Here is a 71,912-nt window from a genome sequence, read left to right on the forward strand (position 1 = left end):
ATATCTAATGCTTCTGAACTGAAATTGCACGCCTTAAGAATAAGTGCTCTCTATCAAATGCTGTATGCATTTCACCTGCTCATAAAATGTACACCTGTGACTTACTGCAGTGGGTTTCTTCCGGAACTGTACATTCCATGCTTTGTCATGGGAGAATTTTAGTGCTTAAAAATAAAACCAGGCAGTCTGTTGGCTTACCCTAAACACAATCCTCAAGGACATTCTAAGCTTCCTGCATATTCTTTACACGGCAACATGGGGTAAGCAAGTAATGGGACATTTTTAAGGGCTATTGAGATATGGCTGGGGTACGTTTTTAGTGATCACATGTAACATAAGGGATGTATGAATGGCCAATCCCCTGCTTTAAAATAATGTGGCTGGTTTGTTCTGTTCATTTGTTTTGCTACTCGAAGGTCCTAATTGGTCCTCTTCTACTATTTTCTCCTGATTGCAGCCAGTCCCTGGCTTCATTCATGGCTACTTACAGCAATGCAGGGGAAAGACATGTTTGTGGCAGACAGAAAGAACAGCAGCAGCTCAAGGCACAGCAGAGAAACAGCGTGGAGGTACGTCCAAACTCTTGTCAAGTATATAGCTGGTGCAATTGCCTGGTGTACATTGAGAAAGCACTGGAGCAGGGCTGTGACAATGGCTGTATGGGATCCATATTTTTGTGGGAAGCTGAAAATGGGCTGGTTCAAGAGCAACTAAAACTCACTTCCCCTTTACTTTTCATTGTATTACTTGGCTCATTTTGACATTTAATAACCATTGATAAGCATAACAAAGTATAACGTTAAGAATGATCTTACAAATAAGGGGTTCTCTGGCCCGAATACAACTCCACATTGGTATATCGTACTGTATTTCCTAAGTGCTGTTAAATTGCTGATTATGCTCATTCCACTCCCTGTGAAAGGCAGACAACCATTCTCATCACAGTTTTATAGATGGGGAAACTGAGGCAAGGGCAGATTAACAGTGAATTGACTGTGACCATGCAGCAGTGGTAGAACCTGATTCATGCAGCTTTCACTCCTTGGTCCATCTTGTTTGCTGCATCCTGTAAATGATGAGAAACCTCTGTGGCATTGTCTAAACTCTAGTCAACCTGAAACCAGTTCATGCATACGTTCTGAAAGACTGGAGAAAAAATAAGATTTTTTTTTTAATGTCCTTTACTGAAGGTCTCTTACTTTATAGCCAACTACACTGTCAATATGACTCAATAGGCAATCTAGATGCAGGTGGAAGAACGTGACAGAGCAGTATGAAGTCAATTCTGAGTCAGAGCGTGCTGTCCCAAAGCTGTACATCTGTAATTTATATTTATATAATTGTCTTTACTAACAGCTTTAGAGACACAAAGCCTAGCCAAAGGCTATAAAGGGGGCATAAGTCAGAATGTGAAGCAGTAAGGCGGGGGAGAAATGGGCTGATCAGCCCTGTCTGTACAGCTCAGCTGCTCTGACAGGGTGTACCACCAAACCCATGTTTTCTGTTCTTGTAGGTGAGCTAGCGGGGAGCCATCTTCTGCTCTCAGTAATAAGCCTCTCTGCATCTGCAAATCACAGGCTATTTTTCTTACACTTCATCAGATGTGTACGTGTAACACCTAACCCATCTTTTGGCTATACCCCACAGTCACAGGAAATAGTGCTGGCTGACAGAGACCTCAAGGACACCTAGTCTGTTTTTCTACCCCAAGGTGGGATTAGCAATACTTATGTCACACCTTACACATTTTTCCAGCTTGCTTTTAAAATCTTCCAATACTGGAAAGCCTACACCATTCCCAGGTGACTCTAGTGCTCCACATTAATATCAAAAAGATGTTACTGTCAGAAAATTTTGCTAGTATCTGACTTAAATATCCCTTTCTTTCATTTAAGCCTGTCTATGTAAATATATATATATAAAAAAGCATTTACATATGTGCCATATATTTGTATGGTGTACACGTGTGTGTACATGCACATATATATGTGTATATATGTGTGCATATGTATGCCTTTGTTCATAAATTTGAAATCAGATGCTAACCTATTTCAATAGCTCCATGTACTTTCTTTTGCTTTCACTTGCAGCTTACTTGTTTTGCCCAGTTGTTTATGAAGACACATAAACAGAAAAAAAACCATTCATACTATTCTAGGAGTTACACTCTGCCAAAATCCCAGTGTCTCCAGACATATTTACTAAACTCCCAGTTAATGTTCTGTTTTATACTAAAACTTATTTGTCTCTTAAAGCAGTGCTTTACTCTTAAAGTAAAAATGTCATACATTTTACACTTACCTGTGATAGATAAATTATAAATTCCTATTTTTCTAAAATAATTTATCCACAAATTATACCTTTTTTTTCTTTTGCTCCCTTGAATCCTGAACAATGTAATTGTTTTTCTAGTATCATCAGGGTTATTCTCATATGAACTTTGTATTGTGTACACAGGATAGCACATCCACAGCTACCCTTCTTCATTGGCTCACACACTTGGTTCCCAAAGAATATATTGTTTAAGTCTGTCCTCTGCTTCTTTGGACAAATTCAAGATCTTGACAAAATTCATTGTTTCGTATTTTTTTTAGGAAGCTGCATCATCCAGTCATTTGATACAACTGCGTTCAATTAACATCAACCAGACTGGGACACCAGGCAGATTTATTGTGCTGTCTTGTCTGCTTGTTTTGTTTCTTAAAATGTAGTATGAAAGCTGTAAATTGACTCGTCTGCTTATATTAGCTGTAACATTTCAGTACATCAGGACCAGTTAGACTGCATTTCAAAATAAGATCTTAATCCAGCTTTCTGCAAGGACCTTTTTTCAGGCCATTATTGTTTATGGCAAAGGAAAGACCCTTCCCTAAGGCTGACAGAAGTGTCAGCAGTCACTGTTTTAAAGAAACAGGTGAGAGGCCGTGATTAATAACCTGGGCAACCACAAATATCAGATGGCCTAGCCAAAAATAGAGCCAGAGAGAGATGGTTCAAAGGCTTCAGCTTAAGAAGCAAATCTAGATCTAACATAATATGGGAGAACCCTAATAAAAGCAGAGCTGTGGTTTTGTGCAGCCTGTGCCAACATGCGAGGGAACAGAACCATGCTTCCCCTCTACTGAGTTTTCATACAAGCAGAGAAAAAAAAGCACAGGCTCCCTGTTACATTCCAGTTTGTTTTTTCAATCTGTTCATGTTAATGGTACAATCGGGGATCTCCGATTTTTGTGTCATCGCTGCCAGCAGCAGGCTAATGGAGCATCTCAGAGACAGACCACAGAACTGCAGTTCCAGCCACACAGGGCACTTCCCTCTTTTTATTACACTCTATAAAAGATAAGTCACACACGCTTTCTCTTAGCAGTCCTCATGAATCAGCAAAGAGCTGCTGAAGAGTGACCATCAGGGCACTCGGGAAAGAATCGGGTGCCGGCTGTCAAAGTATTTCCTGGTGATTTACATTCTTTTTATATATCTCTGTATCCAATAAGAGGAACAGGCCAGCAAAAGGAGCATTTACGTATTTGCATTTTACAGGACAGGCTGCAAAAAGGAGATGTTGTCGTGCGCGAGCAGGAGGGAGGATTTCTTTCCTCGTTGCTGATGCAAAAAGATATTTCAGTTCCTGTGACTTTTCCCAAGATCTGCATTAGCAAGTCCAATTAGAGTATGTATGTCCTGTCACGGGTGGCAGAACGTCAGGGCACTGGGGAGCGCAATGCCAAAGTGCGTGCACAGCCATAGCTCTTCTTCATCTTTACCTCTCTCTTCCATTCCGTTTGGTGAACACTAGGGGCTTATGCATGCTGAAGGAAAAATTTCAACACAATTGATTTTCGTCAGTAGCCTGTTTCAGGAGGTAAGAAATCAGCCATCTTGAATTCTGGCAATGAAATGTGTGGATGCAGACTGCAAAATGTGTGGCCGTGCCTTGGCAGGCTATTGCTTCATGGTTTGCACATTGGGTTAAGAAGGCAGCCGTTGTTCAGACAGCCCCATCCTTCATGCCCCAAAGGACTTGTTCTGAGAGAGATCACACATGCTAAAAATTCTGCTTTGATCCTCTATTTTGTTTCTGCTTTCTCTGGTTGCAGAGTTAAAAAAGTCACCTTAGTTGTAGGGTTCTCAAACTCTGATCGTGCCGTTCATGGCCATGATGCCCCACTCTTTGGTGCCAGCCAAGAGAAGGTGGGACTGAAGAGACGAAAAGAGAAACGTGAACAATTTCATTGATTAAATACAAACTATTAACTGCACTGAGACTGGCTTAGAATTTCCCATGGTTGCTTCTAGAAAGCCCTTTTCAGTATAAGCAAATTGCCATCCTTGTGGGAGAAGTGCTGCATGTATCAGTGAAAAGAGAGATACTTTTGGGTAATCTTCCTACTGTGATGGAACCCAGGCTGGAAATAAGGAAGAGGCCTCCTTCTGCTCCGCTGTTCTGTTAACTGCAAATGGACAAAGCTACAAGTTGTGAGGTTCCCTCACCGATTAGCAATGGGAGATTAACTTTATCGTTAACCTTGTCTGTGCCCGCACCAGTTTAATTGGCATTGGCCCAGGTCCCAGACCTATGGCCAAGAAATACAGAGCAGAGCTCAGCTGGGTGATGCAATGAGAGCTACTGCTCTCCCAGCCGTCCTGGGCTGGCTACATGTTGTTTCGATCCCTTGGCACAAAACGTAAAGTCTTTGCACACCACCAGCTAGACTTTCAGCAGGTGTAGTTGAGCAGAGAACTTCAGTGAAAAAGGTTTTGCATCCCTTAAGAATCTAGCCATAATTATTAAACTCTCCTTGAAAATTTTCTTTTTAGTTCCCTTTAAAAAAAAAAAAAAAAAGGTCTTTGTTACCCATCTCCTCACTGTGGGTAACCTCATTCTTTCCAAGCTCCAGCTGGAACCTGCATCACACATTGCTCAGTGCTCTGTTGCAAAAATCATTCCCCATTCGCAGCACTAAATCCCCTGCACACACTCCTAAAATATCTTCTCTAGTTCCTCATGCCTAACTAAACAACGCAAAATCCTAATTCTCTGCATACCTCCCACAGCCATCCCAGCTGCTCCTGCCACCTTTCCTTTCCCCTAGGCCCTCTTCACTCATCTGAAGTTACTCATCAGGAATCCCCTCCTCCACCACTTCTCTCAGCTTTTTCGTTCACTGGACCCCTTTCGGGGAGGTAGGAGGCAGAGGTTATTTTAAATAAAACCTTGTCCACTTCTTCCTCTCGCATTAGTTTTAAAATTTGCCATTGTAACAAGATTTGAGCAGATGCAGAGAGAAATGCTCATTTCTGGATGTTCACAGCATCCTGCTTGTGCTCACAAAAAGGTAAAGCCCTGTGGCCTGGGCTGCGGGGTGCTTGACACATCCAGGCCTTGCAGATCCCGGGAACAACAGCATGGCCTCATGCTAAGCCACCACCAGACCTGTTTGGCCTCGAGAGCTCCTGAGCGTGGGTCGAAGCAGTCTCTTTGCACAGGTCTGAGAGTCAACAAATGTCTCACAGCGGACAGGCCTGCTCTTGAGAGCAGGCTTGAACCCTGCGCAGATGCCGTCTGTATGAGTCACGTCTTCCCCATCTCCCTTTTACACTCTGTCCCCAAAAGTAGCTGCCCTGAGGCGTTTGCTTTGAAAGGACATAATCATATTGTCCTCCCCCTCATTATCGCTCTTCCCAGCATCTGCACCTCATTGTATGATTCTCTTCCCATCGTTCTCTTCTTAATTTAGTTTGGGAACTCTCTGGAGCAATGAGACATCATTATCTATTTTGTAAAGCGCCATTCAGAGCCGGAGCAGAGTAGCACGTATATGTGATAGAAATCCTACCCTTCCATTTCCTCCAAAAGACAGGCAGAGCTGGTTAATGCTTTGCAGGTTAATGCATGCTGCCCACCACGTGTTACCAACAAGAGCTCCAGCCACCGGAGCTTTCCCCTACAATGGAGGGGAGACCTCAACCGTGCTTTGCTCCTCACAGAGTGCTTATGGAAGGCCTCCAGCTGCTCCACTCCTGGCAACCATATTACCACAGAACACATTTTGATGGCAGTTTTTGGAGCGTCAGAGCAGTGATGGTCAGTAGCCAGGTGATTTCACTATCTGCAGAGTGAGGAGTACACAGAAGGTTTCCCCTCTGGTTTGGTAACATCCACAGGACAGCGTAACATTCTCGCTTAGTGGGGTTACATTACAAGCTGTGTTTCTAGCAGCACACGTCAAGCTGCCTGACATCCCACCCCTCCATGTCCCTCCCCTGTGGGCAACACCACAGTCAAAGATAGGGCAATTCCCTGGGCCAAGGGGAGGCAGAATTTTGTGGGGTGAAAACCCACGACTACCTTTGGAAAGACATGATTTCCACCGCAGGTAACAGTGCAGCCTGACGCTGGTTACAAGAGACAATAAAACAGACACTGGTCTGGGAAGACAGAGGAACATCCAGCAGAACTGCTGATACATCGGTTTCTCTCTCTGCCCCCACAAGATGGATATATTCTTCCTGGGGTCACCTATAGCTTACCCAAAGTTATTGTGCTGAGAACTGGGCTGAATGTCACCCCCTCAAACTAGTTTTCCTGAGGTACCCTGGAGAACCGCGAATCAGCCACCGGATGGTTACTGAAATAAGAATTCCCCTCATTTTTAATAATGATAAAATATTTTTAATGGAGACAAACAAAAAAAAAATCAGCACAGATGATGCTGTCAGCAGCAATGACAAAAGCTCTTTGCTTGTTGCTAATGACATGAAGCACTGGGCACATCCCCATGTTTCCCCCTAATATACGACAATGTGACTAAGCCCATGCAGTGATCCGCGTACAGCTGGAAACAGGCAGCAAGGGGAGAGCACTGGACTCCTGGGAGATGACAGACCGGGGCTCTGCCACCTGACCTGATAGCAAACTTCATGCAAACTTGGGCCCAATCCTCTCCCATCTCTGTGCTCCTGCTTCTTTTTCCGTTTTTGAGGTTTTCTTCATATTATATTCAAATTAATTATTTTTTTTTCTTACACTCATGTAGGACCAATACAAGCAGTAGGGACCCACCAGCATGAACCAGAGTGGAACCAAGCAGGGGCACGATCATATAACAAACCCCAGCATCCCTGCAAACCCCAGCATCCCTGGATTGGGCACTCTGGATGCAGCCACACCAGCCCCGCAGGCAGGGTGCTGCCTGGAGCAATTCCCAGGCTTGGGCACGAACCCCAGAACCAGGGGACGTGGGGACCTTACTGGCCATAACTTGGCACTGCTCAACCAAGCCCATTCACTCGCTCGCCACCCGAGAAGCGGTGAAACACAGGAAGAGTTTAGCATTCAAGCTGTGTGACCTAGCCGCAAGTGAGGAGATGGGAATGATGTCAAGGAGGTTTTTGTGCATGAAGCGTCTGTGACAAAACATTAGCTTAGGTCAGACACCACTGAAATGCAAAAGGACGGATGACTGTCAAGTCTATCAATAACCAAAACAGGGAGCTGCTGCCGTTACACACAGCAACAGGTCCGACAGCTGTCAAACAGAAACTTCCTTGCCGCCCGATTTGTAAAACCACCGGCCTGGGCCGTAACTGGACTGGGAACACCAACACCGTTGGTTTGAGAATTTCCATCCAGGGCTGGCTGACGGCGACGAGAATCAGTGTGCCCCAGTGTGCCACCCAGCCAGAGCTGCCCCAGCCAACACCGGCGTTTCTCCTCGTTTCCGTTATTTAATTGCAATTTGTGATTAAAGTACGGGGCCGTCCCCTCCACCCCCGATCGCACCGCGGGGGGACGGGCTGTACCTACACGCAAGGTGGGCAGCGGCTTGTGGTTCGGGGAGCGCCGCTCCCCGGCACGGCACCGGCACGGCACCGGCAGCAGCGGCGGGGCCGGACGGGTCTCCCCGCACCGGGCGCTGCCGGGACAGCCCGGGGCGGCCCCAGGGACGACGCCGGGGGGCCCGGGGAGAGTGAGGCGGGCAGGGGCAACCTCGCCGCCGGCGCCCGGCTTCCCTAATGGGCATGTGCGGCGCCTCCCGCACATGCCCATTCTGGCGGCGCGGAGCCAGCGGACCGTGCCGCGCCGCGCCCCCGCGGGAGGCAGCGCGGCGGGATCGCTCCGTCGGGCACCCCGGGACGCGGACCGCCCCGGTCCCACGCGGGGAGGCGGCCACACGCTTCTGGCGGCGGGTCCCCGAGCCAAAGCCCTCCCCCCGCCACGACACGCACCGCGCTCCCCCTCCGCGGGGGGTGCCCGCCCGTCGGGGGGTGGGGGAGTGGGGGGGGGGGGGCGGGCAGCCTGCGCTACCCGGTCGCCCCGGGGGCGGCGGCCCGGTGCGGGGCGGGGGATGTAACGGCGCGGCGGTGCCGGCGGCGGCGGGCGGAGCCGGCCGGCAGACGGGCGGGGCGGGGCGCGCCGCGGCGTCCCAAGCGCGGCCCGCGGGGCGGCCCCGGCGGGAGGCGCCGCGCTGCGCCCCGCCGCCCCGTCTTCGGCGCCGCCCGGCGTGGCCCCCGCGCCCCTGGGCGGAGGGCGGCGGCGGGGGCGCCGCGGAGGGCTTATCCGCGCCCGCCCCGCCTGCCGCGGCCGGGGGATTAGTCAGCAGTCTGCGGGCAGCCCCGCTCCCGCGCAAACTCCGCGGCGGGGGCGGGGAGCGGCGAGCGGCGCCTGCCCCTTCGCCTTCCCGCGGCGAGGGGCGGCGGGGCCGCGGCGGCGGCGGGGCTCCCGCCCCCCCCCCCCCCCGCCTCCCCACCCGCGGCGGGTCCGCTCCGCGGCCGCGGCGAGGGGCGGTGGGTTGGTGGCAAGTCAGGCAAGGAGGCGCTGGGAAACTCCTCTCGGGCACGGCGGCGTTGCGGGAGGACCAGCGCCCGAGGCGCCCCACGCCGGCGGGCAGGCGCGCACACACGCACAGCGCACACGCACCGACACAGACACGCGCGGCGGCGGCCCCCGGCCCCCCGCAGCCGCGGCCGGCGGGGAGGCGGCGCCCGGCGGGGCTGCCCCATGGTCTTGCGGGGGCCGTGGGGGAGCTGCGGGGGCCCCGGCGCGGCGCTCGCCCTCCTGCGCGCCCTCCGCACTAGGATGTTGCGGCAGGTCTTGCACAGGGGGCTGGGGACGTCCTTCTCCCGGCTCGGCCACTTCGTCGCCAGCCACCCGGTGTTCTTCGCCTCGGCGCCCGTGCTCATCTCCATCCTGCTGGGCGCCAGCTTCAGCCGCTACCAGGTGGAGGAGAGCGTGGAGCACCTCCTGGCCCCCACGCACAGCCTGGCCAAGATCGAGAGGAACCTGGTGGACAGCCTCTTCCCGGTGAACCGCTCCAAGCACCGGCTCTACTCCGACCTGCAGACGCCGGGGAGGTACGGCAGGGTGATCATCACCTCCTTCCGCAAGGCCAACATGCTGGACCAGCACCACACCGATCTCATCCTCAAGGTAACCGCGGCGGGTCCCCCGGCCCCGGCCACCGCCTGGCCCGGCGCCCCGCATCCCGCTCCCCGCCACCCTCCAGACCGGTCCCCGCACCTGACACACACACACCCCCTCGCCGCCGCCGCTGACCCACCCGCGCATCCCGGCCTCTGCCCACCCGCCACCGCCGCTGCCACCGCAGCTACCCGGTCACCTCCCTGCAACAGTTGGGATGCCTGCCCGGCACCGCGCTCCCCGCCAGCGCCGCGGGATCCGCTCTCTTCCACCCTCCCTCCTTTTTTTATTCTCTCCCCCGCGCCTTTCTCCTTTTTTCCCTGTTTCGGTTTTATTTGCTTCGGGTGAGCGAGAAGGGCAGGCTGCTTGCTTTCAGTAATTTTTCGGTGCCTCTCTACTCTACCGTGCTCCCGAGTGAAGGCGACTCGGGCTTTGATGAACTCAAACTTCAAAAACAGTTAGGTACCTGTCTGCCAGGCTGCCGGGAATGCTGCTGGGGGCTGCTGCTGTGTCTGGACTGCATTTCTGCCTGGAGAGGGGTAGCGCAAAACCCCCCTTCTCACTGCTGGTGAAGGCAAACGACGTAACTCCGCTGATTATTTTTAGCGGGTAGTATTATTTTTTTTTTTCCCCTCCGCTCCCATCCCACCATCACAGAAAATGCTGGTTTCAGAGATGAAGAAAAATCCAGCTCAGCTGTAGATTTGCAGGCATGGTGCAGCCTGTGCTGCCGGTTCAAGTTAGAGCGGGCAGCATCTTTCGCTGCCACTTGAGCAGCGCGGAGTGTGCGAGTCACAATCTAACAGGACATCTCACCATACTGTATGTCATAACATGTCGGAAACCTGCATTTATTGAAGCTGGTACTCTAGTTTACACCCCGGTAGTTTTGAACAGTCTTGGAAGGAAAAACAGGGAGGACAGATGCGAGAACTGCGTGTTAAGAGGGTCAAGTTCAGCCAAGAGAAAGGAAAGGAACATTTACAAATAACCAGAGGTGTGGCTAGCTCAATCCTGCACGTTTTCGCTGTTGCCTTGTGGAAACCCCGGAGACTCAGCATTGCTTTTTTATTTCCCCCCCCCCCCAAATGTCAAACTGTCAGCCCGTACAAAAGCCAATGTCAATTTTTTTTAATCGCTTCAGGGAGTGTCTCTTCTAAAATGAGAAAATAGATGCAAATACCTATCGTAAGAGACTTTGGGGAGACCTCACTGTTTACTAAACAAGGACATAACTGTTACAGTGGATTTATTTATGCTTTATTTCCACTGTAGGCACATACAGAACTATAGTACAGAGCCACTCAGTATTTTATGTTTTCGTTTTTTTGCTGTTGACATATTACCCAACGGTAATCAGCAAACAGATTTAATGAGCATCGACTCACTAAGTAACAGTAACAAGAATGTTACTGGCGAACCAGAAAACTCCAGAGAGACGATTTTCATTCCTTCATTTTCTTGTCCCATGAATTGCGTTCGCATCCAGTATGTGCACATTTACTCAGTCATAGGATAATAATGATAATGGATTTTTTCTCTCTGTACTGCTTTCTTTAGAGGTCTGTAGTTTTATCAATAGCACAGTGACACACAAATAAATGGTATTCAGAACATTTACGCAGGCAAACTTCTGCATAAGATTTATCACATCAGTGGAAGAGCTGTAACTTAGAAAGTTCTGTCAGTGCTTAACACTGCCTCGTTTTTAATAGCCAGAATTTGCTAACAAAATGATTATTTTTCATTTAGTGAGATAATGAACACCATTGCCATTTGACTGTTTACTCTTGCTGTTAATCTGACATTGTCAGGCATATTTGGTGCATTATTTCCAGCTCTTTACTTATCTAATTAATTCCAGTATGTCTTGTGCAGAATAGATGATGTCCTTTGTCCTAATTATTTTTCTCTTTGTGGGCAGAGCCAGGCTCAGGCAGCCGCCTATCCACCCCTGTGGATGGCCCCATGGGTCAAAGCAGAGCCAAACGGGAGGGAGGGCGCCCAGTTCCCAATATTGTTCTATCCGTGCTGATGCAGGGCGACATCATTTTGTGTCAACAGGGCTCGCCAAGGGAAGGATAAAGGGAAAGGTGGCCATCAAGGTTTTCCTATATATAGGCAGTTGCGTGAAGGGGAGAAGGAAGCAAAGGCAGCCACAGCCCCAGTCCAGGGCCAACCAACTCAAAGGGCCATGCTTGTAAATAAGTGTCCTGAGTGAAACCACAGAGTAATCCCACCTGCATTCCTGAAGATGCTGCCGTGTAGGCGCAGTCAGGGCAGAGAACCTATACGGCAGCGTTTGCTTGTATCTTCCGGAGAAGGATGTCCTCCCCGAGGGCGATGTTTTGCTTCAGAAGAGGCGTCAGGTTGGACACTGGCTCCTCCCGCGTGGTTGTTGCTGCATCTCCACCCACTAGCAGGAGGTCGGCAGACCCAGCAGGATGGTTGCCCCAGGCAGGCACCGGCTTTTCTTGCAGCACCTCTTCTCAGTTTCCTCACCTGCCCTATCCCACCTCATCAGCCAAGGAGGGAAGGGAACGAGCCTTGAGCCGCTATGGCTGCCCTAGTCAATGTGGCAAGGGAAGGAGATTTCCTCTGGTTTTGGCAGAGGAAGAAGTCAGCTTGCATTATTGTCCCTTCAATAAAAAGGGATACAAAGTTTTGGGGTCTGAGCAGCTGAGATTGAAACATAGCTGGTACTGTCAAAAGTTAATCACTCTAACATCCCAATTGATTAACTAGTTAACGGAATAACTATTTTGGTGGCATTCTGACGTACTCTGGTTAGCTTAGTGCAATTCCTTGTGGGCACATTATCAGCCTGAGAAATCCCACTGCTACCACGACTGCACCGTACCCTGTTGGCTGGCTGGGGGGGAGATTCAGGGAAGGGCCCAGCCTCACGGCTGCCTCGGGCCCCAGGTCTCAAGCGACGCTGCCAGAGCAGGAGCTGCCGTGGGTCTCCCCGCTGACAGCCTGCATCTGCCAGCAGGACACTGGCTGCTCACGTGGCAGTGGCAGGTCTTGCTGAACGTACAAGCTGCTCCATGCAAGGTCTCTCCTGCTTGTTAGCAGGGAGGCATGTGGCTGCCTTATATAATAGTTTTGACTTGAAGATGATGCCCCCTTTTTTTTTAATTTCTGCATAAATCTCCATCCATGGTTCTTGTAACTCCCCATGGATGCTTAAACCATCCTAGGCCTGCCATCCCAATGTTACCTTTCCAGCTAGCATAGCCATTTGCAGAAGAAAGGGAGAAGTGAAAACATATCCTGAATCTCTGGCCTTAAATAGGTGATCCACCAAAACTCCTCGGTATATGTAAGAGATGCATCATGAGACAGATACTGTGGGAGGGCAATAACGAAATTTTACTTGCTGCTGTACCTGCTCTATAGCAGAGCACGGGGTACTGGCATCCCGCGCTGTCGGCGTGCAGGACCTTTCTTCCTCAAGATCTCACTCTTTCAAGAAAGGGAGAGGTAGGAAGTAAAAACACGTGTGCTTTTACCCCTGTATTTCCAAGAAGTGCTTGGAGAAACAACAATAATTGGGCTATTTGGCATGGGCCATCCTGCAGAAGTTCAGATGATTATGTCAAGTCTGTACAAATCCTCTAAGCCTAGAATCCCACCTGAAAATAGTGTAAGAGCAGCCCCCTACCAATTCCTGGTGGTATTTCCACTTGCAGCTAGCAACTTGGTAGGTTGAAGGCATACGAACCTAGGCAGATTTTTTGAACCGCAGAAAATATATTCCGATTTAGCCAGAATTTGAGACAGGTATCCTTTTGAGCCTGTTCATTCCTCTGTACTTACAGTGAGTTAACTGTGTTATACTACAAAAGGCTTCTCTTTTTTTTTTAATGAAAGGTTTCCCTTTTTTTGCAGAAGGATATCCTCTCTTCCACTTATGTTATTGTGTTTATAACAATAACACAGTACTAATATTTTTTTGGCAAAAACTCTAGTTAATGATACAAGACGCAAAGATGGAATGAAATGTAACGTGCCTTACTGAAGGGGATTGCATTTGCAGTTTCCCTCTATGAAAATCTGTAGATGAGGGTTTATTTTTAAAAAAAAAAAACTCTCCTAACTACATCTTTTCAGACAGGGCTTATACGTTGCCCCTCTCATGTTACTGACCATCAGTAGATCTAGATAACTGATTAAATATCTATTTGAACATGCAAGCAAATAGTAAAATTAGGTATTTCTGTTTAAGGACACCTTTATTTAAGAACTGCGTAACTTCTGATTACTGCAGAAAAAAACGTTTTAACTTCAAAATTTTGTAGACCTCATACTTGTTGGGGTTTTATTTCCTCTGTCTGCTCCTTTTATTATATCCTTGTTAATGTGTGTGCCTGCACACTCTTGTCTACGGTCTTCCCAGATTTCCTCGCTTATTTTCGACGGATGAGGAAACTCGTGGAGGAAATAACCATATTTATATTCCCATGTCTGTGGTATTTCCAATTGCTTTGCTGTACAAACATGGCACGCTTAAGCCATTATTTTCAAAGCCGGTGGAAGTGAGTTCTGGTTGTTCAGCAGATCCGAAAGCTGGGTCTGTAGCGATCCTGCCTAACGCAACGTACCCTTTATTTTAAAACTTTGGCTACTTCTGAATGCCTGGACGCAGGCAGTCAACTGTGGAGGTAGCAATGGATATAGTAGGTCTCCACCTTCGCTAGGTAGCTCCGGCACTAAAAACACTTCTAGGGAAACAGTCAACAGAACAAATAGTGGATTCTGCTAAACAAAAAAAATTTAAAGAATGAAGTCATGTCTTTAGAGCAAGGCTGTAAGATGAGGGGAAGAGTCCTAATACAAGAAAAACAAGGGTGTGAAGGCAGCAGAAGTGCAAGCCTGTTGTCATAGCAGCACAATGCTGCAGGGCTAAAATGTATCTTATGCGAAAACAGATGAGAATTAAGATACGCAGGTAAGATCTGGGCACAGCCAGGGAAGAGGGAAGATAAATAGCATGCTGCAAGGACAGCGTGGAAGCGCCTGCAGAAACCCCACACACGCACAAGGTCCCGATGTCAGCAGCAGCAGCTCCTCGGCATGGTTCCTGCGTGCGAGAGGGTTTGATCTCTCCTGCAGGTACCGGCCGGCAGCTGGAGAAGTCCTGAAGTTGCCCATGCCTGGGAGGGCAACCACATCCTGCTCCAACAGCGTCGGAGGGGACGGCACCCCTCTGCTCTCCCTCCCACATGGGGTGATGCTCCCCTGGGACCACGAGCTGCTGCCAGCCGGGCAGCCCGTGCTGGGGACACCCAGCGCCCCGCATCGTGTCCCCTTTCCTGCTCTTGGAAGGTCAGACCTCACCTCCCGTTTAGCGGAGCGCACGGGGGGCAGGTTTTCTCGATAGATGGCTGGACGTGTGTGATGGGGGACATCACCCTGATGGAGGACGTCGCCCCTGCAGGTGACCCTCCAGGAAAGAGCAGCAAGCAGGCACGGCAGGCATAGGAGGCTCCGTGCATTGCAGCTACCAATGCCAGGCCACCGGCACCCCAGGCAGTGCCACAGGGCTCGAGGAGAGTTGCCAGGGCTCCCCAGCAACCACGTTTGGGATTCCCAAAAGCCGTGACCGGCCCTGCCTTTAAGTTGGGGTTTACAGCAGGAGAACCACCCCCCCTCTCTCCTGTTGGAAGGGAGAAGGAGGAGCCGAGTCGTTAATTAACACGGTGGGCTGTGAACTTGCAGCTATTGAGGTTTCCGTGCAGCGAGGAAGAGACTGTTCCTCACACTTCTGCTGGAGGAGCCCCTGGCAAGAGCCTGCACCGTGTCTCCAGCCCCCTGAGAAGCCATGTAAAGATGGAGGGATGTTTATGGAGAGGTCTGTGACACATGGAGAAGGCCACCGGTGGTGGAGCTGCTGCAAGATCAGCTGCATGAGCGAAGTTTTCACCTTTTTTTTTTCCCCCATCATAAAAAATCCATCTTGGAGCCGCATGCTAGGCTGCACGGAGGGGTTTTTGCTGCCCAGGCGTCCTGTCCACCAAGAGTGGTTGGCCTGAAAAGCAGAGTGGGCTTCTCACGGTGGGACAAATTCAAGCAGAATTACCAGGGCGATTGTCAGAATTAAGACGGTAGTAATTAGAAAAGCTTCCCCACTTCAGATTAGAAAAGAAAAATCATATCTACCAATTTTCTGTAGCTACCAAGAAGGCAGATGGAAATGTAAATGCACACACATCTGCCACTTTGAGCACTAATAGTTGTCCCTCCATTGAGAACTTGTAGTTTGAACAATTTTTAGATTTTATTCACATGAAAATTGTTTGGAGAAAATATAGTTCACCAATTTGGACAGCTGAAAAAATTAGTTGCAAAAATACATACACTGCATAATTAGTATCTTAGCGTCTCTTCAAGAAACCTGCTCGTAGGACTGCTAGAACAAGAGCCCAGCTACCCGTAGTGGTCCTCGCTGCACCCTCTCCAGCTGCAACTTGTAATGTTTTTCCAGAGCCATTAGGATCTGTTGGCTTCCTCCGTCGGCTGAGCGCACGCTCCCTATCCCTCGGCCAGACCGGCTTGGTCAGGAGGCTGCTGCCCACCAGCAGCCATTGGAACCTCTGCCCTGGAACCCACAGTCTCAGACTGACAGCCCCGTTCAGGGTTCCCTTTGCCTTCCCTCTCTGCACCTTCTTCTGATGGAAATAGACTCTCAGTAGTTTAATTCGGCCTGTCTGCAGAGCCCACGGTGTTTCCTTTCGTGAATTAAGCTGGGAGCTGTGCAAGTCTTTTCCCTCTCATATTCCTTTTTACCTTTTGACTGAGGCTGTCTCTTGAAGTGAATAAAAAAGCACTCTGCAAAGACAGGAAATGCCAGAGATTACTGAGATCATAGAAAAAGTGGAGAAATTTATAGCAATCCATTAAAGGCTTTTTCTCCTCTTCATTTTCCTTGGCACAAGTTACCTGTAAAAATGACCAAAAGAGTAAACCAGCTTCACATGAAAATGAAGCCTATATGTAAAACCATTGTCTTTATCCTGCTTTCTAGTTTTTCAGTCTGTGTTGAGCCCAAAACAGTGATGAGATTTTAAACAGTAATAGATAATTAGTTCATTCTTCACTTTATTTTTGAGCCTTCTCAGGCTTTCCTCCATCAGCATGAGATCAGACATTTCTTTTTTTTTTTTAATGAAAGCTGAGATATTTTTAAAAAAAAAATCACAATGCTTCAGGCTCCAGGGCTCAGAGAAAAACCAGACTTGGTGAAAATGACAGTAAAAAAATTGTAAGAGTTGGCAACACTGACTAGAGTGAAGCTCGTTTTTAATTTGAACCATCAGGTGTAGACTGGAAGACTAAATAGAGTCAAATAATAGCAACATCACCAAAAAAAAAAAAAGTAATATAGCATTGCAAAGATCTTAGTCCTGTGAAAAACATGTCTCCCGATGTGCCAGATCATTCGCAGTACAGGAGAACATCCGTGTGTCTGGCTAGTTTTGTATAGTTGGCCATTCATCGGCTATATGTCAAGTAACAAAGCGTAGTCAAGTCCTTAAGATGAGTGATGTCCCCTATAAAACACTGCACGTCACTGCTCGGCAGCAAAACCAAACGCATTTTTGCGGTATATATGATAAGCAGAAGGCAGTTGTACATGTCCTTAATATTAAAAATGGTGCCTGTGACTCTGATGCAGCTCCCCTGGGAGTCGGGATGTCTTTCCATGAGCTGGGAATAGCAGCTTGGCGAGACTGAAGTGTCCCATGGCATGTTGTTGCTCTCATGGCGGAGTTTCCCTGGGAGCAAAGCAGTGCCACCAGCCAGGCAAGACCCTTGTGGGACACAGTGGCTATCGCTGGGTCCTTGTGCCTGGTCCCCTTTGCCCATAGCTTTGATCCGGGCAGCAGATTATATAATGTGGTCTTAAAGGATTTCTGGGATTGGACCATTTTGCAAATGAATCAGCAGTTTCTAACCCCTCCCTGCTGGGATGGGATCTGTTTGCTTCGCAGGGAGGCTGCAGACTTTTTTGTTACCTGATTAAATTGACAAAATTCTGGTAATACCTCCTCACTTTTCAATTACAGAAAGGTCTTCTCAAGAAAGCAAGGGGTTTTCCAGAGGTTTTCCTCACCCCTTCTTGTGGCTCCCTGCATCTTTTGCTTGGATGCAAGAATAAGATCAAGCTTTCCTTTCTGTCCTGAGTATACATCTCTAAGTACAACCCCTTTGCCTTCAGGTTCAGCTTTGCTGCCAGTGCTGATAGTTGTGCCAAGCTCTGTACGGGGAAGAGCCGTCTGGCAGAGCCCGGTGTGGGGCTTGGCCATCCCAGGGCAGCCGAACCGAGCCTACCGGGGGGCTCTGGTTTCCAGCGCCTGACATCCTGGGCTGATGGCAGAGGTAGGAGGACCGGCAGCCAAAAAACGCTTGAAGAAACCTTTGCAGCCGCGGCTCTCTGAGCAAATGGTTCAGGTCAGGATAAGTGTCGGGATTTTATGTTTTGCCTCCTGACATCCCCTCCTGGGCCCACGGGCAAAACCAGCCGGCGGGGCAGTGAGATTTTGCCACCTCTCATCTGTCAGCTGTGCCACGGGCTGAAACGTGGCTTGGTGTGGAGAGGTGAGACCAGTACAGCCCTCACCTGGAGGTGTTTGCAGAAAGGGATTTGTCTGCCGCTTGGAGACATCTTTCCTCTCTGTTTAAAATAAATAACCGAGCGAGTGTGGGATTTAAGAGTAAACCAAGGCCAAGACTAAGATGTTACCAAATGCAAATGGCTAAAGACTGAAGGAAGAGAAAACACTGTTCTAGAAATCTCTGGCACGGTAGGGGACACACATAAACACCATTTTCAGAAGGGATAGGGGAATTGCAAGTGGTGGTCACTCTTCAAACAACGATGAAAGAGAGAGGTGGAAGTTATTATTTCATGCCTGAGCACTTCCAGGGACAGTGTGCCACTGTGGCAAGGGAGCTTAGGCGATGCCGCGCAGCACTCGTGCTGCAGTGCTCTGGCATCTCAGCAGTAAACTGCTTTTTTGGTTCCTTGCACTGTTAGCTAGCTGAAAAAGCTGTGAGCGATGAGCAAGCACTGCATGTCTCCCTTCAAGAAAAGCCGTTCATTCAGCTTTTGTTATTCCTTTAAATCTCCCTTTCTCCTAATAGGATCGGTAAGGATAAGAAAACAGCTGGATAAATGAGAATCTGGTGGTCCGTCATTTGTCCCAGTACTAGGTGCCAGGTTTGTTCAGAATATGGTTACTCGCTACTAAAATCTGCTGCACTGAGGAGTGCAATATGCATTATGCATTAGCATATTGCTAACGTTGTCCCCATCACACAACAGCCTTTACCGTCTCTTGTTAAGACACTGAAGTTGCCTGGGGGACCTCCTGGTGTACCACAGGCGAGCCAAATTGCAAACCGTGTAACCCCTTGAACATGGCCTTGTAAACGTCTCGGACCTCCTGTTCTCTGTGCAAGCCAGTCACCCCGGGGCTATGGGTGCGAGTGGAAAAACCTGCGTGGCCGCAGTTGAATCCCCAGTGTGGCAGCAGAGCCGGGACCGCAGCTCTCCCTCGGTGGGGAAGAGGGCTGGCAGGGGCAAGCCAAGGGAGACAGCCTGCAGCCGTGCTGCAGCACACCCCTGCCCCCGGCACTGAGGCGGCAGAGATTTGTTTTCTAGGATCTGGTCTGAAAAAGCAAAGTGCAGGTAAAGCGATGTGTTTGTCTTGAGGATGAAAGTCTGAGTCAGGCTTCCCAGAGCTGAATCCTTGGGCGCGCTGAGGCAGTGCTCGGCATACTTTGCCGGGATGAAGGGAACGGCAGGTTTTTCTCCTCTTTGGCCGTTTCCCTCCAATTCGAAACCAAGCGTTGTGGCCACTGGCAAAGCCCGGAGGACATCCTGTAGCTGCTCTAAACTGCAGGCGCTTGTAGCTGGCTGTGGGGGCTGCTCGGCTGCCGGGATGTGTCAGGATGCGGAGCTGGCTGCCCGCTGCCCTCTCCTCCCCAGCCCCACGGCTGGGAGGTGGCAATGGGCAGGTCCCCCCCACGCAGCGCCCGGTCCAGCCCAGCAGGGCCTGGGAGGAAGCGCGGGCCAGCGCCACAGAACGGGCTCCTGAGTCTGAAGTGATCGTTTCCAAGAAGAAATGAGTATTTTAGGTATGACATTTAGCTTCCAGCCTTTCCCTAAAAGATGAAGTAGCAGCTGTGACAGATGAGGTTATTTTATAACCTAAATATTAAAAGAAAGTACTTCAGATGTAGAAGGAAACAAATGCAGCAAGTGAGGCAGGGTAGGTAAATAGCCACACACATTGCCTGATAAAAGTTGCATGACAGTTTAGTTGCTTCTGCATTGTGTCACTCGATGGATCCTCTCTGAAGGAGCTGTATTGTTAATCTCGTACAGCCAGGAAATTCCTTCTATTCCTCCTAGCTGTCCTCAGCTGCACTTCTTTATATGACATCTGATTTCACAACGGTTGTCAATGAAAACCATACAGTAGCTGCCATTGTAAAAAAAATTAAAATCAGATATTTGTCTTTGATTCGGTAAATCAAGGCAAACTGTAACGATATACATTTGAATTCATACCCCAAAACAGTCTTGCAAAGCCGAGCTTTGCAGAAACAAACTGGAAAGGTGGGAAGAATTCCGCATACCAGTTCATTTATTTGGCATGTCCCTGGAAATCTTTTAATTTGTTTTGTTCTAGAAGAAAGTTGTGCAAAAGCCCCTAATCTGTTGCACAGACAGTTATTTGTTCTCCCACCACGATGGAGAATTCTGCTTCTCACCATGGCCAAGCATCGTGTTCTCCCAGTACTGTGGAAAGACTTGTTAGTTCAGTTCACTTCTCAAACCTGTCCTTCTAATGTCAATATTGAACTGTTGTTCTGCAGAAAATAAAAACTACTCAAATGTGGAAAAATACACCCCCGAGCTGCTAGAGAAATGAGTTGAGAATATAGGAATTTTGTAATCTTTGCCTATATGATGTCATATCATCCTGAGGAACGGAGGCAGCGTAACTGAATTTATACCCATCACAGGTTATGTAATGTAATCACCAAACAGTCAGATTCATGGTATCATATAAGTGGGGTTTTTTTCTGTAAATATGTCTGAAATGCCAAAGGAAAGTCACTATGACTATTTAACTTCAAGAGGCACAGGATTTTAGCCATGTTTATTAGACATTTTGTCCATTGCCACCAGATGAGTGTATAAGCTCTACTGCTCTCATGTACCCTATCTTCTATTTTCTTAATCAATGTTTGTCTTCAGAAGGAGCCACTTCCATTAAATATCACCTAATCCCAGCCTCTTTACTGGACATAAGAACCTCCTGCCTTCTTTGGACTGCAGTGGAAAGCAGCACATGCAAGTAGAAAAAAAAATCATCTCCCCGTAGCCAGTTTTCACTGTTTTGCTCAAAATATGAAGACAGAAAATAACTATTCCCCCTTTAAGGAAAAGAAATTAAGAGTCACTCTAATTTGGTTCTTCAGCTCCCTGGAAGAGCTGTTATCTCCCTGCTTTGCAGGTGAAGGAAGGCTTCTCCTTCTCATTTATCAGCTTTGCTTTTGTCACCACACCTTTGCAATGCTCCCACCACCATTTCCCATGCTCTACAAGGGACCAAAGGATAAATCCATGGAGCTCTTCAGAGCAGATCTGGTGATTTCCTGCCCCCCCCCCACGGCAGGAGACGTGGCACTGAACAAAGTGCCAAAGCACACACACAGCAGCCTGCAGGTCCCCCCCAGCATTTTGGATGTCGGGTACCCCCCATGCCAGCTAGGAAAGAGCAGAGGGAGCCCCTTCCTGAACTTCGTGGCTATCCACCATGAAGGAAGGACATCACAGCCACGGGGAAAGTGCTCAGACTTCTGGTGGTTGATAACATAGTCTCGGCCTCAGCAGCGTCCTTACGGAAGGTCAATGTACTCTGCACAACTAGAGCGACACACAAGGAGTTAAATGGTGATGGGCCAGGCCTGCATATTTTGCAAGTAAAATGCGCAAAAAAACCCAGCTTGCACTTTGCTAAGGCCCCCAACGTTAGCAATCTTCATATTCTGCTTTTGAAAAATACTGCAACGCCACCCTATTAGGCTGTTCCCCTACTATCTTTTAGATTTCTTGCTTCTCCTATGTTTACTAAAAAGGATTCAGAAAAGGTTGCAAGAGTTTTCTGTATTTTTTCAAGAGAGGGTAATTTTTCTGCCCTTCTGATGCTCAGAAATAATTATGCGCTTTGGGTCAGAGCTCAGGCATGGCAAATTTCAGAAGGATGCAAAACAGCTTACGAAGGAGAATGCCTTAAGAGCTGCCAGACCAAACAATAAGTGATAATAACCTGCAGGCCCTAAAACTAGGGAGCCTTCCTTGTTTAACAGAACCTGTCAGAGAGAGAAAGAGAAAACGCGTCAGTCTCTGCCGTTGCTTCCCGCTCTCAGACTTGCTGAGGATTTGATGGGGGAAAGAGGGAGGGGAAAAGAGGGCAAATTAATTAACACCAGCTATCTTATTCCTGCTGTGCCAGCAATCTCTACACTTGGGACACGGAGCCGTGACCTGTCCTTTACTGGGAGCGAGTGCGAGTCCCCTGCTGCTGCCAGCTGCCGGCGCATCCTGGGCGGCTGGCACCCCTGGTCACCTTGCTTTTCTGCCTTCTTGTACCTGAAGTTTATCTGTCGAGAGAGTAATTTGCAATCCCGAGAACGAGTGTATCTCCGGACATGGTCGGGCTGTAGCTCTGCCTTTTATGTTCACCCAAATCACCTGAAAGTGGAGGTCTGGGCCTTTGGAGTTCATTTATTTAGACAGGCCGAACGGCAGATGCACATGGCACTGATGCAGGTCACAACACACCCAAGTTATCAGCAAAGGACGTAGGGGAATAATACTGCTATTTTAATGCATGTTTCCTTTTTTTTTTTTTTTTTTGCATTGAGTGTGCTATTCGTGCTGCAGTCACCAGAACTTTTGTTGTTGTTGCCTAGATCAAATCGGAAAGGGACGGAGGTGAGGAGCCCCTGTTGTTCTGGCTGCTGCTGTGCGAGATGAACTGATGAATAACGTGTGTGATTTCTCTTTCCCTTGTAGTTGCACTCTGCTGTGACCAGGATCCAAGTTCAAAGACCTGGTTTCAATTACACGTTTGCCCATATATGTATCCTGAACAATGACAAGACATGCATAGTGGACGACATAGTGCATGTACTGGAGGAATTAAAGGCTGCTCGTTCTTCTAATCGAACTAATTTTGCAATCACTTATCCGATTACTCACTTAAAGGATGGCAGGGAAGTGTATAACGGGCATCAGCTTGGTGGGGTTACTGTGCACAGCAAAGACCGGGTGAAGTCTGCAGAAGCCATTCAGCTCACCTACTACTTGCAGGCAATCAACTCCTTGAATGACATGGTGGCGGAGAAGTGGGAATCCATTTTTTGTGACACTGTTGAACTTTTCCAGAAATCCAACAGGAAAGTCAAAATGTATCCTTTCACTTCTTCTTCGCTGAAGGAGGATTTCCAGAAGACGAGCAGGGTGTCAGAACGCTACCTGATCACAAGCTTGGTCCTTGTGGTCACCTTGGCCATTCTCTGCTGCTCCATGCAGGATTGTGTCCGCAGCAAACCCTGGCTTGGCCTGCTGGGATTGCTGACCGTGACCCTTGCCACCCTGACTGCAGCTGGGATCATCAATCTCACTGGTGGGAAATACAATTCCACCTTCCTGGGAATCCCCTTCGTCATGTTAGGTAACTATCTCCTCTCTCCTCTCTCGTTTGTGTGTTTGTGCCTCCCTGACGCATTTCCCAGCGAGCAGAGAAGCATCACTGCATGGCTGCCGGTGCCTCCTCCCTGCAACGCTGCCCCGTGCCCAAATCCACATGGCCTCTTTTCCTAAACTGTTTGTACCGTGCCGGGACATTAAAACCGTGCCTGGGGGACTGGTGTGGTGTAGCGCCCTGCCGCAGCGTCCGTGCGGGAGCGAGGAAGAAGGTTGCGTGAATGCCGAGGGGGAGCCTCGCTGCTGCTTTTCTGTGGGCGTTTGATTCTGGTTTTGGTGGCCAGCATTGGAGGGAAACCTTTGCAGAGGTCCCCCTGCCGCAATGGCAGCATGAGCCGCGTCGGCAGATGAAAGTGGCCGGGCACGTTGGGCACTTAGAGAGCTGTCCTGGCTTGGCAGGTGCCTGGCCATGGGACAAGGGAGGTCATCAGTTCTGGGTTGTGTTTCTCCTGGCTGAGCGAGCATAGGGAGGGTTTCTCAGCCCTGGCGTGGAGAGTTTTTTCTACCCTGGTCAGGGATGGACCCGTCCAGTTAGCTCCAGCGCATCCCTCCGTGGAGGGCTATGGAGGAGGCGGCATCAGCTGCTCCCTGGCTCTGGTGCCAGCAGAGGCGTCTTCATCTCCCTGGTTTTCACTCACTGTGGGGTGCGAGGTGATTTCATTCTGTTTTGTTTTCCTTGAGGGTAGGAAAGAGGAGGAGAGAAGGGCGGTCAGCTCACTCCTGACCCGAAATCAGTGTCGGCACCAGGGCATTTGTGGGGATGCCGTGCATTGTATCCAAACAGGCAGGAGGACTAGATGGGAGACAAAACGAGAGCTCTGGAGAGTTCACAGCCTCTTTGTTTGTGTTTGGTTCATAACTGGTGTGAAAAGCGTTGTGCGCTGTAGGTGTTTAATACGTCCTCATTCGCGCCATTATTCATTTGTGGAGAATAATGCATGCATTGATTTGCTCGCAGCTTCCCCAGCTGAAAATCAGCGCTCAGTAATACTTCAGGTTTCAAGTGTAAGAATGTCTCCACTGACTTAGTCACATCGTGTAGTGATATGACACGTTTCAGCACAGCTATTTTTATATCCAGCGCCAGGTTCCTATGCCATGCCCGTACTGTAGCTGTGGTATTGTTGCACTTTAATTAAAGACTATGCTTCAGTGCATTGCACTACCAGTTAACATACAGAATATATTCAGTGATAAAGAGAATTCAGCTACATTACAAATCGGCTCTCGTTTTCAGATGACATCCATGAAAATTGAACTGTGTCATAATCTAGAGGAAATGCAGCACACGAAAGCCAGAGTCAAAAGAAGGTTACCTTTCTCACCTCAGTCTTGAGGGGGGGGTTCTTTTGTGGGGTTCCATGCCTATGCTTGTATTGTAAAATTCAGTTCCTCAAACTAAGTAGTTTGTATTACTTATACTATTACAGAGGGGAGGATTTCCAGATGTGTTGCAAGAGAGTAGCCATAGTAGAAAAACAGTCTGAAGTCCAGCCATGTGAAATAAAAGTACCTGGGGAAAGTGACTCAAAAATATGAAATATTTGCTGTTTAGGGATCAGAGCATCTGCTCTTTGGCACAATGTTTCAGATCTTTAATTCACTAGTAGTGACTGTGCTGAGACTTGAAGTTCTTTAATACTTACAGATAACTACGAAAAGTTTCACACTTCTATTTTAGTCCTCCTTTAACTGCCTAGCTGTATAAGCCAACTCTGCTTTTTTTTTTCCTTTTTTTTTTCTGGGTTTTTTTTTAGTCTTGCTTAGTTGAAGTATTCCACTCTTAAAAGGAGTAAGTTTCAAATACGCAGCTCAGTTCTCGCTGTGAACAAGTCATGACAGAGCAACCAAATTCGTGTGAATCTTGCCTTCTTCCCCAGCTGCATAAAACCTCCAAGGGACAGGAATATCAACAGGTGAACAGAAGGTACTAAAGACATTCCAGAGTTTGTCATGAGAACTGTTTTAAAGCAGCAGCTAGCTAGAAAGGCAGGGTTTCCTTTTTTTTTTTCCCCCCTGCAGTACAACAGAAAGATTCAGGATGCGTTTCAAAATGTATTTCATGCCTATAAGTTGTTTTGCTTATAAAGGATGGTTTAACTCAAGGTAACTGAAGGCTAGAGACACAAACCATCCTCCATTATAGCCCGCTGAACTGCTTCCACTTAATTTCAGTGACCGTCAGATTAAATCATAGATTAAATGACCTTTAGAAAGCTAAAGGATTTCTGGCTAACGGTGTAGCCCTGTAGCTATTACTCATAATCTCATGGCTAAAAGCAAAAATTAGATAGAAAAAATGATTACGCTGGACGCATTTCAGGCAAGGCCCCTTTACTAGTATAAATCATTAATGAAGTTTTTGCGTTTTATAGCAAATGAGGATTTTTAACTTTTCATCAGCATGGCAGAGCCGGGGTGGGTGGGGGGACACACTGGGACGCACACTCTCCAGACATCATCTGCCCTCTGCCACTGGACAAGATTACGTCTTTCCAAACAGATACTTCTTGTCCTGCACTTTGTCTTCTCCTTGGGCCGCTCACCCCTGTGTTTCACTGCGCTACCGCTGCGGCATTTGCATCATGTCTAACACAAATTCCCCTTCTGCAACTCAGCTGTCTTCTTTATTTGTCCTCTGCATCTGGAAAACAATTTTTTTTCTTTTTCTTTGCATATTTGGGACCAATCTCACTTGCCTAGTCTTCTACCCTTTAATCCCAGGTTTCCTCACGCTGTGCTTACCAGCCTTCCAGCAACCTTCTTTCTTTTGGCCGCTCCACATCTTCCGCGGTGCCTAAATCTGGGTGCAGGATTCAGGCTGAGGCTTTCGGCAGCATGTAGAGTAGGAGGATGATTTCACACATCTTTCATATGGCACTCCTGCTCATACATCCCCATATGACATTCATTTTTTTTCTCAGCAGTATGAAATGGTTGGCATTTGGTTGGTGGCACATGGTAATTCACAGATCCTTCATGTCACTTTCTACCGTGTTTGCACAAGTAGGTATTCCAACCAACACATAGACGATTGCCCTTGTCCTTGCTGAATTGTAGCTCGTTTATCTTACACCATTTCTCCTCTTCACGAAGTGAATCTTGAGACCCTTTCAAGATGCATTAACTGAAGGTGGTTGGCAGTGTTCTGCAGTTGTCTGCTTTTTCATATTTTCAAGAATTGCTTTCTGAATAGTTTAAATAGTTTGTCCAGTCACAAGCCCGTTCTAACAATTCAGGCAATATGTCTGCAAAATACTCGGTTCAGTGTGTTCTGTAATACTCGGTTGCATTCATCCTGTTCTCTGTAACATTCCTTCAACATCAGCCATTTCCAAGAACAAACAAGCTATAGTGAAGGGTACCAGCCTCTGTAGGTGTTAAACCCTTAGCTTTTGCATCACTAGGACAATTTTACATTATTAAACTACCGTGGCTCACCAAGTTGCACTCTTAAGCTCAGACTGTGTGAAGTGTAAACAGGAACATCTTTTGCCTACCCCACCTGTTAAATATGACATACTGGTTTAAACACTTCGTGCTTTGGGTTTAATCACCTTCACGGTAGTTTATTCTAATTTATTTTACTCTTTAATTGAGGCAGGTTGCTCTAACCCAGCTCACAAAAGGTAACTCATTGAGTCAGAATAACTCAGTCATTGATGACTGTACATAGCCTGAGCATGTCACTACCGTGACGATTTTTATGTTGTAGCAGGTTTTTTTTTAGCCCTCACCAGCTGCTAACTGACTGGCAAAAATTGAAGCCAGGAGAGATGTTGCCAGAGACCTCCTTCCCCAGCGGGTACCAAAATAGCCGGGGGTCCCCTTTGGTCACCGAAGGTCCAGCTGTGAGGGGCAGTGCCTGGGGCTGGCCTGAGCCCCTGCGGAGGGGCTGTGCCGGGGGCGAGCTGGCAGAGGAGGGCAGGCTGGCTGCAGCCGCTCTCTTCTCTGGGGATGTCTTGTCAAGTCAAACCGGGCACTTTTCTTTTTCAGGTCTGGATGTGTAACAGGTACTTCTAATGTGAAAGTGAAGCCTAAAACCTGTGAAACTTGGCAGGCTCCCACCATTCGTCTGGGCATATTTTGAATTCGTATATGCCTCTGTGTTTTTTTAAAACTATCATCTGTATTTATCAGTGTGTAAAAATGTAATTTAAGGACAAGATTACTCACATGCCTAGTTCATGTGGAATACTTTGCTGAACTAAGGCTATTCATTTTTGACCCTAAGAACCAAAAAATAAATTCTTCAATTTGATTGAATTTAAAATAGCTGAGTTATAGTGTCAGCTGAAAAGCAGAATTCAAATTCTTGTTTCCTGTTGCCCTCTCCGTTAAAAACTACAGCTGTTCAGTCTGGCACAGAGGCTAACGTATTCATCGTAAGTTTCCCTTATGCATTAAGTGCTGTTTAATAACTGCCAATCCTTTAAAAATACCAGTTTCCTAAAAAAAAAAAACCCACAGTGTTACCAAACAAACCATTGGACAACAAGCAGCACTGGCGGAACAAGTTTCTGGCATGATGTCTTTTGCCTCCCAGAGGTGGAGCGCAGCATTTAACTTAGGGACTCAAAAGAAAATTGCAGTATTGCCCTTTGCACTGAAGAGAAAACTAGCAATCTGTTTCCTATTCCTCTAGAAACTGCTACAGCTTATTCGGGGAGAGGCGGCTCTCTTCAGCTGCCAAGTTCGTGAAAAGCATCGGCTCTGTGAAATCGCGGTGGAATGCCAGGCGCTGCCAGATACGGGCAGGGACGCAGGGCCGGCTCCACAGGCTTATATTTAGCCTCCAATGCTGGCAGGGGAAAACCAGTTAGCAGTTACGGGAGCGGCTTGAGCTTGCAGCGGGCTGTAAACGGAAACGATAGCCAGCCTTGTGTGAAACTCGTCAAAACGGGGACAAATAGCAAATACCTCTTCTTACCGCCTCCCTCCATCCTCCCATCATGTCCCTCCCATCAGGTACGCCCCTTCCGAGGAGAGAGAAGGGAGTCTACAGAGTAGGTCCAGGCAGGGATGCCTGGGAGGGAGCAGGTGGAAGTGTCGGGTAGGACCCAGGCAGGGTCTTCCCGAGGTTCTGTCATGGTTGGGGGGAAAGTCAGGGGGAGGAGACTACGTCTGGCAGGAGGGCACACAGGAGCAGGAGAGGTGCAGAATGCTTTGGGAGGTGCCCAGAGGTACCAGGGCTCGTAGGAGCACCTCACAGATGCAGAGAAGTGATGATCGCTTCTCAGAAACACATATTTTTTGGACGCACACCTTCCATGTGGCCTGGAGGACAGCCATGCTGGTGGAGAAGTGAGCTGAGATAATGTGTACAGGGGTTTTACGAATGCAAAAAGTCAGGGCATCAAAGATGGGATCTGAGGTCAGAGACAGCTGGGAAACAAGGTCAGAAAGAAAACGGGAAACAGAAGAAAAGGGGAGGTCAGTATGTTTGATGATGGGAGTGAAAAGCACAGGAGGGCAAGGAGAGGACTGCTTGAAGGTTAGGCACCATGAAGACAACAGGTAGCTAAACCAAGCAGGGCAGCCAACAACCAGCATTGAAAACCCTGAGAGGGTGAGGATGCTCGGGCCAGCTGGGGCCACCACATGTGGCTCGCTGGAGCTGCGCCTCGGTGCCAATAAGGTGCCTGGCCCGGCTCCTTCTTCAGTTTTCTGGAAGAACATGCTGGTAGGGAATTGCAACATATGCCAAATTTGTAGGCTCTAAACACATTCATTATCCTCCCTATCAAGCACCCAAGTGTTTGCTATATTCAATAAAACTGACGTGTCAACATTGGTTACGTATAGAGAGTTTCAAAGGGAGAGAACCAGCCCCCTCACAGGTCTCCCCGGTGCCCTTCAGTCCACACACAAAGGTAACACACACGCACACGAATGTTTGACTTTGTATAGTACTTTCCCGCCAATTTTCCTGTTAGTTAATAAAAATGTGAAGCTTACCAAGTCTCTTGTTTTTATTCCCCGAGCTAAGCTTTCTCGCTCTCCCTGTCCGGCTGCCCCTCTGGCATCTCTCTGTGCCGGGAAGGAGCGTCTCCTCCGGCAGCCTCCTCCAGCAGGTCTCACTCGTCTCCCTGCTCCAGGCCACAGCGTCTCCTTCCTGATGCCTGCACACCTCTCGGCATCTTTTTGTCTCCCTGAGCTGCCTTCATCTTTTCTCCTGCTTTCCCCACTCCTCCTAGCATGTCCCCTTTGTTGGTCTGGGGGCTTTTCTAAAATTTCTCTTCTCTCCCATCCTGCGCTTGTCCACAGCTGGGTCCATTGCTCCTACCCTTTTCCCTATATTCTTGAATAACTTCCTTGACTCCCAAGCAGGTCCCCACCGTAACCTGCAGTTGTATCTCGGCTGCTTCAGACTTCCCAGTGATTTCCACCATTCACCCTTTGCTTTTTTCACGCTGCCAAAGGGCTCTAAGAGTGGTTGTACACTTGTTTTTTTGTCACACCATCTGCTCAGCTTTCCCGGTTCAACCCTGCACAGCTCAGTTATACTCCTAAAATATTTTGTGTTTTGTTCCTTTCGTTACCCTTATAAGAAATAAATAAAATTATCTTTCTTTTTTCTACCCTGAGCAGAATCCCAGGCATGTGATTTTCCTAGTAATTCCTTTTTCTTTTACTTTTCCCTTCCCTAGTCTCTTCCTGAGCTCTGTAAGCAGCTATGCATCTCCTGCAGTCCCTCAGGCATCACCCTGCATTTCTGTTCCTTGCAGGGAAGAGCAGAAGTAGGCCCTCAGGCCCCCCCTCCTCTCTCAATGTACCAATGTGTCCTCTCACCAAAGTCAGTTTTTTCCACCCAAAGTGAGGTGATTTAACCGCTTCCTCCACCTGCTGGTCTCCTTCTCTCCGGTTCTCCTTCTGAAGGCCCTAGTGCCCCAAGCCCCCTAAGGAACCAAAACACCAAGAAGCCACTAATGTATGGGAAGGAAATTGGTTGAAAATACAAATGGTGGCAGAGTAGTTTAGACACTTGTACCAGCCCTTTCCCATGTGGTGCAAAAACGGTGAGTAGAGCTTGCAGCCGGCCACGTGTGATGGTGACGCGGCCAACACATGTCCGTGTTCCCCCCCTCACCACCACAAACCCGAGTGAAATCCTTGCATGCATACACGCTCCTTGGCTTCAGAAGAGTGTTGATGACTCAGGAAATATAACGCTTTTGGGAAAAGAGGAGCTGTATCTGTAGGAAGTTAGCCCAGAGACCAGTTTAATACCGAAACCAAGTGCTGGACAACCATAGAGTAAAATCAATTGCCTCTTGACTGGTAGTGCTCCAATATACACTTATTTCATGGAAGTGTGTTACAGGTGATGCAGGGCATTTAATGAGCATTCATTTATGCAAAGAGTAGCAGAAAGATGTTATACTTTTACTGTCTGCATTCTTTTAGCTACCGAGAAGTCAGTGTGTGCCATGGTTTAATGGAGGGGCTTGTCAGAGAAGTCCCAGACAGTCAAAGCTACTGGGGGTTAGGCTCTGACATCCTGATTTTCTTCAAGTAGTGAAGTCCCTCAAGACAAACTTCCACATATAAGAAAATATATTGGAACTTCACAGGTTAGAGAAAATAAACCTTTTACTGTCTGTATATATACATGAAGGAAATGTATTTATACGTTTGTGGTATACTTTACATACTGGACTTAGATGGTCAACGAAGACCTGGGGAAGGTCAGCAGGAACTGATGTGACTTTTCATTTTAGGTCTTTCTGTGAGAAAAACGGTGCGTGTTTTGGGCTTCAAATGCCACCATTCCCCAAATAGGCAATAGCTGAGAGGCACATGTGGCAGGGAGGTGGCATGCCATTCTCAGGTCGTGAGACCTCTGCGTTCTGGCAGAGGACACTGGCAGAGATGAATTAAGTTTAATTGGAAAAAGTTAGGTCTGGATGCTTGGTGGAAAGTCCAAGCTGAGTTCCAAACTTGAAATGATTTTTCTTTTTTTTTTTTTCAATCAGTAAAAATGATAGGTCATATGTGCTTTAACTGAAGTTTTGCAACTTTTTGAGCATTGTGTTTCACATACGGTTGATCTATAGATGATGAGTAAGAGTAATGACAAACATTGCTAAAATAGGAAAATTTAAGGGTATGCTTGAGATGTTTTGGTTGCAGCTTTCTCAGCAGAGAAGGGGAACTTGAAGTGTGGTAAACTAATCCATATTCCACCAGCCCATATTCCACTAGGAAAACACTCCTAGAAGCAATTGGTATTTTGGCTTGTGGGCTTAGAAATTTAAAACAGATTTAAAACACGATTTTGCCCCAGATATACTCACTGTGTCTTACTCTGTCTTCAGGAGCTGTCACCTACTGTATGTCACTTGTCTGTTCTGTAACAGGGTAAACATTAACCTTGCACGGGTGATTGCAGGTAGCTTCCGTCTACCTTTAAGTAATTTTTTAACACGGCATGCATAAAATCTGTCAAAAACTCACTTTGTGGGGAAAATCAGTTCGCGATTTTTGTCTTCTGATATGAAACTAAGCATGTCATGTGCCAGACAAGCCCAGTAGTACTTAACATAGAACTCCTCATCCAACCACCTCCTCGGCTAGTGAGGCTTGAGGTACATGCATCATGGGGGAAATTCGTCTTGCCGGCCACATCTATCATTCCTTTACTATCCTGGCATCGGACTCTCCCGTCCTGTGCGGCTCTTCTGGTACCAAGGGTGGTCCTGGCTCCCCCCGCGCACCGCAGGGTCCATGCCCTCCGCCAGTCCCGGTGGTGGGCAGCCACAGCCCTGTGCCTTCCTCCTCTTGTCATCCTCCGCGCCGCCAAACTAAGCCTTTCTCCCTATCTGTTGAAATAAAAGCTTAGCAGGGTGCTGTGCTTTCTGGGGGGGATTTTCTGGTGTTTCCGAGTTAAAGAAGGCGAAGAAGAGACGTTACTGGGAGGAGCAGGGGAGTCCCAGGCAGGGTGACCCTTTGAAGGCCAGCAGGAGTTAGATGCTCCCCTGCTGTTTGCCCCAGCACCCCAGGCTTCCACCTACGGCGCAGGTTTGGCTCAAATGCGTTCAGTTGGGATCTGCACAAGGTCTGGGTAGTCAGGAGATGAGTGCGCCGTGCGGACATAAATATTTCAGCAGTTAAAACCAGCTCTCGCTAACGCTCAGCTCCTTCTACTGCGCGGAACGAAATATGACTTTTAACTTTTGCCAGGTCTTTCACGAAAACAGAGGAAAGCAAGTCACACGTTTAAACAGAGTTGGCAGCCTCCTATTTAAATGCCAAAACAAGCCTTTACCGATTCTTAAGTGGAATTAAATATTTACTTTATATATAAAAGTAGATTTTGAACCATAACTTGCTTTGCTTATCTGTCTTTCTCAAAATAAAAGAGCCACTCGAGTTTTCTCTCAAATGTATTTCTGTTTTTAAAATGTGCTTATCTGACATTCTTGCTATCACTATAACAACAAAACCTCAAATATTACATTGGTTCAGTACTAAAAAAGGATGATCCAAGCAAAAAAACAGCATTTTCCCAGAGAGTAATTTTTACTCTGTTGAAATCAATGGCACTATTCAAGATTAACCATGTACTTGCTGAATTACCTGTAGAATCATAGAATCATAGAATTGAGAGGCAATTGATTTGAACTGAATTTGGTATGGTTTAAAAAATAATAATTTGACAATGCAACATTAAGCGAGAAGATGGCTTTTTTATAATGAATAGCTTTAAAATACACATACTCCAAAAATAGAAAGTGGCAAACCACGTTACTGCCATTGCTGATTAGGGACTGTGGTGAAGACTAGGACTATGAATACTGAAGCACTGTTTAATTTAACTTCTGATTTGTATCGTTCTCTAAAACACCGGCTCATTGTTGCTTGTTTGCCATGATAAAAGATAGTACTGAGGGGGTTTATAGTTGGGATGGATCATGTACCCCAAGCATCGCTGACTGTGTCCCCACCATTTCGGGTGAGACCGAGAGCGTGAGGGTGATTTGGTTTTGTCAGTGCATTCTTTGTGCAAATGTGTACTTTTTAGTGTAACTCAAAAAAGGCTACACCTGACCAAGCCTGACTGTTTCACGGGAGAACAGAGAGCTAAGCCTACGCTGCATTTCCAAACATTAAGTGTAGAAATGTAGAAAAGGTAGGATGTTATGGCAGACATTCCTTGCCAGCAGGCTGGGACCGTAATGACCCTGGTGCAGCAGATCCGTATGACCCTTACGAGCAGCCGAGCCCCTTTTTCGGCCGTGCTTGGCCATGCTACGCCAGACCTAAATGAGGCATAAACCTGGTGCTGGATTTCCAGGCGCACCCTCTTTTCCCACCGGTGCGCTGAGCGATTTGAGCGCAGGCGTAAGGGCCCAAGAGCCTTTCTGCAGGATCTATGACTAAAAATAACATCGCGGCCTCACAGCGTGAAGCCCTGAGCACCAGTTGAAGGTTTCTCCTCTGCGTGCTCCAACCAATACGGTGTGCAGTACGGGGACACTTTTCTCATCCTCAGTGCGCTTCTGTGGGCACAACCACCCACAGCTGTGAAAGACACCAGATACCGGGAGCGTATTATTAAACATTTGGGTTTCTCTTATTTTGTTGCCAAGTAGATGCAGCGCAAAACACAACTCTCTCTCCGGAGGCTGAGGCAGATTTTTATCTGGTGTGAACACGCCAAGACGCCTGTTGTTTTGATCCCGGTAGTAAGTTGAGGAACACACGGGCATGCCTGGAGCTTTCTGACTGGGATGGCCGATGCTGTTGGAAGCACGGTTGGAGAGATCAGCCTGACAATTGAGGGTGAATGGCTAATATTCAAATGTAAAGCAATCACAGAGACTGGTCTGCTGGTATCATGCCTAGATGCCTAACAGACTGACATACCTAATTTTATTGGGAAGATCCCAAGTCAGATGTTAACATCTGCAGGCTTAGTACATCTTATTGATACACCTGTAAAATTTACTAGTCTTTAAAGCACTAATGGCGAATACTGAACCCAACAGCATTGTCGTCATATTTTTGAGGTGTGTTTTCATACCTGTAATCCAGTCACAATACAGACATGTAGGGTCTGTGTGACAGGAGATGTTGCAGTATCTATAGCCTGCGCTTATACCAATGCATCCCATCCCATATCGCTCTTCATGTGTTCCTCTTACTCCCGCTACCACACCTGCACATAGCCTTCATGCTTACTTGCCCTTTGAACCTGTGCTGGGAGGTATGAAATGAAGCCAGGCTGTTCTTGGCTGGCTGGGACTTCACTCTCTCCGCAAATGAGGATGCAAGCGTCGGAAAAGCAAAGTAGGATTTGCTGTGCATTTTCTTTGCTCGGCAGAAACATTTGGGATGGGCAAGCCTGCAGGCGGTGGGGTGTCCGAGGATACGCACCCTCTTTGAGCTCTGACATTCACACAGCGAAACTGTAGCCTTGCAACGGCCTGTATGGACCACGAAGGTAGACATTGGTTAGGGTGACCCACAGTTTGTTAACAGTAACCCACAGCTAACTAACAGCTAACAGCATGCCAATGATGATTTAACTGTTCAGCTTGACCCATGCCACTAAATTGTGATAAACTCGGTGAGAACTGTTGTGTAAATTAGGTTTGGTGCTAATTTCTGTCTGCGTGCTGAGGGATCTTGGTTAGCTGCAGTTATTTTATTATTTTAGTGAGAGCAGAGTGTGAAGCCAGATGTTTGCTTCAACTGGATGCAAATTCTCTGCATATTCAGGAGGACTTTGAACCGGCTATACGTTCCGAGGTCAGATGGTGCCCGCTGGGAGAGGCTGTGTGAGGCATGTCGCATATTTAAGGCAACAACTGGTTGATTGCAACTCGTGTGACAAAGGGAGTCCGGATTAGCAGTTTCACTTGGCTTTTCAGAAGATGGGAGCTGATGAGCTCACTGGTCTAGCTGGAAAAAATAAGTCAGCAGGGGGGAAATTATCTCAGCCTCTTTGTTGACATTACTGTGGAAAGCAATCCCGGAGTTGAGCAGCGTACATTGTTATTTTTAATACTGTCAGCTAGGAAAATTCATTGCACCTTCATTATATCATATGTTATTACAGGTATCGTTTTGGAAAGGGCAATTCCTGCGGCATGATTCTGATCTCACGTCTACTAATTTTGCACAAGTGCGGTTCTGGAGACCTTGCCTGCATTGGCAGCAAGCTGGGATATGAATTTATAGCATCCTAGCTATTTCATGTTAATTCACCCAGTGTTTGTCTCTGCGGATGATATTTCACTCCACTTTGAATGTGAATCAAGCTGCCCTTCACAGATTTCCACAAAAAAGAGCTGGTACAACATAACTAGCCCTCTGTAAATTCACACACTTTTTCACAGCACACTAAATTCCTCTTGGAGACAAGTGCTCCTATTCAGTGGGATGATTTCAGGCTTAAATCAACCTAAGTGAGACATCATTCGTCCAGCTGAACCGATAGAGTTACAAGGATGCAGCCATTACAATACAAGCAAAAACCTTAAATCAAAATCCAGACTTAACCTCAGTAGCTCCGTCAGAGCATGCTTCCACCTCAGGTTTTTGCCCACCCGGTTTCCCAGGCTCCCATACATCCTGCATTGACTCATTCCCAATTTTAGCCAGTCTTTTGTGCCAGCAGGGTCAGGAAAAGATTTCAGATTAAAAAGTAAGCCTCAAGAAAAAAAAAAAAAAAAAAGGTTGCTGATGTTTCTAATCCTGACCATTCCTTTAGTCCAATTGAGACTAGAAACGGTTGAATTAGTAGCATGTGAGGGAGCACCAAACTTTGTTAGGGGAGGAGAGGCAGTGCCTGAGAAGGAGGAAACACCTCTTAACCCAGCTCTGCTGCTAGAGGAGTCCGGCCCCTTAGGAAGACAGTCTCCTGCTTTATTACTCTTAATTCTGACAGTCAATGGGCAACGTACGTACCGGTGTAGCATTCAGCCTCACCGAGGCGGAGATCAATGGTTATTAGCGTTTTGTGTGCCACTGCGTTAAAATGGGATGAATAAAATTAATTACCCCTGAAATGCGACCTTCCACACGGAAGGCCGGAACTTCGCAACCTGTAAGTGAGACTTTATTCAGAGAGATTGTACTCAGGTATCAAACACACGACGCACAACCTTCGAAACAGTAAGAAGAAAAAAGCGAGAGCCACAAGCGTACTGTTATTCTCTACTCTCACAGACGGGTAAAACTGTAAGAAGAGAAACCAAAACTTTGTTCTCGGTCATCCCCTTGGCTTTCTCTTACTGAGGAAGTCTATGTGAATACCCAAACCTCATCTTATCACGATAAGATCAAAACCTCACGTGATTTCAGTGTAAAATTGAACACATCCCTTAATCTTTAAACAATAAAAGCAGGCAACAGCCTTTGTTTTAGGGAAGCAATTAAGCCAAGCGAATAGAGAGATGGTCTGTGACTCTGGTGACCGCGAGGTCACGTCGCTGCCCTCCCACAGGCTCTGGGGCTGCTTTAAATCCCTTCACCCCTCTCTGCTTCAGTCCTGCCATTTGCCCGGTGGGAGCAGAGCCAGCTTTAAGCCGAGGCCATCGATGCCCATTCGTAAAGGCCTCTTGTTTGAGCAATGCCTTAGCAGGTGAAATGAGTTGCATTTCTTTTTCAGGGTTTTAAAATGGTACTAAAAAGAGCAGTTACAGTGCCTGCGCATAAGTAGTGTTTAAAATGGGGTAAATGATTTGATCATTTTAAGCAACAGAAAACTTTGCCTTAGTTTTCGCAGCTTCCTACAAGTGCGTGTTTTCTCTCATGCGTGCTCTGCATTGATTTCGCAGAGTGTGTGTGATTGCAAGACTTGATCCTGAAGGAGGCAAATTAAACTTTCTATAGCATTTTCAGGCGACTCATAAAAACACTGTATTTAAGCTAGGCATAATTTATGGTTTTTATTACTGATAATGTTATTAGCTTCTAAAGTTAAAGATAGCCCACGTCGGCCCGTGAGAAATTTAAACTCCTCAGAAATAACAGTGACTGTCTTCTTCATTTTCTTTGGCTACAAAAGCCAGAATTTCTGTCCTCAGTCATCCAAGATGTGTGGTAGCAGTAGAAAAAGAGAATAAGGAAAAAAAAAATTTTGGTCCCCATTTTCTCCAATACCTTTCTCCTATTCCCCTAGGATTTTGCTTTGCCCATTCAGAACCTCTTTTCCTTAAAAAAATCCCATCTTTCTGTGGACTCCTTCTTAGCTCATGGTTGTACAGTCTGACTGTAGGGCACAACCAATGAATCATAATAGCAAATGTCAACAGGAAAAGATCTCCAGTAGCCCATTAGCTGTTTGAGTTCATATTTATTATTTATTGAATGACTGTGAATAATGAACAAATTGCTCTAAATCATTACAGATTTGTGGCTAAATCTCTAGTAAAAAGAGAAAATCAGTTAAAGCAATTACAGAATTTATTTGCAAGGAAAAAATTGCCTTCTTGTCGTTAATATTATATAGGGTAGACATAGCACCAGCGAGAGGAACAGAGGTAACCAGTGCAAATTGTTTAGGGATACAAAAAATGGAAACTCTGAAATGACAGAAAAGTGAAAGAAATTCTCACAAAATGCTTCCATGGAGCTATCTGCCCTAATCTCTGGGGGCTAGAGCATCAGTGAGTTGGACAACATTGGAGATTGTCACCCCAAGTTGTGCTTGCAGTATAAATTAGGCTTGCAGGAGTAAATTAGGTTAGGTAAATCCCATTCTAGCTAAATAAGGCTAATCTTTGGACTGCCATGCCTAATTTGTGTATGACTTTGGGCTTAATCTGTTTCTCAAAGGACACCACATCAGGTCAGTTGTGCCAGTGATGCAAAAAGTGTACAAGTTTGTCATTTAGGCTTGTCTTCCTAAAGGTAGATAAGGATTTTGTAGCTGTTACAGAACTGGACAGAGGAATCACAAATTGTACAATTGAAGGAAGATACCAATTCCTAGCATGCAGATTGTGTAGCAAACAACAAAAGGAACCTATCCTAAAATAGAAGAGTATCTAAATGTTTTTCTGTTGGCTGTGTGGAGCACATGCAGTAACGCCTCTTCGTGCATTTACTTGAGCAGTTCTCTAAATCACGTTCCTTTTTTGGGTAGTCTCAATGATTATGTAAGAGCAAATTGTGGGTTTATGTTTCCTACTTAAAGAAAACCTGTGGTATCAGGAGTCATGTTGTCAGACATTATCCAAAATCTTATACCTGTTAAAAAGTCATGCTCAGCATCATATTTAATTAGCTCTAAATTCTTTTTTTTCATTGCAAAGTCAAAGGCTTTCCAAATTAATGCGGCTATTTGAGTATTTTTAGGCAAGAGCCTCTTAACACTGAAATGTTTTTTTACAAAAGCATGCTATAGCTAAAGCTCACGATGGAAGTAATTTGTAATATTCAATGACCTCATTTTATTCTGTTTTGCTTACTCGAAGCTAATGCATATGATGCTATGTGAAATTCTCAGACGAGCCTGTCTGCAGGACTTATGGGAGCCATAAATGGATTAAACCTCTCACTCCCTGCTTTGGCAAGTGATCAGTTACATTTAAATAAAGGTCAGTCCGTCTTTACAAAGAACACGCTGAAAGCAAGCTTAATAGCTTTCCCTACTGAGCCTAGAACATAACTATTTGAAGCATAATTAGCAACGGGGTGCCAGTCACTGATTGTGCTTTTTGCTTGATTTTACGTCTGGGGAGTTCCAGTATTCCCCATTAGCTTTAAGAGGGGGCACGGTGCTAGTTATCAAATTGACAGTCTTGACCTGACCTCTGAAAGCAGCTGTAAAACATTGTTTGGGAAAATTAAGATGACTGCCAAATGCCATACCAAAACCGGGACCGTAATATTGCTACAAATTGGGCATTCGTGGTCTACGCCGTGACTCCAAATAACAACATAGGTAAGATGTCTGATATACATGAGAGCACGGACTTTGTTGCTCTAAATACCAGGTGACCGCAATAAGGAGATAGCTGCCCTATTATCTCTTCTTTTGAGCTCTGTATTTTGAATTCTTTATAAAATACCCCATACCTAGGCTTTTCAGCATTAACAGAGTAGCCAGCTCTGCCATCTGTTAAAATACAGGTAGGATATTCCTTGCAAAAAGGGCAGAGTGAATCAGCTACAGCTGCCCCTACAGTAAAAGGCACTGACCAGAAAAGGGTTATTTTGTCAAGTTAATTAAATATTTAGCCTACATGAGGCATTTAAGAATAAACATGATCATAGAGTCATAGAATGGTTTGGGTTGGAAGGGACCTTAAAGACCATCTAGTTCCACCCCCCCAGTACATTTTTTTGTTTTCTTGTTCTTCAGAATACCTCATTTGTTTGGGGGTCTCTTGAACGATATTCATAGCCTTTGTGGCAACAGTGATATAATCGTCCTCAGGCGGAGGGAACAGGGCCGATATAGCAATTTTGTTACTCTGCAGCCAGACAGAAATTCTAACAAAGATCTCTGAATTACCTTGACCTGCCTGACTGGAGCATCAACTTCAAAAATCCAGTGATTGCGCTTCAGTGTCATCAGCAACTAATTCAGCACTGATCGTTTTATCTAATGTTATCAGGGAACGGGTAAGAGCAAAACACTGTGGACTGACTTTTGGGAATTTCTAGAGGTAATGCAAGAGCAGACCAGAGAGATAGACAGGGGACAGCAAAAACAGCAAAAGAATAAGGAGAAGGAGTAATCAAAAGGCAGCAAAGTGGGTGGGATTAGATGGAAAGGACCTATTAAGTAAAGATGACCACAATACAAATTATTATGAGAAAATATTGAAATTTTACATTTCAGGTGTGATACAAAGACTATATTTTTACATTCCTCTCTGTCTGAAACACGAACCTACTTTTATCTCAGCCACTCTCACCTGATAGCTGGTCAATGGCTGCGTTCCCAGCTCAGGTCCACTACGAGAGAGCAGAGGTCTGTGTCCTCCAAATGTGCCTTGGTTATCCATCACAAAATAGAAAATGTAAGAGGAAGGTGACCAACCAGGGATTAAGATAAAACCATGCACCTTTCCCGATTTACCTGCGCTTGGGGGTTAAACACAGGATTTTAGGTCTGCAGGTCTTTATCTCCTATCATGAATGCTATATCCTTTTAAGAGTTACTGAAATACATTATAAAATGCAGGAGCTGCCAAGAAAAATAGAGCTGTATTTGTTTTTACAAGCCCTTAGACATATTAAAGTAAGAAGACCAATGCCTTAAGCAGTTCCATATCAGTTCTACTGTTCTGCAGCTCTAAAATTTATTTGTGCTTTTTTTCATTTGTTCCGTTTCTAGGACTTCCTTTTCCTGATGGAAAATTTGTATAGGAAGTGGAGAAATCAGTGACTGATTTACTTGACAATGTTCAGCTTATATGAAGGTTTCATTTTTTTACAGATGTTCTACAAAGCAGCCAACCAATGCTCTGCTTCCAGCATAGGCACTTCAAGGTCCTATTTCTTTGTTTTCACCACAGGTCAGATCCCATCACCAGGAGAAACTAATTTCAAAGCATCTTCCATCACAGGCACTCTGAAATAATGAAACGAAACAGGCATCCAGAAAAAAAAAAAATCCTTTTTCTTTAACCTATCAACCCTGCGTCAGTGATGCAGAACTTTCCTCAAGCTCTGGCAATAAGGTTTGCTAGTCAGGTAGCGAATGCGCTCCTGTGGCTTAGACCACCGTAACGATTTCTCTCTTCTGCAGGGCATTTACTTCAAGCATTGATAATGGCAAGCTGTGTCTCCCTTGAGTCTTTTAGCATGTCCACGTTACATTTTTCCGCATGTTGATTCGAGTACTTTAAACACTCGCTTTGTTCTCTGTTGTAGGTCATGGGTTATATGGGACTTTTGAAATGTTGTCCTCCTGGAGGAAAACTAGAGAAGACCAACACGTTAAAGAGAGGACTGCAGCCGTATTTGCAGACTCCATGCTCTCGTTTTCTCTCACCACTGCCATGTACCTGGTCACTTTTGGAATAGGTGCCAGTCCCTTCACTAACATTGAAGCAGCCAGGATTTTCTGCTGCAATTCCTGTATTGCAATTTTCTTCAACTACCTCTATGTACTCTCCTTTTATGGTTCCAGCCTGGTGTTTACTGGCTACATAGAAAACAACTACCAGCATAGTATCTTCTGCAGAAAGGTACCAAAGCCAGAGGTATTGCAAGAGAAGCCTGCATGGTATAGGTTTCTTCTGACGGCCAAATTCAGCGAGGACACGGCAGATTCAGAGGAAACGAACACTTACGAGAGTCATCTTTTGGTGTGGTTCCTTAAACGCTATTATTGTGACTGGATAACAAACACTTACGTCAAGCCTTTTGTAGTTCTCTTTTACCTTGTTTATATTTCCTTTGCCTTAATGGGCTACCTGCAGGTCAGTGAAGGGTCAGACCTGAGCAACATCGTAGCGACCGCAACACGGACCATTGAGTATACGACTGCCCAGCAGAAGTATTTCAGTAACTACAGCCCGGTGATTGGGTTCTACATCTACGAGTCGATCGAGTACTGGAACACCAGTGTCCAGGAGGACGTGCTGGAGTATACCAAGGGCTTTGTGAGGATATCTTGGTTTGAAAGCTACTTAAATTACCTTAGGAAACTCAACATATCTACCGGATTGCCCAAGAAAAACTTCACTGATATGTTGAGGAACTCCTTCCTGAAGGCCCCTCAGTTTGCCCATTTTTCAGAGGATATCATCTTTTCCAAGAAATACAACAACGAAGTCGATGTCGTGGCCTCCAGGATGTTCTTGGTGGCCAAGACAATGGAAACCAAGAGAGAAGAACTTTACGACCTCCTGGAGACCCTGAGGAAGCTCTCTCTCACCTCCAAGGTGAAATTCATCGTTTTCAATCCCTCATTTGTGTACATGGATCGTTATGCCTCTTCAGTGGGAGCCCCCTTACAAAACTCCTGCATTAGTGCTTTATTTCTGCTCTTCTTCTCTGCATTCCTGGTGGCAGACTCTCTGATCAATGTCTGGCTCACTCTAACTGTTGCCTCGGTTGAGTTTGGAGTTATAGGTTTTATGACCTTGTGGAAAGTGGAACTAGATTGTATTTCTGTGTTGTGCTTAATTTACGGAATTAATTATACAATTGACAACTGTGCTCCACTGTTATCAACCTTTGTCCTGGGCAAAGAGTTCACAAGAACTAAATGGGTGAAAAATGCCCTGGAAGTGCATGGGGTAGCTATTTTGCAGAGCTACCTCTGCTATATTGTTGGTCTGATTCCTCTTGCAGCTGTGCCTTCAAATCTGACCCGTACACTGTTCAGGTGCTTGTTTTTAATAGCATTAGTCACCTTCTTTCACTGCTTTGCCATTTTACCTGTGATACTGACTTTCCTGCCACCGTCCAAGAAGAAGAGGAAAGAGAAGAAGAATCCCGAAAACCGTGAGGAAATAGAGTGTGTTGAAATGGTGGATATGGATAGCACCCGAGTGGTTGACCAAATTACAACAGTCTAACTTGTTTGTTTGTTGCTTTTTTACACTAGGTCTTACTGAGAAAGAAAAAAAAAAAAAGAAACCAGTACTGACTAAATATCTGGGGAGAAGAAGGGGCTTGGATGTTTTCCCTCCCCCCTCTAATCTAAATCCAGGAATATTCAAAATGATGGGAGAAATTAAAAATAAATTTACAAAAAGAGCTGGGGGATTGTACCTTGCTCAGCTCCTATAACAGCTATTACGAGAGAATTTGCTCACACATGCAAAGAGGGGTTGAATTTTAGGCACATGAAGTAAGATCTAATGAGAGAAGTTGGGTTCCTCGGCAGCCATCTGCGTCGCCTGTACTGCAGATGCTGCAATTATTGTGGCTAAACCCAATCAGATCGAAAGGTCAACTGTCAAGGCTGAAGTAGCACTAAATGTTCGCTGGATGTAAAGGCTTTACAAACTTTCTGCACAGCAATAACTCAAGTCAGTGAGTCAGCTCTTATAGGTCTTAGCCATCACATTTAATTTTTTTTTCTCCCCTAATCTAAACATTTATGCAAGACTGTATAACAGATAGCAAACTGTACTGGGAAAGAAGGCAGTACACAGCAACCAAACGCTTTCCAAACACTTTTATGTTATAAATCACTTTTTTTTTTCTAAAAATATCATTATTTTAAAATGTAAATCATCCCTTGATACATTTTTAATCATGGTTTTATAGCTGTTTCTTTTTCTTATAAAAACAAAAAAGAACAAAAAAAAAAACAACAAAAAAATCCCAGTGACTCTGTCACTCTAGAAGATATATAATTCTATTTTATATATGTCTCGCTACTAGTTAAACGCGTAATCTGCTTTACCAACTGTAATTTTGTTAGCACTCTACTAACACGTGCGAGTGGATCTAGCAGCAGACAGAAGACGGTGTACTGAATATTTCAGCACCAAAATCCATGACACAAACCTCAAATACTAAACTGTCATCAAGAAAGTGAATGTTAGGGCTCTTTTCGTGAGAGCCCATTTCAGGCCATTCACTGGTAATGCACACTAAGAGGATTAGTGGGTAGTTTTACGTAATGTATAACTTAATCCCTCAATCTTCCTAGAGTACCCGTAAAGCAATAGACCTTGCAGCTATGGGCTCTTCCAAGAGACAGTAGACCATGAGGGTTGTGTGGAACAAACCGAAGGTTGGGACTGCTGTTCAGCAGCAGCAAATTTAACAACGTCCCCAAAGAGCCCATATCTGAGGGGCCTATTGAAACCATCACATTTGAGGGAAAGACACACACACAAAAAAAAAAGTTAAAAAGATTACATTACTGAGTCTTTTTGGAGCTGTGAGTTCTAAATCAATAATTCTGTCAGCATCTGTGATGTGGAGTAATACAGATAAAGCAGCATCTCTTTCCTCCTCCACCCCCTCCACCCTTAAGAGCAACAGGCTCGTTACTGTAAGGTTTTACCGTGCGGTTGAACCCCAGTGGGGATACGTAAGCCAATTCTGTAGGTTTTGCTGAGAGTATTCCGACTATATGTTGCCTGTGAAAACCCAGTCGCAGGAAGCTGGCTGGTGTGTCGCATGGTCTCATGGATATATGAACTGTTGCTTTGTGGTGCAAGATGAACGTCTTGCAACTGGACTCCTTTTTACAGCTCGTCCGGAAAATAAGAGTGTTTGAAAAGTTTTCAGTGGTTGGCACAGTGTCTGCCTCCGACACACTATCTGGAGGGCGAAGAGGTACCACAGGAGCCATGGGGCTTGGACCCCTGGGAGCCCTGTGGGTCGGCAGGCTGCCTGTGTCACCCCAAGGGTGATGAGCGCACCTGTGGTCACAAACCCAGGGCGATGCTGCATTGCACGAAACGTCTCTTTAGCATCCAATCCCAGTGACACCCACCCTTAAATGCCCCGTGCAAAACCCACCTATTAATTTTCGAGCCAAGAGATACTTCTGAAGCTTCCTCCCTAGCAGAAAATAAGATAACCAGATATTTTGCCCTGAAGCAAAACGTTCCGTGCTAACTAGCAAAACAAGTCAGCAGCGCAGCTGGCAACGTTTACTTTCCCCTGGATAAGTCCCTTCTCTGACCAGAAGGAGAAGAAGCCGTGTCCAGGAATGCACGGGCTCTTTGCTTGAACAAAAAACATGTGCTGCGGTAGCAGCTGGGAAGCTGTAACAACAACTTCAGCCTTGGCAGAAATCAGGCAGACACCTTGAAGACAGCCAAATGAATGTGAGGTGAGGGGAAAGGTCTGTTTTCCCCTGTTTTCTTTAGACGCAGGCTTGGGGCTACGTTTTCCAGCCAAAAATCATTCCTTGAATATGCTTTCACTGTGGATTTTCCGTGGTGGTCATTATGGCATTTAAATAACAATCACCCTGTCTCCTGGCTGTTCAACTTCAGAGGGCATTAGCGAATTAGTTGAAGGTTGCAGAGGAATCGCAAACCACTTTTGGCAGCTGCAGTCTACTGACTTGTGGGACACCTGGAAATGGGAGATGTGTGAAAGAGGTTGTTTGTACACTGCAGAGAGGAATACATGGCAAACACTGGTTTTACACCTCTGCTATCCCTGATGCTATCACTTGCAAACACCAGATGCAAGGATGGCTGCCATAAACCCCTTCACATCTAATAGAAATGCATAGATAGGAGCGTCTCTAAAGAGATGTCGAAAGACAAGCTTGTAGTTTCACAGGTCTCTCATTAAATCTCAGCATGCGAGGCCTTCAGAGATCTTCAAGGAAGGTGATAAAACCAGTGATAACATTACTCCTCTATCTCCAAAATTGTCAGAAAAAGGATGTGGAGGCACTCCTATGGCAAAGTGCTGCAGGATGTACTTGGGTGTCCACAGAAGACAGGGTGAGAAGTCCTGCAGCCCACCCCCCTGCCCCGAGGCAGAATCATAAACATTTAAATCTTTTCTGACAGATGTTTGTCCAGCCCATTCCTAAAAGTCTTTTTAAGGGCAGATTCCTCCCCTAGCAGTCCCCCCCTCAGTGCTGTGTTACCCCACCAGTAACTCCTGCTGGCCACCCGGGACTGAGAGAGGGAAGAGGATCTGTGTCCCTCTCCACACAGGGAAGTACGGGACAGGCAGGAGACAGTCTCTAAAGCCTCCCTGCCCCCTCAGAAATTCCAAACAGAGCCAAAAATGACTTTTGTACATTTCTCACAGTGTTCCTCCTTAAGCCACCACTTCCTCTACCCACTTCCAGGCTTGGCAAGGTAAAGCCATGCAAGTGTCCAAGGCGTACTCAGCCCAGGTCCATGAGATTCCTGCCTGAATCCTGATGTGTCTGGGAGATGCACCAAATACTCCTTCTCTACAGGTAGCTTGAATACCTCAACGCGAACCAGAGCGGCATGTTCTCAAGGTTTCAGACTATGCTAACCCACTTTGGCCTTCCTCCCCTTTGACTTTTTCCTCTGGAGCAATTATCTTCACCAAAGTCAGTTGGCCCTCACGGCGCGAATTGATTACTAGGTGCAGATGCTGTGCTCTGTTCTCAGTCCAAAGCACTCCCAGTGGCTAACTGTGCATAAGATTTTACCCTTACTGGTGAACCTCCATTTTGGAAGACTACCTAGGCTTAAGCAGTTTTTTGTCATACTCTCAAGTGGCTTTTTAGCCCAGGTATCACTGTGGTTTTGTTTGCAATATAGACGACCCAATTTTTGTATGAATTCAGTGAGTAACAGAGTATTATACACTGTCAGGCACTGACTAAAATCTTAACAGCAAAAATTTTAACTAAGGCTAACAAGAATATATAGGACTGTGGCTCACTGAGCACATATATCTTCTACAAACATTAAAATTTCCATACAGTAAGGTATGGTGTACAGTATATTTTTACTACAGGGTAGAGCATGGGGAAAAAGAACCAACCTAAGTGCATATGGCCATCAAGATCAGTCCAGTTTTCTTATAACATAATTCCTAATTTTGGCTTAGCAAAGTTCATTTTCAATTTGCAAGTACTCAAATTGGAAGAAAAATAAAAAGAGAAAAGTTGATATGGCTGGAATAACTTCGCTATAAAAATTAATTGATGAAGCCAGAACTTTCTGCCCAAAGCTTTAAGTGAAAATGTTCTAGTTAGATTAAAATTAGAGTTGTGAAGGCTGAGAAAAACCTGCCTGGCAAAGAAAAAGAGCTTCTTTTCCAAAGACAAGCGAACACACTTAGTATGGTCAACTGCATGAACCTGGAGGGAAAACAGTACCAAAGTGGCCTGAGGTTACATTGTGCCACGTGAGGATTCGCATCTGCTCTCAGAAGCTTTCTGAGCCAGCGCTGAATTCAGGTAAAACATGTACTGTAAATTGAAAGGCGTACTTTTAAATGCTTTTCTCTAGCCTAGCTGTTCTCCCGTGAGCCACCAAATCCCACCTCAACCAACACCTTGTTTGTTTTTATTCAAAGAGAAAACAAAAGAGAGTGGTGGCACAACAGGGCGAAGTTCAGGAGAGTCAGAGTGGAGACCACGGCTTCTCTTAAAAACGGAAAGCCAGAAACAGCTCTTTAGCAAGTGGGGTTTTGTGGGAGAAGACCTGGTTGTTTCAAAACTTAGCAAACCAGTGTTTCTGCCGTTTGTTACATTTGGAAGCAGATAGCGTGTTCAAGGGGAGGCGGGGAAGGGAAGCCAAGTCAACAGGAGTTAACCTTGGGTGGGCTGTGGACCCCCAATTGCTGTAGCTACTGTCCCGTGGTCGGGAGCTGGTGGCAGGAGGGGCAGGGGGGACTCTGCTGCCGGGGCGTTGGGGACACCGGACCTGGCACTGCGGTGGGGATGCTTCCCATGTCCCCATCCCACAGCCCATCCCGGCAGCTCCCACCCCGTGCCTCCCGTTACGACAGCTTGGCTGGGTTTTGCTGAACCAGAGATGGTGTGGTAAGGCACGAGCCCCGTGGGAAGCCACTTTTTGGAAGACCCTGGTGAGAAAGGATGACCCAGAGCCTTTTCCTCCCCTGCCTTTGCGGGTATTAAAATCCCTATAAATCAAAATCAAATTGTGCAATTGGCTACATAGGGGCAAAGTATTTCTTCCATAGTTTTATCCCTACATTTATCACTAAAAATACTTGTAATTTATTTGCTTATAAATATTTTGAAATAAGGAAGCCTTCCTTGGGTACACAGGGGTCTGATGGGGAGGGGGGATGCAGTGGGGAGAGCCCCTTTCCCTCTCCAAAAGTAGGCAGCATCCTCCACCCACAGCCAGGCACCACACCATCGCCGCAGGGCACCCCTAGGGATCCCAGCCCAGGGGCAGGGGTCTCTCTCCCTCTCCCCAGTCTCATTAGAGAACGGGGGAGCTTTAACTCCAAATTGTGGTAGAGATGGGCCCCCCAGGGAGCCCTTGTGAAACCCATCCGCTGCCAGGAAAGCGCTGGGGAGAACTTTTGTGTTTTGGGTGCTTGGGGTTTTTTTGAGAAAAACATGGCAAAGGCATCCCAGGAGAGGATTCAAAGAAGTATTCCTGCCCATGGCGCATAGGTTGGGACAGAGTGGTGTGTCCCAACGTGCCACCACTCGCCCCGCCGTGGTCCTGCCTGGAGAGGGAGCACCTCAGCATCACCTGCGGCTGCCTGGGGCAGCCGCTTCTCAGGCACGAACCAGTCTGATGTAGTTGGTGTTCTGCAAGTCATCACCTTTTTTTTCAGTCTGGGAGAAGAAAAAAAAAAAAAAGGGCCGCATAAGTAATTCTAGGTTATTTAAGCTCCAAGAAGTCTTAATCTGTGCGTCAAATAAATGGCTTGCAAGATGTCAGGGGTTTTCGTTTGGGCTTTTTTTAACCTATTTTTACTATTTTTGTATTAATTTAGGGAAAAAAAATTGTATAATGAATCTCAATGTATAGCATAAGCCTAAAATAAAATGGCTGTCTCTCTCTTTGCTTCCTGTGCTCCCGAGCTGCTATAGAAGTCCCGTGCCATCACCAAGCTAACAAACCGATTTACCTGGCCTAACCCAAATAATCAGGCTGTGTGCCCTCTCTGACTCCCAACGGAGAGGAGTGATGGAGCAGTTCAGGGGCATCTGCTGCAGCACCGAGCTGGTGATGTCCCAAAGGTGAAGGGCACACTGCTGCTCCAGTAGCCCCTCTTGTCCCCAGGCTGCACACTGCTCAGCAGCAGGCACAGGGAAAATGCATTCACTTCACATCCATTCATTTCCATGTTATTGAGATCCAAGTCCTTTTTCTATGGGGAGGGTGTGGGGGTGTCCTACTTAATCCAGCAGCAGAACCCCAGCCTGGACAGGTAAAACAACAGCTAAGGTAAAAATCTCAAATTGATTTGACCAAAAAATAGTGTTATCTGCTCAAACAAGAACTAGACCTACCAAGATCTGGTAGGTAGACCCAAATTATTACTATTGAACAGGATTATTAGTATTAAAAAATTCCTTACCAGCTTCTTATCATCCAGAAAGTTTGGAAGCCCCATCATCACTGAGAGAGCCAACTCTCCAGCTGCAGGCGTTGCCCCAGGATCCTCCGATGACTGTGATTCATCACCCCCTTCCCCCACCCAAGACGACCACCCATTTACACCTTTTCTCACTGTTTTGGGGAAGGGGAGGAGCACCCCTATAGGCCCACCCGGACCAACTGCTTTGATGGAGAAGCAAGCCACCACACCAAGTGACCAGGGTGATAGTTACAGCTGCTCTGTCACACCTGCAGCAATGAGATAAAAATCAAGCTCTTAAAACTCTAAAAAGTAGGTGAGCCAGACCCCAGCCTGAGTTACTGCAAGCAGCAGCAGGCCTGAGAGCTGGTGGACTTCTGGTTGCAAAGGGCTTTTGGCCACTTTGGTTTAATGGTAACTTTGGGACTGCAATTTAAAGGTGACTTCTGTCACCTGTTACAGCTCCTGCCCTTGTCCCTTCCAGTTCTTTCTCACGTTGCCTTAAATTCAGGATCCACAAGCACTGTTGGCAGAAATTCTGGCTGAAACAGAAAATCAAATTATATCCATTTTCTAATTGCTAATGTAATGTAAGAGAGGCTACATTTAAGCATCGCACAGCAACTCAAAGACTCCCGTACGGGGCTGGTGTGCCTCATTTGTCTGTGTTAGCAAGAGCTGTTTGTGCGATTCTCCACAGACCTAATTTACAAAACTCAGGCTTTCCAAATGTGTAATCAGCATGTTTTATTCTGAAAATGCATTTGTATGTGTACCTTCAGAATAGAGGCGTGTTAAGCCTGATTTTTAGGTTATCACAGAATACAGTTGAGCCCAACAAATGCTCATGAGCGGCACATCAATTCCACGTGCAATTCTTGCACTGCTGCATACAAATCAGAATATTATCATTCCGAAATACCACATTTCCTTATTTGTACAACTAATTTGCACATGGAACTGGGCAGGATTATGGACTCAAAACAGTGAAGTTGTGCTCGCACTTACATTCATCCTGTAAATGTCACTTAAACATGTAGAAGTTAAAGGCAGTGTAGAACTTACTGAGGAGACCTGCGTTTGTTTTGCTAATTTCAGTTTACTGGCAGACAATAACTGAAATATATGCCAAGCACCTAGCTAGAAAGAACCATAGAATAAGACATCTAACAGTCCATCCGCGGAAGGGAAAGTCCGCTTGAAAATTTATAGAGATGGGAAATATGAAAATCATGTGGAAGACCCTATTAGCTGGGTATCTGAACTACATACAATAGAGTATGTTATAGATGAATGCAGAATATTCTATCCTGATTCTTTTCAGCCACATTCAGTCCCCTTAAGTATTATCTGTTCTGTGAACAGACATACTTTTGAGCAAGACTGACACTTATCTTCCCAGAAATTACTGAGTTGCGCAGGTGAAGTTTGCTGGAAACAAAATTTTAAGTGTATACAAACAAACTGGTGCCAGAAAACACAATTTGCAAAAAAATATGCCTTCACATACTGATTATATTTCATAATAAGCAATCTGTTCACTGATGCTACAAGTAAAAATTATTTTATATTTGTCAGCTATAGTCAGAAAAATGAGATGCCCCAGTAATATATATATAGTGCATACACCCCCATACCAATTATGTATTTTTATACGCCCAACTCAAGTTGGCTTCATATAAAGAGGAGAAACATAGTTGAACGCAGGTAGGAAGAATGGTTTAGCTGTCCTGAAATTAGTAATGAATCAGCAGAGCAGGGAGCAACAGAGCAGTTGGTAAGGAGTTTAGGAACAAAGAAACTAGCCGTGGAAATGCAGAGCCGTTGAGAAAGAAAAATACTCAGGATTTATTTTGTCAGGTGGATGGGAGAGAACTGTTATAAAAACTGAGTTGCAAAGGGAAGGAAGGTCCAAGATAGAATAAGGAGCGAGCAAAATTATATGAGCACATGTAAGATTTGCAGCTGTACCATATAGTAAGGCTGTCTAATAAAAGACAGGGTCTGCCCATGTATGGAAAATAAAAATTCACAGCTGCCTAATTATCTGAATTCAAATATAGATTTGGTACCTCATTGCTTTGTAATAAAAGGTAGATATCATTCATAATCTAATCTGGAGCCCAGCAGATGGAAACTTTAGCATGATATATACACCATATCATACAGAAAAAGAGATCAGTCAAATAGATTATGGCTCATAACTTACTGAAAAGTAACAAATGGACCCTCACTCTTTTTTACTACAATTCTTAGAGAAGAGCAGCCTACTTTTAATGTTTCTGAAATAGCCATACCTTCCTGATAAAATACTCATGTGTTGGAGGGATTTTTTTTCTTTTCTTTTGAAGATGCAATCAATTTTCTTTCTGGACAAAGTGAGCCCTCAGGCACATTACCTACAGCGGGAAGTGGGAAATACGGCTCTCTTAAGGTGATTCCTGAGTCAAGAACATGTGCAATTGAATTTTTCTCTTTTCTTTCCTCCCAGCATGCTATTGCAAGCTGTTCCAGACTTCCCTATTGACAGTTTTACCAATCAGTATACACTACCCCTGGCTGCAAGACATGTGGGATTCTGTTGAGCCTCTCCTGCTGTTGGCTCCAGCAGCAGTGACCACATTATAACTTCAGAATTATTCCTGCTCATTAACCCCTCTGATGGGAGCCATTTCTGTCAATATCTTGGATCTTACTGGAAGGTGGAGCACTGTGTCCATCCAGCTCTCGGACCCCCAGCATAAGAAGGACATGGGTCTGTTGGAGCGAGTCCAGAGGAGGGCCATGAAGATGATCAGAGGGCTGGAGCACCTCTCCTATGAGGACAGGCTGAGAGAGTTGGGGTTGTTCAGCCTGGAGAAGAGAAGGCGCCAGGGAGACCATATTATGGCCCTCCAGTACCTAAAGGGGGCCTACAGGAAAGATGGGGAGGGGCTTTTTACAAGGGGGCGTAGTGACAGGATGAGGGGTAATGGCTTCAAACTGGAAGAGGGTAGATTTAGATTCCATATAAGAAAGAAATTCTTCATTATAGAGGCGGTGAGGCACTGGAAGAGGTTGCCCAGGGAAGTTGTGGATGCCCCATCGCTGGAAGTGTTCAAGGCCAGGCTGGATGGGGCTTTGAGCAGCCTGGTCTAGTGGGAGGTGTCCCTGCCTATGGCAGGGGGGTTGGATAGATGATCTTTAAGGTCCCTTCCAACCCGAACCATTCTGATTCTGTGGTTGTATGAAAGCCAACAACATTTTGCTGCTCTGACATACCTCTGATATATGTGAGTGACATAGCATATATTATTAGATCTAGAAAGGAGAAACATTCAAAGCTCAGTGTCAGAACATCATATTATATTTAATATCACCATCTGTGTGGATGCTATACAGCAGATTTATAATATGGAAGTTGCAGAAATGGGGAGAGTAAAGAGAGAAAGAGAGAGAGAACATTTAAACTACTCATTCGGCACTCTGCAAACCTCTCTATCAAAGGAAGAGTTATTGCCTCGCAGTCGGTGGTGACACCAAGCCTGAAGAATCTACTTTACAGGAAAAGGTTAAAAGAATTGGGCTTAGAAAGGGGGAAATTTGGACCTGAGATAGGTGACTCCAGAATTACAGAAAGGATTGCTAACATCGATGAGTTCCTTTTTTTGCCCAGTGTGTGCTTCAAAAGCCAAGATCTCAGAATACAAAATATTTGAAGTGTGAAGCAAATAATAAGTTTATGGCGAATGTTTCATAGGTAGAAATGACAAATACTTATTGGAAACGGGAAAGTGAAGGGAGACAAAAAGTCGACTGAGGTGAAAAATGCCTAAATTTATTGTAGAGAACTCCATAAAAACCTACACAGAAAAACTCCCAAAGGTACTCACGGCCCTGGAGAGTTCTTCAGGTGGTCTGTTCCAACACCAGGCTGAAAATAAGGTAAGAGTTTAAATTATTGACAACTGCAACCAACAGAGCTTTAAACTGTGGAGCCTGAGTAAGGAAGAAGTGGAAAAATGATGGAAAAAGTACTTCAATGATGTGCTCTTTGTGTACATCAACACCTCGCCACAGAATTCCTGGGAGTTATGGCTAATAACACTTGTTCAAAGCACGGCCCATCACATTCCACATGACTATTTTTCTCTTCCCCTTGAAGCCAAAGGCTGGATTTTGTTTTGTCAGTCCTCTTTCTAAAGCAGAACGTCGCTCTGACACTGCCCAAGTGTCTGAGGGGGTGGAACACGGAGGTAAGCACAGACCAGCATGGGTGTAATGGGAAACAACCCGTACCCGAGCCACTGCAGGGCAAAGATTTATTACTCCTTCATCAGAGAGATGTACAAAAGAGGGCGTTGATATTTTTAATGTTCTTTAAAAGCTTATAAGAAAAATTGGCCTCTGTGGTAGTCTGTAGATGCGCTAAGATGTAGATGTGCTATGGATGCCATCCAGGCATACTTATGCTTGCACTTTTCTAGTGCTTGGTAGCCCTCAGCCTCTGGCTTCATGCCACGCAGCCCGTCTGAGATTCATATTGCAGGTTTTATTGAGATAACTGTTTGGTGAAAGAGAATTTCTTTCGATCAAACAAATCTTTTTAAATAGGAACTGTTTTATTCACCCCAGAAGATTTTCCGCGTCTGCCACATCTATCCTCTTACCGTCTGTCAGTTTCAAAATTAAGGTGGTCACAGCAGGAAGGAGAGAATTGGAAAGCAGATAAGCGTCCCATTACTTTTGCTAAATAGCAGCTGATTTTATGAGGCTTAATTACCAGTGATTTTGTGAGCCTCATCTTCCACCACCAAATTTTCAAAAGGTGCTTGATATTCCACTCCAAAGCCAGGAAGAACTATGGGCTTTCGGTGTACTCCAAGCAAAGCGTAACAGCTGGATTCAAAACATGTTGCCCAGTGGAAATAAAACATTGGAAAGGGGAAGAGAGGAGGATAGAGTTGCCGGCTTTGAGATTTTCAGCAGAAAATACTAGGTTTTCCTTTTTTAAAAAAAAGTTCATTTTTTTAACTTTGTTCTGCTAGGAAAGTCTTACTGAGTCTGATAAATTTGAAGCATATAAAATCATTTACAAAAACTTTTGTGCAGGAGGGGAGAGACAGAGGGTGAGCTGAGGAAAGACGTATCTTTTCTGACTGACTTCTATCAGGTCTCAGCCCTGTCACAGAGGCGGGTAACAGCAGTATGTCCAGTATCAAAGCAGTGGGGTTACCAGTGTTTGGATACAATCGTTTTATGGAACAGCAAAGTGGTAAATGGTTCTTCAGTAAGGCAGATACCAACCAAGCTTATTTCAAAATGCTGCCAAATGGAAAGAAGGTATCGAGCTCTAAGTCTACCATGCAGGGAAGATGGTGCCACAAGTGAGCGTCGCTTATCAGGAAGGCGATAGCAAATGCAAACAATAGCAAACCCAGTACTCATCTGGAAATACAGATTTGAATGCAGAATCTGCTAAATGTTACCAAAAATTCCCTCATCCAGGAAAAATAAAGTCAGGGAAAGATCATCGAGGCCCCAAAATTCTTTACAGTTCTTAATTTCTTGTTATGTCTTATGCATAATGTCCCCAGTTGCCTGGTGCTCGCACATCCATAATTGTTTCCTTAGACATAGTTTCCATTAACATATATTAAGTCAGACAGTAAGCAAATATAAACCATGCTTAGGTGGCCAATCATAGATCTAAAGCAGTCAAGGGTCATCCTTTACAGCTACCCCCATTCCTAAAATATATACGAAATATATGTATTTCACAGAGTAATAGGAAAAATCTGTACAAAATTCAAATCAACCTGAAAACAACAATTTGCTTTAAATAGACCAAACAGAATGAGAAACCTGTTTCCAGCAAATACTTTTATAAGGTCTAAATGTGAAGGTAAAGTATCTCTGTTCAAGCATTCTGAAGAGAATTAGAGAGAATGAATGTGAAAAAGCACATGGAGTGCAATTTAAAGAAGCAAGCAAGCAAGCAAGTCATGACCAGAGCATGTCTATAAAACCTTGGCAGTTGACCTTCACTGGGTGAGGATGGTAAGTGGTTTGGAGAATCAGCATTTCATCAAGTGGTTGAGTATATTTTTACCCTTGTCAAAGTATGAACCAGCTCTTCAGGTAAAATCTGATCATGCGAGGTCTGTCCATTTGCCTGCTCTCAGTGAGCGTGAAAAAACTCATGTTCCTAAATGAACCCACGATCTCTGCTGACTCTGATTACTTCAGATATATTTATTTCTGCTAACCGCTAAGGGAAAGAAGATCAGAAATAAAAATGCTCCAAAGCTTTAATACTTTTTCTTTTCCGGAGAACCTATCCCACCCCTCCCAATAGCTTCTTCTCTTGTGATGCCAGATCTCTCTTATGAAAATCCCCAATTTCGGCCAATTGGCTCAAGCGCTCCCCTAATACACTCTTGCAATCGTAAGCACTCAGGGGTTCCACTAAAAGGGTGGCTGGATGCAGCTTCAGGACTAATTGTATCCTATGAGTTCTAGAATTATGCACCAACAGCTAAAAGGACACAATTACAAGGTGAACTATTGTGACACACACTGTGTAACGTCATACAATCAAATGCAATGTTTAGTAAACATGAACCTCTTTGTCATTTTGTATTTATTTATACAGGTTTAAAAAAAAAAATAAAGCACACATTTAAAAATATCCCTTTCTCCATTGTGTGGCTGCAGCGTTATGCAACTTCCCGGCGAGGCCGCTGGGTAGGCAATGGCTCGGTCAGTGCCTGGGGGACTCGGCAATGACTGGCGAGGAACACGCAGTGCCGGTTTGATTGAATTACACCTGCAAAGAGCGAGCGACAGCCTTCCGCAGAGAGCGGGAGAGAAAAGGAACAGCTTACCAGGGGTTAGCTAGGAGCCGCCTAGGCGGGAAAACCAAATTTCTGCAGACGTAGGAGCCCTAACTAGGTCACTGCTTGAAGGACTGCATTTTTCCAGCAATGTGTTTACAGCCCATTGTGCCAGTGACGAAACACCGAAGGGTTTCTGATGCCTGGGCTTTCTCCTCAGTCACAAAGCCCTTGGGAGAAGGAGAGGGGGAAAAAAAGGCTTTCCACATGTGTTCGTAGAACAGGTAAATCTCCGGCATGCCCTAAAAACTGAGAGGGGACACACGGATCTTCTGAAAGCCAGGCTTCTGCCAGTTTGGGTCCACAGATTGTCCCACCAAGTCTCCAAGGCGTGCAAAGGCACTGCTTCGCAGACCTCCAGCAGGACTGTCCCCCTCTGCCCTGGGAGTGACAATGCACATTTCCAGACAGCTCTGTCTTTCTTTAGAGAAAGATTTTCCTGGCACTTTGCCCTCCTGCACTGCCATCCTCCTTCCCTCTCCTCTTCTCATTTATTCTCATCTTCATTTATCTCACACACACGCACATAAGATATTCCAATGCAAAAGGGTGATCTCAGCCCATTCCCCTCCAGCTTAAGCCATCACAACTTCCATTGGCAAAGGAAAGCAATCTGTAATTCTGGCAAAATGAACAACTTCCTACTTTCCTCACTAAACCACAGAAACAGAGAAAGATGATCTAACGACTTACATCCAAAATACTGCCGAAGGAGCAAGGGGCAAGCATACTGGTAATTTTTACAAACAGTGTACTGCGAGTGTAGTGTAAGTACAATGAGTGCTAGAATTAAATCATATGTGCAGAGGCCATATCATTATTTTTTTCAATGGTTATAGAATCATAGTATTTCTTGTGGTGGTAGTAGTTTTGATCTGTGCTTTGAATACAAAGCAATTACAGTGTCAAATGGCACTATTGGGAAAGAAAAAGTGACTATGAAATTAAATTGTGTTCAAATCCCAGAGTTATTGTGGCACAATTGGAATTATCACGTCTGATTTCTGCTCCATCTCTGTCCTCTATCGCTACACGTTTGCACTCTCTGTGTGTTCGCCTATACTTTGCACACTCAGTGTGTTCGCCTATATTTTGCACACTCAGTGTTACCCTTAGCAGACGTGTGGAAGGGAGATCCCACATGGGCTGTCCAGGGTCAGCTCTATTCAGTGTTTTCCCTACTAGCAGCATGGGTAGCGGAAGGGAGAGTATATTAATAGGATGTTGTCTGTGTAAGTCAGGAAGGACTGCAGAATTTCAGAGGCTGCGAACAGAAGTCAAAATGCACTTGACTGAAGAATAATGTGAAATCGACAATAAGAAATTCAGAAAAGGTAAATCCACCCCAGGGGAAATAGAAATCAGCGGTGCAAACACAAGACGTGAAAAAAAAATGGTTAAAGAGCGGTTCTGCAGAAGAGCATCTGGAGTTGCGCTTGGTCACTGCTTCACCATGAGTGAAAACTGTGGCTATGCTACAAAGCCACCATGTCTAATCCTCAGCCAATTTATTAAAAAAATAACATACAGAAGAGGTGGAAGACTTTTTTTTTTTTTCCCTGTTCTCCTTGGACCTGATGAGTCTTCAGCTGAACACTGTGGGCATGACACTTGGTACAGAATTGAGTGAGAATGAGGAGTCAGGAAAATCCACCTTCTGCAGGAAAGACTGCTCAGTCTAGTACAGATGAATTTGAGGAGCACCAGAGTAACACTTTTCTGTATGAAAAGGATATATAAGAAGGACAGGTATCAAACGTTTCCCGTGTCCCCTGAAGGTGGGACAAGACAAAATCAGTTTAATTTGCAGCAAATATAATTCAATTTGCATATCCTCATTCCCAGAATAGGCATGCACTGGGAATATGCTGCCTAGGCTGGCCGTGGAACCATCTTTAGCAGGGTTTAAAGAACAGGTTACACAAAGAACTGCTTGAAACAACCTAGATACTGATTCAGCCCTTTTTCTACAAGAATCCAGTATTTTCCAACTCAAGTACGGTATAGCGATTTACGTTGCCCCAAGCTATGTCCCTTTAAATTGGCTCAGATGATTGGGTATTCAGAAACAGAGGCACCTAGAATTGCTTGTCATACTACTTAATGTAAAAGCTGGATTCTTGGCCTGTAGAGGCTGGGATGTGTTTAAAAAAATGGGAGATTTATGTATCTGTAGCTAATACTTTTAAGTACAGCAATTTAAAAATTTGTAGCAATTCAGCCACAAGTAAGTGGAGAAAATGTGATGTCTTCTACTGTTTTCTGATGCACTTGAATATGTTGCTGTGATATTCAAGCTCTTTGGCTCACAGAAAAACTCTGCCATAAAACATTCGGTAGGGATGGTCCAGGAAGTACTGAATAACAGCAGAAGAAAGTGACAAATTCATTTGCTGGGTAGACAATTATTGGAAGTTTAGGAGAAGAGAAATACCAGACTAAAGACTTTCTCCATTTCTTTCTTGCAAATCAGTCTTTCAGTGTTTAATGAGTTCCTATCAACCTGTGCAAATAATTCACAATGAATAATTTATCTGATGATTTTTTTCTGTTTGTGGGATATCTAAAAGCAAATTGGTTTCCTCTCACATATTCATTATTCAAAATTATGTTAGCACAGCTTTAGGTGAGTGCTTTTTTGCTGTAGTTGCTTTGCTCCACAATTGAGTATTCATGCCACCTACCTGAGCCAAGCGTCCCACCAGATTCCTTTTATCCTTGACACAAAATGTCCTTCAAGCTGAATTAAGGTCCTGCTTTCAACAGGCTCTGCAGGATCTCTCTTTCCACTGATGCAGTGGAGAGGGTTAACCTCCTAACTGGAGCATCTGAGTCAGATGCAGGAGTCTGGATTAAGTTGGTCAGTGGGAATTACTGCCAGTGCCAAACTAGGGACCCGCTTGGGCTCCCATTTTCCAAATTAGTTGGCTGAAGAAAAGCAAGATTAACCATGGAAACAGAAGAAGCATTCCTCCAGGCACTCCATTTCTGCTACTGATGTTCCCCATATCTTCCATAGTTCTGGCTGAGCTGTTCTCATTCACCATTATCAGAGAATTATAGAATCATTTAGGTTGGAAAAGACCTTTAAGATCATTGAGTCCAACCATGTATTATGTATATCCTTACACTTTGTTTGCACACAAGTGGTAGGAAAAGGATTGTGACCTTAGTCTCAAATCTCATGTTAATAGTCCCTACCTGAAGGAAACTACCACCGTACCAGAAGTCTTCCCCATTTCAGGTCAAAGAGGATGGTAGGGTACAGTACACGGACCAACAGGAGGAGCTCTCCTTCTGCTCCTTGGAACAGAGAGTTAAATGCTCATGTGGGGAAATTTCATTTCACCTCTGTCATGAAATGTAGAGATGCCAGACAGACCGGTGAACACAGCAGGCATTGTTTGTGTCACAAAACACACTGAGGATGCCAAACAATGGCAGAGAACTGGCAAAGTCATTCAGCAAGCAAATTTTGAAGAGGAAAGAAATCTTAAACAGGACTGTAGTTGTTTTTCCAGATGTACGCAGATATTTTTATGATTGCATTACATGGAGGTAGTTCTACAAATATCCCGGTGACTTCAGTGGAGACAATTAAGGAGTTCAGTAACTATGAAATAGTTGTGTTGCAAGCAGCATTTGATAGCAAGATCCACTGTATTAGATGTGTAGTGCATCCAGCTCCATCAAATGCCTTCTTTAAGCATGTCTTCTTTAACATTTTCAGAATGGAGAATGTCATACACCACAGCATTTGCCTCTGCAGGATTGTCTTCCTCACAGGCCCACCTCAGACTTCCTCTTTCACCATTTCAAACTGCTAGAAAAATTAATTCAAAGCAACCAAGAACATTTTTATTCACAAATGGAAAGGCTCGTTTTCTTTACTGCAAAAGACAGTCCATCTAAAACTGCAGACTGTTTGTTGCTGACCTATTAACATAGAAGTGGGAGAGCTTGCATGGCGGACATAAAAAGGGACAAATGAAAGAACAGTAAGCATGCAAGGAGAGAAAGGAGATTAACAGACAAGGAAAGAAATAAGTGGAATGGGGAACGAAGCAGAAAAAGAAAGCAAAATACACCTTAGTGATGCCCTCTGTAGAAAGAAAAAAAACAGTGAACTAAAAAAAGGATATTGGGGAAATGCAGGGATGATACCAGATCTTAAAATAATTCTGAGAAAATAGAAAGTGATGTCAAAGTCCCAGTAATTGAATTTTTGCCTTGAAAAGCCAGTGACAGCTTTGCTTAAATGTTTCGCCACATAAAATCAAACTCCACATCTCTGACTGTGTGTATTTCTCAATGAAATCAACAAGAATCAATAGGAAAGCATCATTCAAATCTATGTTGTTTTCATCACAGAAAACGTAAACACAGTACTCTTTCCGTACCTGCACCATTCTTTGTCTCTTTGTAGCCTCTAAGATGTTCCTAATATATGTCTATCCCGAAAACACAGTTGTTAGCCTTCCTCTATTGATGGCGTCTAGCTGAAGAGAAGCCGGAAAGGGAGAGCTCACATATCGTCTGTTCTTAATAAACAATCATTAAAAGATAGATTGGCAGCGTGGCAGCATTCTCCAGCACTTAGTCTATTTGCCTTGAGTCAGCTGCTCTGTACTTTCTCCCTATTCTTGCACAACTGAGTACTACATCTTACCTTTTTTTTTTATTGTACAAGGACAGCTCTTATCTGAAAAATATTGTAAACTCATTCAAATTTCATGAATCCACACTAGGCCTAATGCAAACTAGCCAGGAAGTGGTACAGGAAAGTCAAATAAATGAGCAAACCAACACCTTTCTACTACCCATCAATAGTTCTTCTTTTGCTGTTCCTTTCAACTGCTGCCCAGGCCTGCCTCGCCTCCCCCACCCGCTTCGCCGGGTACATTATGAATAGCCGAAACTTACTCAATCATTTCATCCTCTTTAGACTTACAGCATACCGCACAAAGTGCGTATTCAAACAGTTGAATCATCACATTGAGACCACGTTTCTTGGATCATTGACGTTTCCATGCATCCAACCTGATGGGTGTGATAAGACAACCTGCAAACAGGGGCCAGACGAGGTAGCAATAGTGTCACGCAAGAGTTAGAGAAATGCTTCACTGTTGGCACCAGTTTAAAGATTTCTTGGCAGTTTAGACAAAAACTGAACGTCACTATCCTAGGAGCAAATGAACTAGCAGGTCTCCTTTCAGACAGTGGTGAAACTCAGGTGTTGGTGGGGGAAGGCTGTGGGTAAGCAGAGGGGGACACAGGGTCACGGGGACTATGGACAGGGAGCTGACGAGGTCTGTGATGATCTGGAGGGGCTGTCAGGTGTCCAGAGAGTTTTTGGAGTTCGTGGGGATGCCCATTTCCCACCTTCCCATTGACCTCGCAGACACAGGAGCACCATCTCCCATCTTATTTTGTCTCTCTGGTGGGGCTCTGCTCTATAACAGGGGCACAGCACGGCACCACCCCCCGCCCAGCCCTGGGAGGGGGCTGGGCTGCCAGGCTGCCCTTGTGCTGCCCCATCCCAATGGGGAGCCCCGCTTCCTCCCAGACGTATAGTTTCCACCAAATCATCTCAGGCACTCCATGGTGAGAAGAGGACGGGCAGGGGCACTGTGGGTATCGCCACCAGCAGGCTGCCCAATAGCCCTGCCCGTCTGCTGGCACACAAGGAGATCAGCACATTACACCCTGGGCATCAGCATGGGTGAGAAACACTAATGTTTGAAAGCACACCCCAAAATGTAACAGGCTTCGGTCTTCGAGACCATCTTGTCAGTGCAAAAGCCTAATGATTCTTCATTTTAATGTTAGTCTAGATACCAGAGCCACGACAATCTGTAGGGAGCCATCAGGCTTGTAGGCTTCTCTATATGTCTCGTTTGTGATGGGAAGACAGATAATATACAATCATGTTAATTAGCCAGAGGAGTGACTTACAGTCTTGTGTGCTGTGTGCTTTGCATTCTGACCACAGCTAAGCAAAGGAACAAATTCAGCTGTGTTCTTGAGTGGCCGATAGAATCAAACATATCTATATCTAGGCCCTAACTCTGGAGGAGGGTTTGTCTCCCTTTTAAAAATCAAGGTCTCCAAGCACATAACATCGAAGGAAAGAAAATTTAATATTCCCCTCTGGAAGTCTTTCAGCAAAAGAATGTGTCATGATGTACAGCAGTTAGGGCAAGAAAACAAATTTGATAGAACAAAAATACTGAATAAAGATTATTTTTGAGGACACTGTCCCATAATATTTTTGGTTATGATCCAAAAATGTATCTTTGATTTGCACAATATGAGTCTTTCCAGAAATACTGCATTAGTTGTAAAATGCTGGGTAGTCAAATAGAATCGTCCATCAAAAAGCAGAACAAACAGGTTTCTTATTTAGCGAGGCATGGAGTTCACCAAAGCTATGAGGTCGGGTGAAATGAATAAGCAAAATTCTCTGGATTTTTCAGTCACCGGGGTTGTGAGAAAAACCCTTTCTGAATTCTTCCCATTTATGTGCCCGTTATGTACCTGCGCAGCTCGAGGTTTCTCATACACGGAAAGCAGGATGCATTAATCGTGAGGAACAGAGGGCCTGGAGCTGCAGTGTGCCACTCCACATGAAAAACCTCTAAAATATGCTAGTGCCAGATCTGCTTGGGCTGAAAATTATGTGCTGTTCATAATGTTGCATCTGAAAAGAGTAAAATTAGTTCTGTGCTCTCGGAAAATTTGCTGCCCGTCTACTCCCAATTTCTTTCCATTTCTGCCTTACCAAGGCGCTGTAATTTTGATCTCTCGTCTCAGTCGGGTCCCTCCTGTATCTTTCACCAGACCTACGTGGTCCTGCCTGCCTTTCTCACACAAGTTCACCTCAGTGAAATTACTGAGGTGGATAAGGCGAGCAAGATTTTCCCGTTACATCACGGGGAACTCATCTGCTGAGGTGTCATTCTCTGAAACATACGGCTTCTGCTCCTGGCCTCCTCCATGTGCTTACGCACACAGGCGCGATGATAATCTGACTTTTTGACATGCTGCTTTCTCTTCGTGTACACCTGCCAGATGGTGGTGTGTATTAGCTCTGAAGGCGAGCACTAAGCAATAAAGCCTGCTTGTTGTCGTACTGGAGCAGGAACAGTCTCGGCCACGTTCCCAAGCATTTACTCTTTGTCTGGAGTTCCTCAGGTATTTCAGTGCCAGCCATACATCACAACTTTAAGAGCTGAGGTGACAATTCAAAATATGAAAATCATTGCAGAGTAAATGAAGCAAATGATCGTTTTTGACAAATACACATGAGTGTGGCACTCAGAAATCTGGCTTGAATGTCCCTAAATAATTAAATTTATCTACCTCAGTAGCTACATTTGAATTGCAAATTAATTCTCCAACTCAGCCCCGCCGCATATGTGCGTACCTGCCAGTGGTATCCTGAGCTCTCTTTAGCTGGTACCTCTGAGGTGCACGAGCACCTTTGGGCGAAGGCGTTTGAGTGCAGAGAGCACCCAAGGGTGAGGACCTTTGGCAGGAGCAGGCAAGCACCACTGCACAGCGTTTTGTCGGTCTTCCTCCTTGGACTTTCTTTCGGTGCCTGTAGCTGGGCGCTGCGCTGTGCAGCATCGCTCATAGCCCAGGGAGCGGCTGGTAGTGCCGAGCACAGGGCTCCCCAGGTAAGGCTGCCTTTGCAAACCTAGCTTAGCTCCACCACCTGTGTGTTGCGCTGCCCTTTAACCTCCGGGTCATGCACTATCCTGGGCATACGCGATCCTGGGCATACACTGTCCTCTCTGCAACACTCCTGACCTTCCTCTCTGCACGCAGAATAGCTGCTCAGATGATATTCCTCAGCGGGGGAGTTGCAAAAGACCATCCGACGCCGTTAAGAGTTAATTCCCTGTATTGTTTCCACCTTTGTTCGGTGCTCCACCAATGCCTCCCCTATTACATGTTACTCCAATTCTGTTGTGGAGACAGAATTAGCCACCTCCCTATGTACTCCTCAGCACATGAGCTTTTTCCCCAAAACAATGACTGGGTTCCCTCAAATGTCCTGTGAGATGAGGAGACTTCCTTACATCCATCGTACAGAGGCTTGAGGCACAGAGATATTAACATCAGCAGGGCTAAGTCATTTGAAACGTTTACACTTTTACTTTTTTAGGGAACCTGGCATTTTATAGCACTATATTTCTCCAGAGCAAAGCAGAACTTTCCTCGTCTCCATTGGAAACTCCAAGTGTTCTTCGTTTCATTTCAACAAGTCAGACTGAAGGGCCCAGATAAGAAATCCAGAAATTGAAGAACACACAGGCATCACCTGTGAAAAATGTCAGTGAAGTGATGTGATTTAAATCCCTGTGGAATTCAGGCAGCGTCAGGAAGAAAATCAAGTTCTCCAGGACAGTATTTAACAGCCCATCCCAGGAGACTTCCCCTTGCTCCATCTTATTCACTGCACACTTTCCCAGTTCCTGCAGCAGATAATGCAGAGGTCCTGGAGGCGACGGCCTCTTTCTCCCCATAGCCGTGACACATCCCCCAGCCCATGTACACTGAACCATTCGCACGTCTGTGGAAAATGCTGTGTGTGAGCAGGTAACCCGAGACTGCCCTTGTTACCTTTTGGGAGAATAAAGCCAAGTTTGCACAGGCAACTTGAAAACTGATTTTTTTTTTCATGTTCGGTGTCACCCTCTGGCGCTGTAAGCAACCCCGTATGACAAGTGAGGAAGGGGCTAGGAAGTTCCCAGGTTGCAGGCCTGCAGCCCCAAACTGCTCGATGAGGCGGGAATAATCCTCTGCTCAGCTGTCATAAAGATGCCAACGGGAGAAGGCCACTCCGGTTCCTTAGCAAAAGAGGCTACACTCTGCAATGGCAGTAAGTGAATTTTTACCCTTGCACACCTTACCCTGACCTCTTCTATTCCTCCTGGCAGCTTGTGGCTCCTGATGCCTCCAGGTCAATCCCACCTGAGCCCCCTCCGCAGCCCGCGGCACTCACTCCTGCCTCCCGGCTTCTGCCTCCTCATTCCCACCTATCCCTTACCGGCTCCCATAACCCTCTCCACCACGGACACACAGACCCTGCACGCAGAAAGAAATAATACAGCAGAAACTGCAGTCTTTCAGGGGTATTTTCACAGGGTGAGTAAGGGAAAAACCCTGACACCAGCCCAACTCCCCACCCAGCTTTCCAGCCAGCCCTGCTCTAGGGCTCTACCTGTGCTAAAATGTTTGGAGCTTTGTCGCTCGAGCAAGTCAGTCACCTCTTTCTAGCAAACAGCTAAATGGTTTCAGAGAACAGAATTTGTGCGCGTATTTCGACGGTGAAAGTTTTAAATATAAACTTTTTAATTTTGGCGAAGTTATAAAACAGAGACAAACAATTATATGGCTATAGTGCTATCCTAGAGTGAGGCTTGAGTATTAGGCTGCATTATTTAAGGAAAGCTTTTTGCAAACAGAAAGAATATGCACATGGGCTCTGGATAACCAGATAACCTCAGCTGACAAAACAGTAACTAAATGACCGCGCTATTTAGTGTAATTTGCTCCATCAGGTGGCCAATCCTCTGCTAGTCAGAGATTGCGGAGTAAATTCTCTCTGTAGTCTCCTTTCTCTGTATCTGAGAGTAAAACCCAAAGCTTTTTAGCAGCACTTCCAGTTTACCTTTTCCACTAACAAAACAGCACCCTCTCCAAAATATTTTCGTCTTCCTCCACAATACTAAATTACACAGACCTGATCCCAGCTGAATCAGATGATTGGGCCCGTCTGTGCTGTGGAGGGATTTACAGACGGCTTTGCTCAACATAAGCAGCAGCCGTTCTGCAAACATCATACCTGCTATCCACACCCAAAAGCAGTTATGACTGACTGACAAACATTATTTTTATAATGCTAGCCCAACCATATGTTATTTATTTATATAATCTGTACTATATTTACATATTTCTTTCCAATGAATAAATAATGTATTATAATAATAGAATATTCAATTATAGCTGGGTTTTATTTATTTATTTAATCAATTTATAATCTGTTAGCCCAACTACAGATTTAGGTGTATATAAAAGTATCGGGCAAGTATAGGCTACCTGGTACCATCTGTCATAGTTACTGATACCTCGGGTGCTACAGAGATCACAGATAGCCTCGGCAAGGGGAGGACGTTCGTGTGGGTGTGCTCTGTGTATTTTTAGAAGGAGTTTTGTCAAATCTGTCAAATCAATCAAATGAAGAAAGGTTTTTATTCCAATTCCCAGTGACTCTGTTACTGCAGCTGGGTACAAAGTGCTGGGTAGCCACGCTGCCTGATCACGGCTCACAGTCATAGAACCACAGAATGGTTGGGGTTGGAAGGGACCTTAAAGATTACCTTGTTCCAACCCCCCTGCCATTGGCAGGGACACCTCCCACTAGACCAGCCCTACGCCAACCCGGTTGCAGCGTCACCTTTCGAACACAGACAGACCCAACTTTCTGCAGCACATGTAGATTGCCACTTAGGCTCAAGCCTGAGGTATGGGACCAGGAGCCAGCCTGGCAAGGCTCCTGACCTGGCCTGCTGCTGCCATGGCCAAACTAACCACCCAGCTTAAGAGGTGCCAGTGGTCTGGATGGACCCCATTTTGCCTGCAGCTTCAGGTTGCCTCCAGCAGCACTTTGGAAAACGGTTCAAGCTGGGCAGATGATCATCCACAAAATAACATGTAAGAAGTTGAAGGAGCTGCTGTCTGAAGAGGGAGCTTCCTCTCACTCAGCTGGGATGCTGCGACTATCGCTGAAAGGGCTCAAACTTCTTAAACGTCTCTGAGCTCTTTCAAAAGCCAGTGCCTGTGCCCCAGGTTCGCTCATGGCTGGTGTTTAGTGCCCCAGCACTGCAGGCACAGTGTTTAAGGGGAGATTTCAAACTCCCCGTGTGTCACCACTGGGGCTGGTCAAGCAGGAGCTGGAAGGCTTCACCCATCCAGCAAAGACCCGCAGGCTTGGGCTGGCGGTCTTGTTGGGAAAACAGATGTGGGGTCTGGAGCCTGCTCACAAATTCAGGGCAAACTTGCAGTGTGTATTTCCCTGAATGATTAATGTAGAGGCCCCTAGGGCTAACTATTAACAGACGTAACAACACCTCATCTGTGCTTATTGTATGCAACAAAAATGTGACCCTTAAGGCTTGCCAGCCCTGGCTCTGCCATGTTTCTGAGGATGGTGGGGAGGAGGACTTTGTGGCAAGCACGATATCAAAGCCTAGGATGAGCTGTGGCTGCAGGATGGTGTCTCACAAACCCTGGCTGGGCACATGAGGTTTCGGTGCCGGCATCCTCTCCCAGCCCCAAGAGCGGCAGAGGGTCAAGAGCAGGCATCTGGAGCTGCTGGTGCTCTCCTGAGATTCGTGACTTCCCACTCAGCTCAGGGAAATCACTGTGACAACCCCGCACTCACAGAAACCACGCATCGAGCCACATAAGATTGTCCTTCTGAATTACAAGATTTTTGAAATAGAAAGCATTCATTTTCTTTTATGCTCTAATTTCCAAGCCTGTGGAGTCCCCCATCCAAGCTGGTCTCTTTGACTATGAAAGCCTCCTAAGAACACAGTATAGGGTAGATTTAGATCAGATGTTAGGAAGAAATTTATCACTATGAGGGTGGTGAGACACTGGAACAGGTTGCCCAGGGAAGTTGTGGATGCCCCATCCCTGGAAGAGTTCAAGGCCAGGCTGGATGGGGCTTTGAGCAGCCTGGTCTAGTGGGAGGTGTCCCTGCCTGTGGAAGGGGAGTTGGAACTGGATGATCTTCCAGCCCAAACCATTCTATGATTCTATAGTAATATGACTTCAGATAGGGAGGCCTCAAGGACAACACCAAAAACTGCAAGTCCCGCAGTAAAGCTGCTGGAGCTGGCATCACTGGGAAGGCATCGCAGGCAGACTCTCAGCACACTGTTCACCAAGGGCCACCCGCAGCTCTGGCCATCAAGCCCTTGGCTTTTCTTCCATTTCCACTCCACCATCTCTCATCAAAGTGAAAGGTGTGAGACCATGGATCCCAATTAATGTCTGTTAACTGCTTAGATGGGAGTTGACAGAATATGAAATGCTATTATTGAAAGCATCAAAATAACTAAAGGGAGGCTGAAGTGCAGATATATATATAGATAGATATATATATATTAAAAAACTATTTATTACATATATAAAAAATGTTTTTTTCAAGAAGCTAATGAAAAATTATTTGCCTTTATTCCCTCCTGAGACTGTCATTTTCTGATTAGGTGTAGCACTGACAATTATTCCACTGCCTGTTGTATGAAACACTCGAATGTTTCACATGGAAGTGATGCCTTTCTGGAAATAATTATCTTTTTGACATAATGTTATATACATGCTTCTTTGCCGAGACATCCTACAGGTTAATAAAATCAAGAGCCAGATGCCTTGAGACAAATTAGCTATTTCCTGACAATAAAATGTAATGCTGCACACTTAATTTATAGGAAACACTGATGCCATTAAATGCTTTGGGCTGCCTGGGCTGCTCATCCCTGTGGAGGTGCTGTTATTATTGCAGCCCTACTACTACACGGCATTAGTTCATAAGCATAAAAGAGTTTATCTAAGAGCTGTGAGCAATGTAAGATGGTTCTGCACCAAAAAGATCCATCGGACTTTGAATTTGCTTAGTCAGTCGCCAATTGATTCTTCATTTACAGGATTCACTGTATTCACTCATAAAACCAGGACGTTTTTACAAACATTTGAATAATGACAGTGCTTTGCAGCAGTTTGGTACAGCTTCTGAACTGGCATTTGTGTTGGCAAAGATCCCTCTGATGAGACTAAATGCTCATCTAAGCAACTACACGGTTGTTAATAGACAACTTGAGAGAAGAAAAAATTCTGAAGAAGTAAAAAAAAAAAATTTTAAACCCTCCTATCATCCTGTATTTTTCTTGCATATTTATAATTCATATAAAGGTCATTCTCTTGTCTGGGCTTTGGTCAAGAAATGCTCATTCCTAATTTGAAATAAGTCGATGAGATTCATTTGCAACCGGCACAGTTAATTTAGGAAGACCTGTTGCCATACCATAGTTAAGCTGCCTTATGTTTTATCATGTTGTTTAACATGCGAAACACGTAGTATCACCCTCAAATGTTTACCACATACTCTTTCTAAAACTTGACATCTATGAGGTGTTTCAAGAAAAAGTAATTTAGGCTCTAAGTGCTAAGTAATTAAAAATTATTCCCAAAAAAGCCCATGTTTTGAGTTTTGCGATTTTTTGAAGCCCTTCTACCTTGACAGGGGCAAAATAAAGAAAGAAAAAACATGCAAATACTGATAGTTTGGTGGCTTCTTGGTGGCTCTGTGCTTATTTTATTTACCACCAGTAGCCTTCAACATTCAGACTTTCAGCAGTCAACCAACAGACAACAAATGGGCAGTTTCTCCCATTCTTCAACATGAGAAACCACCTTAACCAGGTCAAGAGAGAAATATGATGGGACCTGTTCACACAGGAGCCTCACTAAGGCTCCCTGCCTCCAGTGTCAAGGAGATGAAAAGAACCTCTGCTGGGCTATTTTTTTAATATAAAAAAATATTTGGGGGGGCATTCACGGCTGGTTTGTTGAAGACAAGGTGGAACACCTGAACTGGCTAGCAATGGGTTTAAGGGAAACCAAGAAATCTGTTAATTCATCAAAGCTTATAACTCCCGTGGAGTGCCCAGCCCACCCCCCATATCCCTTTGATTTATAGCACCTTGACTTGCACCTTGAAACAGTTGGGTTCTTTGCATTCCCCTCCTGAAATAACCGAATAAAACCAGGCAATAAAAACAAAGAAAGAAATCCCCTTTTTTAAACAATAGTGACCTTTTGTCAAGAAAATAACAATTTTGATAAAAGTTTGTTGTTTTTCCCAGACGCCTGGTGACCAGGGAAGAAAAGGTCAAGTTCCCACTAAATCATTTTTCATCTGAGCAGTGTTGAGAGGACGGAGAGCTCAGCTTGCTGAGGGCAAAGTCCCAGAGGTGACCATGTCCACCCGAGTGCTGGCTGCCACCAGTGGTCCAATCCTCTCCCTCCAGCCCTGGTGCCCACCACCGCCGTCCCCCCGGGCTGCCTCCTCTCCTGTCATAGCACAAAGCAAACCCACCAGAACGCAACCTTGCCCGTGCCACCCTGCCGGAAAGCTCCATGAGCAGGAGAGACTCTAACAAAGAGAAGGACTCTAATTTTTTTACACAAACCAGAAAGGTCTGCTAGGAACTATGTGGCTCTATAAGGAAAATTGGACATTGGGCAAAAAAACCTCCCAAATCTTTTTCATCTAACGACAGTTACGATAGAATGCACCCACTTGAGAAATTACAGTACGTGGCAAGGACATGGTACCATAATTATTTCAAAAACACTGGTGGTCCCAGAAAGGACTACCCAGAAGCCCCAGCTGACCCCCCTTCTCCTCCCAGTTCTGCTATGCCCCCTTTACTCCTCCATGGATTGGGACTCCCCCGTTCATCTCCCCACTCCAACGCAGAACAATCCCACACTTTGTGCTGGAAACAGCAACAGCAGGAGGCTTCACAGCTCACCGACCCGAGCCCTGCAGCCTGGAAAACAGGGAAGAGAAACAGAGGTGAAGAATATAGCAACTCTGATGAGAAAGGGAGTGTGGATATTGAATTGCGGCAGAATATGTGTTAAAAGCGGTTGAACCTGGTTTGGCACAGAAACTCATCCACATCTATTGCCTCTGCAAAGTTATATTTGGCCAATCTGCTTGTGGTTTCTCGTAAAGTTTATTTATAGGCCACCCTTTCGTTTTTGCTAGTGCACAATTATGAAGTACTGAGTGCTAAATTATTTGCAGTGAATGGAAAGCAAATTGAACAGGAAAATGCCTCCCAATATCGCATGGAAAATGAGTTCCTGGTGTCTACGGCAGGAGTCTTCTGTTCGGCACCTCTGGATTATGCATGAGTTGCAGACCGATGTGCTTTGGCTGATAGCGGAGCCCTTTCTACGGGTATAAGTCCGCCTTTTAGGGTTATTAGAGGAAGGAAAAAGCTTACCAGTGCATTTACAAAAGAACTGGAATTTGTGTATGTGAATGTCCTCACTAGAGAACCTGCTCGCACCACTCAAATCTCAGTGTAAAGAATACGCATGCAACCCAACAGGCTGATTTCAAAACCCCACTATACAAGATATGAATGGGAAAATATACATATTTGCTGCATGTTGTCACAGCATTCAACTTGCTTCCAATTAAACTTTCCATCTTAAGGAAAATTAGAATAGGTTTTAAATTCAAGACCATCTCCAGAAAAAGATTTGTACTTCATAGTTTCATATTTATCATGTCAATGGGTAAAAACAAATTAGCATTGTCACATTCCATCACTGAATAAAATGTCATGAAAGCCAAATGACGCATTTAGAATTTACAAATTTTTATTCCAGGAGAGAGAGAAACTGTTAAACACAGTTAAGAAAAAAGAAAAGAAATCAAAACAATGAAATTGAGGAATTTTTTTTGGCTTTATTACCTCTAGAATTCCCACCTTTTCTATTTAGCAGTCAGGGAAACAAAAACCTGTCATCCAGTATCTTCACAAATTACAGTCCAACCTGTAAATATAAACTGAGCACTTGATATGATGTTGAGGTTTTTCTCTTTTCTATTTAATACTGTTTCATGCATTCATGTGCTAATAAAGGTCAAACTAGATGATCCTTCAAGCTACCCTCCACACTTTATCTGCCAGAGCTATAAAAGCTAAAGAAAATTGGTCCATTTATATTGTGAAAAGAGAAAGACTCTTTTCATTGCAATGAAGTAAGGTATTTCTTCTTGTGTGTCATTTCAGCAGCAGTTGTTTACAACAAAAACATTTAGTCA

General features: G+C 45.5%; 1 protein-coding gene across 2 annotated transcripts; it reads left to right on the plus strand.

Annotated features, from left to right (window-relative positions):
- Positions 1–8,798: 8,798 nt before the first annotated feature.
- PTCHD1 (patched domain containing 1) lies at positions 8,799–48,751 on the plus strand. 2 transcript variants are annotated; one of them, XM_054186387.1, is made up of 3 exons: positions 8,799–9,430; positions 22,521–23,181; positions 41,052–48,750. In XM_054186387.1, exons 1-3 carry the CDS (start codon positions 9,002–9,004, stop codon positions 42,704–42,706), a joined length of 2,745 nt encoding a protein of 914 aa, XP_054042362.1. In that variant the 5' UTR covers positions 8,799–9,001; the 3' UTR covers positions 42,707–48,750. The 2 variants fall into 2 exon arrangements, with proteins under 2 accessions (XP_054042362.1, XP_054042373.1); XM_054186398.1 differs by lacking the exon at positions 8,799–9,430 and adding an exon at positions 22,433–22,439 and having other exon boundaries at positions 41,052–48,751.
- The last annotated feature ends 23,161 nt before the right edge of the window (positions 48,752–71,912 follow it).

The sequence above is a fragment of the Rissa tridactyla genome, chromosome 1 (genome assembly GCF_028500815.1).
Source record: "Rissa tridactyla isolate bRisTri1 chromosome 1, bRisTri1.patW.cur.20221130, whole genome shotgun sequence".
NCBI classification, from domain to species: Eukaryota; Metazoa; Chordata; class Aves; order Charadriiformes; family Laridae; genus Rissa; species Rissa tridactyla.

Excerpts from the sequence above, each read along its gene's own strand:
- PTCHD1 (XM_054186387.1), top strand. The coding sequence starts at position 9,002 with ATGGTCTTGCGGGGGCCGTGGGGGAGCTGCGGGGGCCCCGGCGCGGCG. Across the intron at positions 9,431-22,520 it reads ACACCGATCTCATCCTCAAG|TTGCACTCTGCTGTGACCAG; the intron begins GTAACCGCGGCG and ends TTTCCCTTGTAG. Across the intron at positions 23,182-41,051 it reads AATCCCCTTCGTCATGTTAG|GTCATGGGTTATATGGGACT; the intron begins GTAACTATCTCC and ends TCTCTGTTGTAG.